General features: G+C 36.0%; 5 protein-coding genes across 6 annotated transcripts; 1 reads left to right on the top strand and 4 right to left on the bottom strand.

Annotated features, from left to right (window-relative positions):
• Positions 1 to 10,449: 10,449 nt before the first annotated feature.
• On the bottom strand, positions 10,450 to 14,206 carry LOC103947716 (SHUGOSHIN 2). Its single transcript, XM_009358659.3, has 9 exons — positions 13,700 to 14,206; positions 13,552 to 13,589; positions 13,254 to 13,362; positions 13,136 to 13,159; positions 12,973 to 13,041; positions 12,362 to 12,409; positions 12,136 to 12,274; positions 11,947 to 12,007; positions 10,450 to 11,090 (listed from the first exon to the last, which is right to left on the bottom strand). The coding sequence occupies exons 1-9, from the start codon at positions 13,859 to 13,861 to the stop codon at positions 10,817 to 10,819; spliced, it is 924 nt and encodes a 307-aa protein (XP_009356934.2). The 5' UTR covers positions 13,862 to 14,206; the 3' UTR covers positions 10,450 to 10,816.
• A 1,001-nt stretch (positions 14,207 to 15,207) lies between these two features.
• LOC103947715 lies at positions 15,208 to 20,382 on the bottom strand. Of its 2 annotated transcripts, XM_009358658.3 has the most exons (12): positions 20,098 to 20,372; positions 19,507 to 19,678; positions 19,352 to 19,414; positions 18,950 to 19,055; positions 18,704 to 18,808; positions 18,547 to 18,623; positions 18,341 to 18,458; positions 17,763 to 17,835; positions 16,948 to 17,139; positions 16,502 to 16,622; positions 15,646 to 15,870; positions 15,208 to 15,557 (listed from the first exon to the last, which is right to left on the bottom strand). In XM_009358658.3, exons 1-12 carry the CDS (start codon positions 20,175 to 20,177, stop codon positions 15,507 to 15,509), a joined length of 1,383 nt encoding a protein of 460 aa, XP_009356933.2. In that variant the 5' UTR covers positions 20,178 to 20,372; the 3' UTR covers positions 15,208 to 15,506. The 2 variants fall into 2 exon arrangements, with proteins under 2 accessions (XP_009356933.2, XP_048444646.1); XM_048588689.1 differs by lacking the exon at positions 15,208 to 15,557 and having other exon boundaries at positions 15,696 to 15,830; positions 20,098 to 20,382.
• Positions 20,383 to 25,065: 4,683 nt separating this feature from the next.
• LOC103947752 (protein NUCLEAR FUSION DEFECTIVE 4-like) lies at positions 25,066 to 27,323 on the top strand. Its single transcript, XM_009358704.3, has one exon. It carries the CDS (start codon positions 25,387 to 25,389, stop codon positions 27,067 to 27,069), a length of 1,683 nt encoding a protein of 560 aa, XP_009356979.3. The 5' UTR covers positions 25,066 to 25,386; the 3' UTR covers positions 27,070 to 27,323.
• A 2,989-nt stretch (positions 27,324 to 30,312) lies between these two features.
• On the bottom strand, positions 30,313 to 33,331 carry LOC103947713 (protein NUCLEAR FUSION DEFECTIVE 4-like). The gene has a single exon (XM_009358657.3). It carries the CDS (start codon positions 32,918 to 32,920, stop codon positions 31,193 to 31,195), a length of 1,728 nt encoding a protein of 575 aa, XP_009356932.2. The 5' UTR covers positions 32,921 to 33,331; the 3' UTR covers positions 30,313 to 31,192.
• Positions 33,332 to 51,571: 18,240 nt separating this feature from the next.
• LOC103947712 (protein NUCLEAR FUSION DEFECTIVE 4-like) lies at positions 51,572 to 53,621 on the bottom strand. Its single transcript, XM_009358656.3, has one exon. The coding sequence runs from the start codon at positions 53,465 to 53,467 to the stop codon at positions 51,788 to 51,790; it is 1,680 nt and encodes a 559-aa protein (XP_009356931.2). The 5' UTR covers positions 53,468 to 53,621; the 3' UTR covers positions 51,572 to 51,787.
• Positions 53,622 to 56,634: the final 3,013 nt, after the last annotated feature.

Genomic DNA, 56,634 nt, shown 5'->3' with positions numbered 1-56,634 from the left:
AACCCCGAAAGAGGAAAATGGCACAAAGTAGTGACCCTAGTCTGAATCTGACCATCACTCACTTATCTATACCATTGCATGAGGTTATTCTAGATTACGGTGATGTCTTAGAGAAGATAACCCGATTTCCTGAGAATTGCGAGATTTTGGTACAATACACAGTATTGGATGAGGTTTGAAATAGGAATGAGATGATCATCGATGATGCATTTGCGTACACAGTAACTACTAGCATCATGCTTAACGATGATATTGAACTACATTCCATTGATGAATCCCGACGTAAAATAGATTGGTCAAACTGGAAACAAGCAATCTTGGTTGAACTCAATTTGCTTGCGAAACGTAAGATGTTTGGGCCTGTAACTCATACTCCACCACATGTGAAGCTCGTGGGCTACAAATGGGTTTTCGTAAGGAAGCGTAATGAGAAAAATGAAATAGTGCGATACAAAGCACGTCTCATAGCGTAAGGCTTCTCTCAATGCCCTGTGATTGATTACGAGAAGACGTATTCCCCCATAATGGACATCATAACGTTTCGCTACCTTATCAGTTTGGTAGTTTTCGAAAAACTGAATATATAGCTTATGGACGTGGTAACCGCGTATCTATATGAGGATCTAGATACGAAAATCTACATGAAAGTTCTAGAAGGACTTCCATTAACTGGTTCAAATAGTTCTAGACCACGGAACACTCTCTCTATTAGACTCTACGGATTGAAATAATCTGGGCGGATGTGGTATAACAGTCTTAGTGAATATTTAACAAGTCAGGGTTATGTGAACAACGAACTATGCCCATGCGTGTTCATAAAGAAGTCACATTCCGAATTTACGATCGTTGCAGTTTATGTCGACGACATGAACCTCATCAGAAATCCTGCAGAGCTTGAGGAAATTGCCGTTCCCTTGAAATCGAAATTTGAGATGAAAGATCTTGGGAAAACTCGATATTGTCTTGGTTTGGAAATCTAGCATTGTTAAGATGGAATCCTAGTACATTAATCAAACTACACCCAAAAGGTGTTGCAACGTTTTAATGAGGATAAAGTGAAGCCTTCGAGTACTCTTGTGGTTGTTCGGACTCTAGATGTTAAACGAGATCATTTCCATCCCAATAAGGATGAGGATGAGGATGAGAGTTTGGAGCTTGAAGTTCCATACCTAAGTGCAATTGGTGCTTTATTGTATTTAGCTCAATGCACTAGACCTGACATCTCTTTCATCGTTAATCTTTTGGCTAGATACAACAATGCGCCTATACGTAGACACTGGAATGGTGTTAAAGATATTTTCCTCTACCTCAAAGGTATGATAGATTTGGGTTTGTTCTACACCCACGAATCCTCGAGAGGAGCCGTCACCCTCATCGATCCTCAGGTTGATTCTCTCCTTGTTGGTTACGCAGATGCTGGTTATCTGTCTGACCCACAGAGGGCACATTATCAAGTGGACTATGTCTTTATTGTTGGAGATACCACTATATCTTGGAGGTCTACCAAGCAAACGCTAGTTGCGACTTCTTCAAACCATGCTAAGATTCTCGCCCTGCATGAAGCATCGCGTGAGTGCTTTTGGTTGAGAGCAATCATGGAACATATTTGAAGCACTAGTGGTCTTACTCCCGTCGTTGACCTTCCTACAACGATCTTTGAAAACAATGCAACATGTATTGAGTAGTTAAAGAAGGGATACATCAAGAGAGACAACACCAAGCACATAGTGCTGAAGTTCTTTTATTCTCACTAGTAACAACAACATCAGAACATTAAAGTCAAGCAAATCCATTCCCAGGACAACTTGGCCGATCTCTTTACTAAGTCATTGCCCAAGTCTACTTTTTAGAAGTTTGTCCAAGGAATCGGTATGCGTAAATTAATTGAGTTGAATTGCTTGTAGTTCTCTTATTTGGAAGTTATGTCTAACTCACGAGGAGTATCCTGAAGCATACTCATTTGATCTTTATGTACTCTTTTTCCTACGATTAGGAGCATTTTTCCCATTGGGTTTTTGTTACCTAACGAGGTTTTGATGAGGCACTCATCCTGGGATAATCATACTCTGTTAAGTTCACTACTTTCGTCCCGTTTGACGTATGTTTTAAACATTATGCATACTTCTCACTTTTCTCCTTAGCCTATGGGTTTTCACATGCCTTAGGTTTTACTATAGCAAGGTTCTGTGAATTTTACTACCAATACATACTTTCTTTATATTTGAGACTCGTATTCGCCCGTTGTGCCACCAACTTCATTAACTGTTCTACCTCAACTGCTGAACATCTAATGCGATGTTTTATTTGAGTATTTCCATACTCAAGGGGAAGTGTTGCAGTCATATTTAGAATATGAATGTGATTGTGTAAATCCTAGTGTATTTAGGGATATATTGGAATATTCTCCTTAGTAGATATTATCCTATTAGAGTTGTCATCTTATTAGGGTAAGGATTTAACCTATCCTACTACAATAAAATAAAATAAAATAAATAAAATAAAAGGCACAAGGAGGTGATACAACACACATCTCACAATTAAATCTCTCTCTTCTCTCTCTTGCTGCTGGCCTATCTCCCTCTCTAGTCCTAACTATAGTTCAGTCAAACAGACCTACAAAAGAATATTATTATTGAATGGTTCGTTTGTAACAAAATGTTAGAAAATTTCTCTAGAGCGTTTAATTGCACTGTTTGAATATATATGTCGTTAATAATTTGACATAACAAGACATGTTTATGCATGAATGTATAACGCAAATTTCATCAATATTCTCTTTCTACACATGCATCTTTACTTTTGCTCATCGAATTGAAAAAATTAAACAAAAACATGAACATAATTAAAGAGAGGTAAGTAAGGAGGAAAAGGATAATGTGTCGTTAGCATTTTCCCGCAAATAATCTAGACAATAACATATATAAAGAGCTAAGGTTGTCTCTTTTAAAAGTGGTAATTTATTGTACACTTGAGAGGGGGAAAGCAACTAACTGTGAAGTAGAGAATCATGGTACAATATTGCAGGCAAATGCATCAAAGTGATTCTAAGGCTTCGTAAAGAACTAACGAAATTTTTTTTGACAGTTACGGAATTATGTGTTTGTTAAAAGGCAAAAAGAAGGAAACTACAAATATATACCTTGTTAACACACCTGGGTCATTTTTCTGACTCCCACTTTTCTCATACATGCAAAAAGATTTTATAGATTCATCCTTGTATCTCACGAAATTGACTGCTTAGGAAGCTCTAGCACACAATCTGAGTTAATTAATTCTTGTTAAATTTGCTACACGCAAAGTACACAAAATTAACATTGTCATCCAAATGTGACTACTATACAAAAATGTCATAAGAATAATGTCTAATTTGTTATATGTAAACCAAAATCGTAATAACATAATGCTCATATAATTAGGAGTTACATCAACGAATTTAGCTTGAATTGCCTGGATCGAGTTTGAATTTGATCACTTCACAGTTCAGAGACATTGATTAATTAGGCCAAGAAATGCTAAGTCACCAATAGTGGGGTCGTAACGGCTAATACCTGTCGGCATGAAACCCCAAAAAAATTATGGATGCCAACTTTGTTTAAGCGTGTGGGTCCATTCATTCAAAGAAAATTAAAAATTAAAATTGGGTCATAGGTATCCGCTTTTAGTCCTTAGGTGGGTTGTCAATTCCATGTCAAATCATATCATGTTATTTTTCTGCAGATCTTTGGAATCCCAAGCGGTCGTTATGCAAAAGCTAAAGCTGCTTCAACTAAGTTCATATTATATTAGGGTAGTGTTATTTACTTTTTTATTTTTTATTTTTTATTTTTTTTTAAAAGATGTGTTATCTATACATTTTATTTTTATTTCTCACACTGTCTTGTTAGTTTTTGTTCATTAACTTTTTTCATTTCATTTGATATGATGATAAAAAATTGAAAGAGACATGTGAGACATAAAAATAGGTATACGGATAGCACCAGCCATTATATTATTATGTGTCACTAATTTAATTTACATCATACAGTTTAATGTCTACTCTAAACTGCACCTGAGATGTTAATGCTAAACCCCAAACCCTAATGATTGTTGCAGGTGGAGAAATTGCTGATGTTCATTTGCAAGGTAGGGTAAATGGGCACTATTTCAAACTTAATCATCGCTTGAGGTTTTGGTTTCGCTCTTGAATTTGAGTCTTATAGCTAAACTCTAAATCTTAAAAATACGGACAATTCTACACCACAAAGTATTAAGGACTAGTTTGATATTACTGTGCTATTTAAAAAACTATTTTTTGTGATGTGAAAATAAATATCTGTAAAATAAAATTGTTAAATATTTGATAAATTTTTTTTGTATAAGTACTTTTAACTTACAAAAAAAAAAGTGTCAGTGTTTGGTAAAATTTTATATAAAATTGTTGTGAATATATTAAATGACTAAAAATAACAGTGTATTTAATGTGATAAAATAATTGTCAAAGGACAGGTACAAAGGTGGTAATGTGTAAAATCTGCAAGAGTATACTTGTCATTTGAAACTTCTATTAAATATGCACTGTTAACTATGTTTTGAAAAGAAAAAAAAAACACTTTTTTAGAAGCATGATACACACTGCTTTTGCTTATCTATGTTTTTTTACTATCATTGAATGTAGTTTTTTTTTTTTTTTTTTTGTAAAATGAACTTTTGTTTGTTTTATCAAATACATTTGATGTTCCATATTTTTGAATAAGCTAATTTTTTTTTTAAAAGGACCACAACCGCAAACTAATCCTAAATATATTTAAAATGACGTAAAAAAAAAAACTTCAAAATATTTAACTTGAAATTCCTTGACTGATTCGAATTATATTTTTATTCGAAGTTTATCCTTATGGATTGATAGACACTTTGTAACATATCTACTTGTTTTTTAGGAGATAACATATATATTTCATGTTGTTTAATTCTCAACTCAAATTAACAGCTGAAGATAATTACATTCTTTTAATTGACTGTCTACTTACATAACATGTTCAAATAAAATATATCGAAATCTTGATAAGGAGAAATATTACACAATATAGTCAAATTATTCTTCAAAGTATAGTGTGTGTGTGTATAAAGTTAAAATGGATATACGAATACGACTTAGTAATATACATAAAGACTGAAGAGGTTAAGTGGGTGCTCAATTTACTTTATGAGAAGACGTAGAATTTTGGGTGAAAATTTTGTATTAATTAATCTTGCAAATATCTTAACCCTAATAATAGTCGTCCGTGATCTAACGCGGTTTTGAGGTCTCGAAATTTGATAAACCGACGGCCCCATTTGTCCTCTTCTCTTGCTAATCTTTTGCTTGCATGTGAGCCTATTTGATTCGCTAGTTACAGTTCGTTTGATTACGCCACGATGGCCCCATGAAATTTTCTTCTAAATTATTCACGAGAAATTACAACTAAAAAAATAAAAAATAAATAAAAAAAACCAAGATGTTTTGCTGCGTGCTTTGGGATTCGTGGAGCCCATGCACGATCCATGTCCATACAGACATGCAGTCTCCTTGGCTTAAGATTACGAGTACTTCTAAAACGGAGCTGTTCTTAATAATGCAGGAGAAATCTGATTCAAGATACACTTTGTGACTTGTCCATCGTAAAGATTGATTACGTATGGGACCATTAACGAAAATGAGTTGCGCTACGGTTAATCGGTCATGTGTTTTATATCCTTAGCCTTTTAAGGGAAAACATACAAAGGGACAAATGAGGTTAGGTGGTTCTGTGGGCATTGGAAAAATGGTTGGGTTGCTCTTACCACCAGTGGAAGGGTTGGTGTGTGACTCTAGGGCGCCTACCAAGGACTTGACAAAATGCCTCAATTGATAAGCTTCGACTGGTTCTCCTGCAACACTTGTCAATGTTGAATTTTAGATATTACATAAGCTTTGTTGATGACTGTTCTAGATTTGTATGGATTTTCCCAATGATGAATAAACCAAATGATTTTCCAATATTTTGCAAATTCTATACATTCATTGCTACACAGTTTAATGCTACTGTCTAGTACTTGCAATCAGATGATGGGGGTGAATATATGAGTAACATGTTTCATTAGTTCTTAGAAAGTAAATGAATTGTTCATCTCACTTCTTGTCCACATACAACACAACAGAATGGCCTAGCTAAGAGAAAGCTTAGGCATGTTGGGGAGACGGCTATCAATTTAATGTCATATGCAAAACTTCCAACTTATTTTTGGTACCATAGTTGTTCTCATGCTGCTTTTTTTGATAAATAGAATGCCTTGCAATGATCTAGGTATGAAATCTCCTTATCAGGTTTTGTTCAAATGTAATCTTGATATTCATTCATTAAAATTTTTTGGAATAGCTGTCTATCCTTTTCTCAGACCATTTAATGAGAACAAACTTCAGCCAAGATCAATACAATGTGTATTTTTGGGCTTTGCTACTAGCTATTAAGGGGTACTATGCTGCTGCAACATTCAAACAAGGAAATTTATCATCTCTAGAAGTGTGATACATGATGAAGATGTCTTTTCATTTAGGCAGATATGTGATACTCATGGTTCAAGGGAAACACAGAAAAGCTCAATTTCTCCAGTGATTGTACAAATCAATGCACCAGGAGGGGTATCTCATAATACACATAATAATCAAACCATGGTTCAAGAAAGAAGAGATATATCAGTGTCTGAGAGGAGTCAATCTTCAGGTACTAGTGACAAAAGCATTCAATCTGTTAGTTCAAATAACAGCAGTACTCAACATATTGTTGACAGAATTGAAAATTCAGAGCACAGTGATTTCATTCCAAATAATAGTGACCAATATGTGCCAGAGTCAAATGACAACAACTTGCAACTTTATCATACAAATCATCACTCTTCTCCTCCTTCTGGTACAACATCAATGTTGCATGTCCACTCAACCAATCAACTTGAGGTAATTCTTCCACTTTCATCTACTACTAAACCATATCCTTCTGCTTTTGAATCTACACATTCCATGACAACTAGATTAAAAAGTGGTGCTACTGACAGAAAGAATTATACAGCTTTGTTAGTCTCAATTCCTGAACTTTATTCCTACAAATTACTAAGGAAGATCCATTCACTAGAGGATATTCATTCTTATCTAAAATACTTGATATACAAGAACCATCATCTTTTAGAAAGGCATCAACAATCCCACAATGGCAAACAGCAATGGAGGAAGAGTATGATTCATTAAAGCTCAGGGAACTTGGGTTTTGGTTCCATCTCCAGAAGATAGAGCTATAGTTGGAAGCAAATGGGTCTATAAAGTAAAGAAGAATTCAAATGGTACAATCTCAAGATATAAAGAAAGACTTGTTGCTCAGGGATTTTCTCAAGAACATGGCATTGATTATATGGACACTTTTAGTCATGTTGTTCGACACATTATAGTGAGGATTGTTTTATGAATTACTGGAACCTTAGACAGTTGGACATTAAAAATGTTTTTCTCCATGGGGATCTACAATAGAAAGTATACATGAAGCAGCCTCAAGGATTTGTTAATGCATCTCATCCCACACATGTATGCAAACTAGTCAAACCATTATATGGTTTCAAACAAGCTCCGAGAGCTTGGAATTCAAAATTCACAACCTATCTAGGAGCATTAGGATTCTGTGCCTCAGCTTCTGATGCTAGTTTGTTTATGAAACAAGATGAGTTTGACATAATCATTTTGTTATTATATGTTGATGACATCATATTAACTGGCTCTAATTCTGGAAAGATACAAATGGTGATTCATGAGTGATCTGCAATGTTTGATTTAAGAGACATGGGCAAGCTCACATATTTTTTGGGTTTACAAATCCAATACAAGGACAATGGTGATATCTTTGTGAATCAGTCTAAATATATCAAGGATTTGATTCATAAAGCTGGTATGGAGACATGTAAACCAGCTCATACTCCATGTAAACCACACCATCAATTGTTGGAATCATAAGGTACCTTGTTGACAGATCCAACCTTGTATAGGAGTATCGTAGGCTCTTTGCAATACTTGACTTTTATTAGGCCAGACATCGCTTATGCAGTCAATACTGTTTTTCAGTTCCTATCATCACCTATTGAATTCCATTTTGGAGCCGTGAAACGGATCCTCATATACTTACAAGGGACAATGAATACTGAAGTTTTATATTCTGTAGCAACAATACGTCAATTAAATGCTTTCTCAAACTTTGATTGGGTAGATAATTTGAACACAAGGAGGTCAGTACTAGTTATGTTGTGTTCTTAGGTAATAATCCTATATCATGGCAATCTAAGAAGCAAATCTCTGTTTCCCGAAGTTTTACTGAGGCTAAGTACAAAGCACTAGCACACACAACTGCTGATATAGCTTGGGTGAGGAACATACTTAAGGATTTAGGAGTTTTTCTGTCTCATCCACCAAGTATTCATTGTGATAATATGTATGCCATCTCTCTCAGTGCTAATCCAGTGTTCCATTCTAGAATAAAGCATTTGGACACTGATTATCATTTTGTTCGGGAACGTGTACAACAAGGAGATTTGAAGGTCTTGTATATTCCCACTGAAGATCAAATTGCAGACATCTTGACAAAAGGGATACATAGTTCTTCCTTTATTAAACACTTTTAAAATCTTAAGCTAGGAAATCGTAGTTAAGATTGAGGGGGGATGTTGAATGTAATTAAATGAAGCTGCTAGTAGCGTGTGCCATGTCAGCATAGAAGTTAAGCTGTTAGTATTTGGAGTGCCATGTCAGCATAAGTTGTTAGAGAGTTTGTTAGAAGTTGGTTGTGTGAGTTAGCTATGTAGCTTAGATGCTAAGTCTCTAGAACCCTATATAACAGACCTACCTATGCAAATGTAATTCATTCAACATTCATCAATACAAAAGATCATATTTCTTTCATCTGTTACAAAAGATCATATTTCTTTCATCTGTTACAAAAGATTATATTTCTTTCATATGTTCTCTCTCTAAAGATTCTTTCATTTGTTCTTCGAGTGTTTTTCAAAACCTTGAGTTTTTTGCATAATTCCAGAATGGTTATGAGTCATGCCCTTGCGGCCTATTTGGTCATTTTCTTAAGGATGTGACTATTCTCACTTATTTTTACTTCCCACATGTCATTCTTAAGTTTTTGTCATATCATTCTTAAGTTTTTGTCATTGACTTTCTTCAATTATTCGATCTGATGGCTGAAAAATGAAAGGGGTGTATGATAAGTAAAAAATGGGTGCGTGAATGACGCTACCCTTTCATAAAACTAGGATAAGTCCGCAATTTAGCCTATTTTTGTCAAACAAGCCAAGAGCTTAACCTTTTTCGACCACATGTTCCAACTTGAGCATCAAGTGTGCCTGATTCTCAGGTTGAACCATTCTTGGTTCACTCGCTATAAGTTTCTATTCCTCCACTTATTGATGGGTAATGCTAGGGAGATTAAATTTCTAAACTAAACTTTGAAAATTAAAAGACATGGAAGTTGATGATTGATTTATTACTTAAGCGTTGATTAACGTGTTCAATCCTATTGGTGACATATTATTTAGTTTACAAATTTAGTCTAGAAATTTAATTTCCTTAGCATTACCCTTTATTGATATGCTTAAGTTCAGTAGATAACCCCACCACCCTTGGTCGTACTGAAAGCTCTGCCAGAGCAAAGGTATCGTTTGGTATGCAGACGGGACGGGACGGAACGGAATGGGACGGGACGGGACGGGACAGGACGGAACGGAACGAAGTGGGAGCAAAGATGCCCTCGGATGGAAACAAGGAGGAAGAAGAAGGAGACGGAGAGGTTATAATTTTGTGTTCCACGGATGTGGAACGAGTCGTTCCAGGGGGTGAGGTGGAACGAAAATTCACCCAAAACTCGTCCCGTGGAACAGCTCGTTCCACCCGTTTTAGGCGCACCAAACGTGGGACAGAACGCCTTGTCCCACTCTGTTCCGTCCCGTCCCACGTACCAAACGGTACCAAAGCGAAGCATCTCGTGAGTTGCTAAAACCGCGACAGGTGCACTTCCTTTTGGGCCCAAGTCGATTATTTGGACTACTTTCTTTGACCCATATTTTTACTAACCTTTGGAAAATGTTTTTGTTCAACGCATTTGACCCATTTGATAATTTTTTTTGTCTTAATTTTTATTTGACTGCTGTTAGTGATACTCCAAAATATCATTCAACACTCTTTCTTATGCAAAAATTTTATTATGTTTTTACAAAATTGAAGTGTAGGATTACACTTTTGGTGTGCTGATAATAGTTCTTTTTGGTTTCACATTTTTTGTTAGTGATAAAAGAGAAGTACACATGGGAGATGGGAGATCAAGAATAGTGGATGAAAAAGGGTGAGAGAGATGCAGAAGAAATGCGCAATGAAAGACACCCAAAATTATAACTAAAAATAAAAAATAAAATAACTATTTTAAGCTTAAATTTTTCATAAATGATAGGACCACTTACTTCTGATAATAGTACACCAAACATACACAATCACTTTAAAAGCCCAAACAAACGCGATCGCTTTAAAAACCAGTAATACAAGTGATTATGGAAAAGACAGTACTATACCACATAAATCAATAGAACTGCTAATCAAAAGTTTTTTTTTTTTTTTTTTTTCTTGAATATGGCTTACAATAGCATAGCAGATAAGTCACTACAGAAAGATATGGATACAACTGTTCTAGTTGTACAATCATCTCTTTTACATTTCATTTCTTCAACTACATTATACAAGCTCTTTTCAACTCACCGGTATTCTCAATATTGAGATGCTGCCCTTCTGTCACTCCGATCTCCGCATTTTGACTAGTAACGAACCTTCTTTGTATGACTTAACCTTCTCAGCTGCTTTGCGCAACGGTCTTCCAACTGAAGACCGCCTTGGGGCACAATTATCTTCTCCCTCTTCTTTTGTTGTAGATGAAATCAATGGAGTGGGACCACTACTGTGCATCGGACTGTCTGGTGTGCAACTGACTGGTAATTTGCCATCCTCTATTTCAAACAGGTTCTCTGTCTGGGAAATAAATCTAGCAGATTGCCTCCTCAAACACCGTCTGAACAAAAGAAAAGGAAGCATTAAGGAGAAGCAAATATAATAGCTTGGGCACAGAAAATACAGTTCTTAGATATGGGAAAACATCGTTAACGTTGGTGAGAAACACTTAAAAGAATCAAGCCATGGAAAAAAAAATCATCGCCTATCAACATATGATACATGGTGCAATAATAGTTGAGTAAAGGCATTTTTTATTCAATATATAGGCGCCTCTTATCACAGTTTTTCACAAGAAAACAACACCTGACAGGTTCATGGTGCCGGATCAAGATTAGTAGTGGTCCCACATTGGTCCACTGATAGGTGACTCGGCTGATAGTTTCTTTAAGCAACATTGAAAATCACCATTTTTACACAGTGGAGCATCCACATGGTAAAATAGGCGACTCAAGTGAAAATCCCTACCCTAGCATCTCAGTACAAAGTCTTAAAGGTGGTTAAGATTCCTAAACAGAAAATTTCTGGTAGAGGAGGGAGTTGCAAGAGCCATTGTACACCGTTTAATGATTGTGCGAAGAACACAATCAACAGTGAGTTAATTAAGATTTTCCAAGTACAGATCTTTGGTGTTATGTAGCTTGATAAAATCCCCAAAAACCTAACACCTATTGGTCCATACCAAGCTAAATGTTGGGCATAAGAGATAAAGCTGGGAAAATATTGGTGCTGCATCAAGATTATCAGTTATCCCATTTTAGTCCCTTGTTCAACACAAAGTGCATATTAAATCTATCAAAAGTGGACCGTGAAAATATTTCTTTCGGTATGTAGACTCTAGTACATTTAGGCTCATGGAATATGAATGAGTGTCCATATCTGAATATCCATATCCATGACACCACGCATCAACTAACCTTTTATTTTCAACCTTCTCTTTGTCTTCAACCTTTTGGCCTGTAGTAGAAGCGCCTACCGCTGCAAGAAATCATAGATTCATAAGTGCAAACGTTTACACGGTGGGTGCAAAACAAAGGGGAAAAGAAAGAAATATCTTTATGCAAAATTAGATCATCTATATCAATTGCCAAAGTAAAAAAGTTTACATCGACTTCTTGTTGCATGTCTTTTGTTAAGATTACATGCTTCGCCTTTGTTGATATTACATGCTTCGCCTTTGTTGAGATTACATGTTTTGCCATCATTATCAGCTTTATGCAAAGATATCTCCTCTCCTTCCTTGATCTGGAAAAAAATATGAGATTCAATGATAGAAATATAAGGCACTGTGAAGAGATCTCACTACATACAAATTCACAGCCGAACGATTACCTTGGATACCTGAGAGGCAGTATTTTGACGTTTAAACTCTGTTTTTCCCTGTAATAGGGGTATATAAAGAATCAAACAAGAATATTGGTGAACTGAAACTTCAAACTCAAGGCCTGAATAAATATAGAATGTCACCAGAATAAGATTTGCTAGAGTAGAACCGGTCCTTGTTGGTCATCCATGTTGCTTAACATTTTATGAGATAAATGGAATTTTATAGGAGTCTAAGTGGAATGATAAATATATATGCAGAGCAACAGAAGAAGTTAGTGTAATCGCTCCTAAATCGGATTCTATGGAACAGTTGACAAAATTGCGGGATACAGAGATTAGTTCTATCCATCACGATGAACTATACCAAATTACACATATGCACAATAATTAAATGCAACATATTGTGAAGGTAAACATTTGTGTGGCAACAAACAAGCAGAGAAAGAATTATAAAAAATAAAGCTAACAATATTGAAGTTGCTAATCCTCTATGTTGCTTAAGTTGCTGTTAGTCATCCATCAAAATTGAAGAAAAAAATATATCAATGCGTAACAGCAAAAACACTTCTGCACCAACAGCTCCAGCGCATGACATACAACGCAAGATAAGGACTAACCTCTATTTCTAGATTCTTTGCTTTAAATAAAGCATTCTTGCATAGAAGTTCATGCTGTAGTGTTTTTACCTGGTATTGACAAATACCGAGTCAGATATTAGGATAAGTGACGGCTTCACGAGCCAATGGACTGACGTGTATTACTTCGGTTATTGCAACTTACCTTCTCTCTTCCTAAATTAAGCTCCTGCAAAATCAACAAAAGAGAGTAAATACCAGAGACAATTAGATAATTACAGAAAGGAATTAGACACTAATGTTAATGTGAAAAGAAAACGCACCGCTAACATCCTGCTGTTCGATTGTGCAAGACTCAAATTTTGTAGCTGCAATTTCTGGAGACTAATTCGCAGTTTCTGCAACTCAGCTCCACCTAATTCAACCATTTTACTGTTAAAAAACAATTAAAGGAAAACACAATCTCTCCATTTCTGTAACTTTCCGGGCGAAATCACCCAATCATTCTAGTAATTCATTCTTGGGTGCAATCTCAATACCCAAACAGGTGATTACACCAAAAAACAATAACAAAATAAAAATTAGAAAGGAAAACAGCATTGGAGAGTATGAAAAGGATACGTCCTTTCGGCGACAAGTCTGATCAAAGTCATTCTTTCCTGGTTCAGATATTCACAAACACAAACAAAACCCACTAAGCAATCTGGCAAAAAAAAAAAAAATTAAAAATTTGCGTAAGGAATAGAAGAGGACCCAAGTGAGATCATACCCTCCTGAGCTGCTCAATGCAGTCCTTATCAGTCAGACAATCTTCCGGCGGCTTTTCATCCTGGATCATTGGTTTCGTAGCCTGCAAATTGGTGATGTCGGATAGCTTCTTCCTCATTATGCCACCCAAAGACAATCTCTTGGGCATACTCTCACTTCTCATGCGTTTGAAACCCTAATTTAAACTTCAAGATTCGCAATTGGGGATTCAAGAAATGCGATTCAAGATAAAAAACAGTGATTTCTGGGAGAAAAATCACTTCCAGGGCAGAGAACCCAGAATTCGAATTGAGAAATTTAAACGAACAAGCAAGTGACTCCGAGAGAATTAAAAAAATGGAAGAAAACCCCAATTTTAAAAGCAGAAATGGGTGTGGATTTTGAAATCGGAGGAGGGAAACTAATCAAATGGATGAAGAGTAAACCCTAATCCTGTTTCTCCTGTCGCTGTGAAACAAAAAGGTTGGATTCCGAGCGACTGAGGGAAAAGAAAGGAAGGGGCGCGGGGGTGGGGGTGGGTGTGACGGAAAGCAAAGCCAATGGGCAAAGTATGTACTTCGGAGTGAGGTTCGCCTTCCGAACCTTAATTTGAATATCTCAACGTTCCAAACTTCCAAACCATTTTTTTTCTTTTTTCTTTTTAATTATTTGTCGAAATAATCCCTAAAATTTATATAAAAAACAATCAACGTGGTTGAGAATTATGTTCGGAATTAATCTCTATAATTATTTGCCAATTGAACCTCTACTTTGGATTAAAGTAATGGATTTATTGCCAAAACTAATTTAAATGATTTACCGTCAAAGCAAGAGACATTAGAGAGTTATTTTCAGGATTGGTGAAGAGGATCAAAAACCCTAGAAAGGGGAAAAATTGGCTTATGTATGTTTCAAGGGCACACTTCTAGTAGCAAGAGCACGTATTTTCTCCTCAATAGTAAATAAAGCGTGAAAACAGCTAGGGCAAGAGTGAAGTGCCCAAATTCATGGAACTTTGTACTTATGATCGGAAATATTTATATTATAAAGCACTTTGTACAGATCATTTCTGCAATAGATCACTAAAATATGCGATCATCTTTCCCAAAAACCATCTTTAGATAATAATTTATAATATGAACCATAAGTATAAACTTCTATGCATAAGACATGAAGTGTTTTGACGACCTTGTCCTCAACCTTAACAAGCCAAACAAAGTTTGAAGCGCAAAATCGTGAAAAGAGAGAATTATAATCTCTGTCCATGTCTAGTTGTTTAGGTTACCTCAATTTCTTTTTCTATTTGTTTTCCTTTCTGTACGAAATTCATGATAACTATTTAGATTGCCGATATCAACTTCCTTTTTAAAAGTCGCCTTAAGAATCAAATTCAAATTTAAAATTCACCATAGAATCAAATTTAATTTAGGATCTTCAAAGAACCAAAAAAAGTAAACTTGAAGCACGTAGGGAAGAAGCCTTTGCTACAACATATAATCGCATGTCTTCAAATCACCCAGGGGCCATAACTTACACATAATACATTGAAATACCGATATATCTCCATTCGATAAACGAAACGAAGGAGGAAGTAAGCAAAGAAAACAAAGCAAACATTCCCTGGCAACAATCGCTACAGAAAAAACCTCAATAAGATTCACAGCGCCCTACTTCGGGATTTTACCGGTTCGTGCTCAAAACATAATACAGGTCCTGACTGAAAAGAGCTCCAGTCATTAATATTTACCAACTATAATATACCGCCGCATTTTCTTCCCACCATTTCCCTACCCTTAGTTCGATACTATACACAATTTCAACCTGCTGATCTAATCAGCTGTGATGGTGCCTTGCAGAAGGTACGAAGCCTTGTTACGGACCTGCAATGCAGTATACTTTTAACATGCACTCACCGAGGTGTAAGGAGAAAACAGTTAAGTTTGATTCAGTCTGGTCGAATTGCCATACCTTCGATGCAAAAGACCTCAAATCTGTACTGGCTATCAGGCAAGAACAGTTTCGTAAGTAGAGGCGCCACATTGCTTTCAAGACGGGCTTGTCTTCTACTAGTTGACTGGACAAAAGCCAATTCTCGGCTAATACCAAGTGTATGTACATCTTGGAAAAATCACATTTTTTGTCCTTCACATTGACTGGGATAAGCAATTTTAGGATCTCTTCATCATTAGGGGCCTTAGGTGAAGCATGACGTCAAGCAACAATGTCAAATCAGATTTAAGAAATTAGAGGGGAAAAGGGCTCTAGATACAATCACTTAAAACTAACAATAATGTCTTTTGAGGTTGAAAAGAACAAGAATTTATAGAATAAGTTAGACTATTCTCTCAATGAACATCAGAAAACAATCATAAGATATTATGCATCGTCATCTCACGCGCATTGGATGTATTGCTTTAGTTTCACAACTCTCATGCTCATGCGAGAACAACTTATAGATGGTGTCAAACGCAAACATTTTAAAAAACTTACACTCTTATTCAAAAGCTTAAACTATATGCAACTGATTTTAATTGTGCCCCTCATGCATGGGCTTCAAAGAAACTTGTCATTTATGGTCCTAGCATGTTTAAGTGAATGAAAAAAAATATATATATATAATTACCAATGGGATATTAAATAGTGATTATACAATCCGGTTACTACCAGCATATGATATTAAAATTCAAGTCCTTTTTTGCAGAGAGAATGCTTCTTTCTTTCCCATTAGAAGCCTAACTTATTTTGCTGGAACAATTGTTTGATAAAATGTAGAATGAAAGAATAATTGTGCTGTATTAAAAAGACCTGTATTCTTGTTCAGTACCTTATGATCATAACAGCTAAGAAGCATTTGATGGGCAATTGCACTTCTAAACAGCTTACTACGAGTATCGACTCCCGAAATGCATTCCACAATTCTTAGGCAGGTCACGTCTTTAGGAACTCTGCTTGTCATAGATCAGCAATAATAAGGGAGAGGAATTGAACAAAAGTAAACAGAAAAAGGCAACGACACTATTTAGGCATAATTTCAATATAGTCACAAATATATATGGATCTCCCATAACTAATTTTTCCCTTACTATATATGAAACTGAACGTAGCTGTAAAAAATAATACAAAATCGCTGACAAAAGGTGCACAGAGTTCAAATAAATTAATTGATCACGAATTATTCTCAACAAAGAGAAAGAATGATCATGACCATTCCAATTTGAAAGTAAAATCCAATCCAACAGTTCAAATCAAACAACCAGTTAAGTCAATAACCTGCAAGCAAGAGAATTTGCTATCTTTTCACAGCTAGATTCCCACTCTTGTTCAGCGAAGTAACTGATAGCTGACTGCATGCACTCATGCAAAAGCACGGACAGACCTTGAAGTTGGCGATCAGAAAATAGACAAATAATGACTTCAATTAACTCTTCGGCTTCTGAGGTCAAGTATATAGCCATTTTGTTCCTGCAAATAAAATAAGCACCACAACAAGCCAATGAAAACAATACAAAACCAAACATATTTCCAAATTTTAAATAAGTATTTGCATCATTAGGTATCACTTAAGTTGTTAGGTAGTACCCGTTGAAAGAAATATTTAGAAAGGAAGATCATTGTATCACACATTCAAAGAATATAGTACACTGATCTATATAGGATTCGAGATGTGAAATACCGATAAAATATTCAATACTTGAAGCGAACAGCCTACACAATAATGTAGGACAATCAACAACCAACTAATCATCTATTAAGCTAAATGCACAATTAACAAGCATTAACTTATATCAACAACACTCCCCATGAAGCTAAAGAGAAAGAAAGAACATTATATTATTACACGTCCAAATGAAAGATCATTGTTGTTCTATCAATGAGGTCTAATAACTAGACCATAATTTAGGCTAGTAGCTCTAGTTTAGGCTAAATGCCTAAAAATCAGCCTATACCAATGAGGCAATGACAGAATCAGTTAACAAACATCAACTAATTGATCCATGAAGGAAACAAGCAAATGGCAGTCTTATGTGTTGTCAAACTAGTGCTTCCATTTTTTTAATGAACTAGTACTTCCAGTTGTTATTTACCTCTTTTGACAAGAAACTGTCACAAATTTAAGCCAAGCTCTAATATTTGGAGCTGGACCTCTACGAGCAGAATCTAGAAGGCAAAATAAAAGTATTATGAGAAGACAAATAACAAAAAGCATGCAAAACTTTATAATTTTTAGATGATATTTCGTATATCAAATAACAAGAAATATAAATAAAATAAAAAAAAACAGGAAAGAAATTGGTATATGAAGAATCTAAAAATTACTACTATTCTGTTCATACCAATAAAAAAGCAAAAAGAAAAAAATCCTGAAAAGCATCATTGAACCACTAGATTTTGTTTTATTATTGGTGGGTATGCCAACTGAATATGGAGCCCATAAGCATGGGGAATCAGCTCAAGATCATTGCAACCCAGAAAATCCTTCTAAAATGCATCAACATCAAAGTAACGAGTGTAATTGACATTACTGCACTTACACATATAAAGCATATTCTATCAAGTATCACCGATGGTAGAAACAATATATATATTTTTCCTATTCGAGAAAAAAAGAGAGAAATTTCCAACCTAAAATATGCATAAAACTGGTGTGAAGGTAGAAACTTACTGGAAGGAGCAGAATCCGTGTTAGATGAAAAGTTGAATAAAAATCCGTAGTTTTCAAGAGCTATTTTTAATTCAGAATAGCTAGGAAACCAATCAATTTTGACTGGCAGTAAATCAACCTGGTTAAGAATTAATACCAGAATTAACTCCTTTACATATCACCCAATCAAACTTTTGTCCAATGAAAAAATGAAGATCAAGTTCAACCTCATTTTCAAACGAGAGGATAGCACACCAGAAGTCACATGCAGATGCCCTCAAATTTTCTTTTGACGAATATAACACTGAAAGAGAAAAGGTAAACACATCACAAGAAATTCCATGAGTTTTAATAGGACATGCTAGGGGTGACAAAAAGGCTCACTCAGATAAAAGGTCCATGTGGCTATTGATTTTTCTAGATGACCACTGGCGAAAATCAATTTTGATAGCCAGCCATTTACTAATAATCGTTCAAGGAAAGTGTCTCCTGCACAATATCAATAACTGAATATATATATTTTGCGAAAGGGCCAAAATATGCACAACAGGATACATAATTTGATGCCAAAATGCATGCCAATAATGAATGACCAGTGATAACTAATATAAGCCAAGCAATATAACTAACCATTTTCTGTAGAGACATCAATCAAAGAATTGAGCTCATCATCCATGAATGACTGCAAGACCCTGCAAGTTTTAAGCTCGGGAAAAGATAGAGAAGGTGGGGTCTTCTGCAACCACAAAGTAAAACAAAAACTAAGAAAGTACTGCTATTTAAAGACCAACACCTATCACAATCTACATAACAATAACCAATCGTCAGGTGACACAATCTAGAGATTGTATCTATCAATTGGAAACCTGGTCTCTGTAACAAAACAAATGCCAAAAACAGAGGACAAAGTGTCTTCTTGCCTATAGCCAGTTCTTATACGCAATGGACAGCTTGTCTGTCTGCTCTGTTTATGTACACTCCTTTTGACTCCTTTTTCACTGAAGAAAGCTTTCTTATACAATAATAACGAACCTGATCTCCAAAAGTGCATATGCCCCACACAAAGCTCTCCTCCTTAACTCTTATTTCTCTCATCTGCATCACCAAGTTTATATTTCAAATTTTGAAAAGGAAACAGCAGTACACAAATAACACCAGAAAAGACCAGAAGAGGAGAGTTAACATGCCTCGCTTTCACACTTATCGACAATGTCAAAGAGCACAGCCTCTTGGTCATTATCTTCTTCATCTGAATCATTGTTCCTTCGTGCCTTTGCAAGCTTAGCTTCCTTTTCAACAAGCTTGTCTTCTTCCTTGTAGAAGTCAGTCAAAAGGTCATCCAACCCAATAGTCTTCCTCCTAAATTACAACCAAAGAGAGATATAACACAAAAGGGGGAATCTACCATTCTCATTAATTACTGCAAAAAATCATACACTAAATCCTACAGTGGCAATTCTGTGTTAATGCATACACACTACATGTTCAGTAAGCGCTAACCGAACGTAAAATGGAAACCGATCATGTTCAAGTCTTATTTGGTTTCCATTTCTGTGACATAATTCAAGAATTTATGATAAATATGAACAGAAATCATGTTCAATCAACTTCAAGGCCTCTAAAAATAAAAAAATAAAAATCTTGACGCTAAAAAAAACAACTTGATCAAAGAGAAAAGGAAGTTACAGAAAAATATAGTGAAAAATTACGGAATAAAAAAAAACCCAATTGAAGTACAACTGAGAAAAAGGTAAACCCTAGAAACCCAAAAAGCCAACCTTCTCTTGGTAACTGCAGGGCGAGTGAGAAGTGGGTCTTCTAAATCGAAATCAAGGAAGTTATCCTCCATGTCCACCATCTCTCTCTCTCTCTAGCAAGTCCTTTCTTCGTCTTCTTTTTGGTTCTGAAATTTCAGAAATTGAAAAGCGCCAAATTTTGTGGCTGCTTTTAAAAGGCCGCGGCTAATACTGCCTTAACCCAGGCTTCCTATTTGCTGTTTGGGGCTTGGCGGGTAATCTGCCCGGCCCACAAATGTCGCTTAAGAAAATTGAAAATTAAATCTCCAAAAGAACTGCAGATGAGTTGATTAGAACTGTATACATGCCGCGGGTGGTGAATTGTTTTGAAAAAAACACTCTTTCAAACGTGAAGTTCTTCATAAATTTTTTAAACAATGTTTTATAATATTGATATGAATATTGACATTAAATTGTGAGATAATCGAAAGTTTATAAAAAATCATACTTCTGAAAGAGTCCCCTTAGCGTTATTCTTTGGTATTTAGAACTTTCCTCTTCAATTAATTGTGTCCTAAATTTAAACATTCCCTCTTCTCTTAGTGTAAGTCAAAGTAAAAATATAATTTGTATTGAAAAAGAAGTTTACATGAACAGGTCACCTTATAAGTTCAATGATTCTACATTAGCAGCAATAAACCCGATTCCTTTCACTCAAGTTTGTCAAAAAATCTTTCAATAATTATATTTTTGGTTTAATTGTAGCAGTGATCTTTGAACTTTATATGACACACCCCGACCGAGATCAGGGCGTACTGGCCGTCACACGAATGTGACATAACCATGTGCACGTGCGGAAGCTAATAGAGTAGTAATATAAAAAGTACGTATAATTAAAAACTAGCATACAAAGTACTAAAACAAGTGCTAGCGTAAGTGAGACACAAGTTCAGAGCAAGTCTACAACAGTTCAAAAGAAAGGATGCGACAATAGTACACCCGAAGGTGACCCTACACTGGTGAGTGTCTGTCAGAAATGCCGGAAAAGCCCTATGGGAAACCACCGAAACTGCTAATCAACTAGAACCTGGAGGGGCGCAAAACAAAAGTGTGAGTGGGCAAAAACAAAGCTTTTCGAAAACCATTTAGTAAAATACATTCTAACCCCTCGCCGTAAAACCTGTATACTTCCCAGAAAATAGCATATATACGTATGTATAGATATGCCAAACATGCTCAAGGGTATGTCAATCACGCTCAAGAATATGCCATGTCGGAACCTCATAATGAAATGCAAGTGCTCAGGTATAGATCGTAATCATAACATATAATCTGGCAGCCGGAGTCACCTAACGTGACCTATACGGCTGCATATAGAGCTCAAATCTCAAACTCAACAACTGAACCTGCCCACGAGTCGGAACCACCTAAAGTGGTTTGTACGACAGGCCTGGGTGTAATACATATATACGCTCTAGTGCTACGATCACGTGAAGGCTGTGCGAATAATCGCGGGTCACCTACGAGTCGGAACCACCTAAAGTGGTCTGTACGACAGGACTGTGCACCTAACTTGGATCCAAGCTGAGCGTGTGGTGCGGGAGGTGAACATCACGTGAAGGACTGTGCCCTACTCTGGGTGGAAGCACTAACACCGGGGGTGCAGGTTATGAGCTCTCTAAGCATCTCAAACTACTAATGAATGTAAATATGAATAACACTTACCTGGCACTTACCTGTGCGTCCACAGCACCCAATATGCATATGTATATATATATGCAACTACTAACATAACCAACGATGCATGAATAACGATAATGTAATGCATGGCATAAACTAATAAACATTAATTCAATTTCTGGGAAAATATAGTATATAGGTATATACGGAAAACCAAAAGCCCACTCACTGGTATGTGGAAGGGTCGTAACCCCCCTGCCTCGAGTGACCACGCTCGTCCTCGAGATACATATCACCTATAAGCGAAACAACTATAAAAACGTCAATTTTAAAGCACATAACCAACTTCTCGTAATAACTTCTCATACATTGCTCAAATTGGACAAATGAATATACCAACGTACTCTACACAACCTCAGGATCACACCCATATTTTTAGAAAAAAATTTCACCGCCGCATGCGCCCCCACGCGCCGGCCACGCGCAGGCACGTGCTTGGCACGCTGACGGCGTCAATTGACGCCGTGAGGAATATTCCGTTAGTTCTAACGGATTCTGTCAACGGCGTCAGGAATATTCCGTCGGATTTGACGGAATATTCCGTCTCCTTCTCCGGCGAACCTCCGGCGCCGGAAAACTGGGAAATTTTAAAACAGTGTTTTCTCACTCGTTTCTCAACCATTTTTCATGATTCTTGCACCAAAACGATGCCTAGAACTAGTAGAACAACGATATACAAGTTTTAAGGGTCAAAAACCACCAGAACTTACCTATGCAAACTATCCAAAATCGGCCAACTCTGACCACGGTGATCCCGACGTCAAAACTCTTCAAACGAAGCACTCCAAGGCTTCTTGGGACACCACCAAGCTACCTACGAGCTTCAAATTTCCTAAAACGTTAGTATTTACGTTCGCATGAATAGTACTCAAATCGGACCACCTTGAAACGACGTGAAAACGTTAGAGTTCTCACCTGAAAATGGTACGATCGTGCTCCTCTCAACCTCACGAGCTTGAAGGTGTACTTGGTTTCCTCGATCTGTAAGGGTTTGGTGTAGTTGTGTGTGTGTCCGTATGTTTCCAAAGAGAAGGGAAGGAATGGAGCTCGGGAGAGAGAGACAGGGAAAGGGACAGGGGATAGAGGAGAGTGACAGTGTGTGTGTGTGTGTGTGTGGCCCAGCACATGCCACACCACACAAAACAACCAATAATGTAACGAAAATGAACTAGGGGCAAAGTAATCATTTCACACGTAGGATTTCGATAATTTCGGGACGGGATGTCACATTATACCTAGTTTAATATCAATCTATGAACTCTCATATTAGTTTTTTTAATATTCAAATTTAACAATATGTTGTAGCATTGGTTGTTTTCACTAACGCCATCTATTATCCTTTAAATGTAAGGGTATACTAGGAACATCACCTCACATCACTAAAAGAAATTTAAAAATGAAAAATGCCAAATCGTATCCTTTGGCTTCTGAGTGTATCCTTTGATTTAATTAAAATCCACCCCAGACTTGTGACTGAAATCTCTTAGGCACCTAATTCCATATTCAACTTAGTTTTAAAAATCCATTTTACACCAATAATGGGCTTGTTTCTTGGTCTGTTAACCAATTCTCAGGTGTCATGGTTTCCAAACATTGAGATTTCATCCTCCATGGCTTTCTTCTAGGCTTGATCTTGAGCATCATCATTGTAATTCTCAAGATCAACGTATCCATATAATTACAAGTACATTTCAAATATAAGTTGATGTGGGTCCCATCTTCATACTTTGGCTGGTCTTTCGTTAGGTCAAGTTGGGAATATTTTTGTCACCACCTTTAAGTGATGGTGATACTCACCACCCTATTTAGTATCATTAGATGAGTTTAAATCTCGAGATCTGTGTAATGGATATACACAAATCCCTAAATTTGAACTCATCCAATGGTAATAAGTAAAATGACGAACATTACCATTATTTGAAAGTGGTGAGCAAAAATGCACCAAGGTCAATAACCTATTAGCATATCTTAGATCAATTAGGTATTGAATTAGATGAACCAGTTTAGTTAGGGAGGTGAACCAACGGCTTTTCATGCTTCCTACAAACACAACTCAACAAACTGTCATATGTCCAAAATTCCAAGTCCTCACATTCTTTGCACATGTTTTCTTCATAAAACCCCAACGGAGGAGACTATCTGCTCTCCATAAACCAAAAACATTTCAAAGAAATTTATTACCCTCTACTCAATCATGGCATTTCCCAAGCTTTTCTTCATTTTGTCTTTGCCCATGGTGTTGTCACTCTCAAGCACCCATTTGAGCCACGCCGCTCGAAACCTTTTGGTCACGCCGGGAGCTCCACCACAGGCCTTGACAACACTGCCCACATTGCCTCCATTGCCCGCAGTACCAACACTGCAAAGAAACTGCCATATGTCCAAAACTACAATTCCGTCTCTGCCAAAGCCAACACTGCCCACGTTACCTCCATTGCCCTCTGTGCCAACACTCCCCAAGGCCACATTGCCGCCGTTGCCCTCTACCCAATTGCCTACACTCCCAACTAACCCAACTTGAAGCTCCCCTTCTTCTAAATCATTGTAATAGTTTCGAACTATTTTCCCTCCCTTAATAGTAATAACTAATTTTTTTTTTCCTTATGACAAATGGTAGGAGATTTTACAAAGAGGATATTGTACCCACAACAAAGCTTAGGCATATTGGGGCTAGCTACAAATATAATCAAACTTATCACCAATATAAATCATATTTGCAATTTATGTGAATCAAAACTGAGATCGCTTCCAACCAAGTGGAGACATTTATGAGTGGATGAAAGGCTGTTTGGCTATGGAAAAATGTTAATGAGACTCTCTAAAAAATGTGACCATCTGTTACCTCATAGTTTAACGTTAATTTCTTTGCCTACGTTACAAAACATTATGCCAAAAAACATGATGTAACAAAGAGTCTATAAAGAGTCTTAATTTGAAAGAATCCTCTTATCATTTCTCATCAGTTAAGACTCAAGTAGGTCGATAAGAGATTAAATGTCACAGTTAGATGATTTTGTTATTATGATTTAGTAAACATTTTTATAGGATAAGTTTCCTTATCTCAATAACCTTTCAAAAATGTTCTTAAAGGAAAACTTTCCTTCTTCAATACTAATCCATCTCTAATATGGTTTAGTTCCTAACTAAACAAACACACAGGAAGTTAATAGCAACTTTGTGATGGACACGTGTCGAGTTCCCATTATCTGGGGAGTTGTGTCAAGGTTGAGACGTTTGACCAATGTCTATTTTTACAGCCAGTCTATTTTTTTCATTTTTGGTTTTTACAGTTTGACTGGCATTGAAGAAATTTACTCCATTAGTCTGATAAAAAAATAGCCTTCACAAAACAACGGCTAAAAACAAACCCACCCAACCTCCTCTTTAGGCTTACTTCTAGCCATCTTGTGGCTCCACTTTTCTGTCAGTTCAATCCTTCTGTGAAATCTCTTCCTTTATATGAACCCCAATTTCAACCCTAATCCATCTTACTTTTTCACTTTTCTTGCACTTTAATGCATTCCTAACAAAACCATAAGGAAAAAAAAAACAAAAAAAAAAACAAAACATTCATAATTCCAAGCCAGTAAAATGAGTAGTAATGGCAGCATGGGATGCAGTGAAATTGGCCAGTTTTCGTGGCATATTCTTAATGGAAGATGGTTCAGTGTGTTCGCCTCGTTCCTTATCATGGCCGGAGCCGGTGCCACTTATCTGTATGGTACCTATTCCAAAGAGATCAAGGCCACTCTTGGCTATGACCAAACAGAAATCAACATGTTAGGCTTCTCCAAAGATCTTGGTGCAAATGTCGGTGTCCTCTCTGGCCTAATCGGCGAAGTAACCCCAGTTTGGTTCGTGCTCATAGTCGGCGCAGTCATGAACTTTGCCGGATACTTTATGATTTGGCTGGCTGTCACCCAGAGAATTCCCAAGCCTAAAGTTTGGCAGATGTGCGTTTACATCTGCATTGGAGCCAACTCTCAAAACTTTGCAAATACAGGAGCTCTTGTCACTTGTGTCAAGAATTTCCCGGAGAGCAGAGGTGTTATGCTCGGTCTGTTAAAGGGTTTTACTGGACTCAGTGGAGCTATCCTGACACAAATTTACTTGGCAGTCTATGGAAACGATTCAAAATCCTTGATTCTGCTTATCGGGTGGCTCCCTGCTGCAGTATCAATAATTTTTGTATACAGCATTCGACCAATGAAAGTTGTTAGGCAACCCAATGAGCTCCAAGTCTTTTACCATTTCCTCTACATCTCAGTTGTCCTTGCCTTATTTCTCATGGTTATGAGTCTACTTCAGAAAACGATAAATTTCTCCCATGCTGCCTATGCAGCAACCGCAACCGGAGCAATTTTTTTACTCTTTCTCCCTCTTGGCATTGCCATTCGTGAAGAACTAGTCATTTGGAATCAGCTGAAACAACCTGTTGATCCTCCAACTGAGGTCAAAGTTGAGAAACCAGGAGAAACTGAATTTAAAAAGGATGAATCGAAAGACAAAGAATTAGAGAGACCTGAGCCAGGTTGTTTCTCTGACATATGCAACAAACCACCAAGAGGAGAAGACTACACCATTTTACAAGCACTACTGAGTGTAGACATGCTCATATTATTCATTGCAACATTATGTGGACTTGGATCAAGCTTGACAGCGGTAGACAACTTGGGACAAATTGGTGAGTCTTTAGGTTATCCAACGAAAACAGTTCGAGCTTTTGTCTCATTGACAAGCATATGGAATTACTTTGGGAGGGTCTTTTCTGGGTTTATCTCGGAAAGCCTACTCATCAGGTATAGAATTCCGAGACCGTTAGTGATGACAGGTGCTCTTGTTCTATCATGTGTTGGCCTCCTCCTCATTGCCTTCCCTGGCCCTGGTTCAGTTTATGTGGCATCAGTGATCATAGGGTTTGCTTTTGGCGCTCAGTTGCCATTGCTTTTCGCAATTATTTCTGAGCTCTTTGGTCTTAAGCACTTTGCAACGTTGTTCAATTGTGGGCAAATAGCAAGTCCCCTTGGCTCCTATCTTCTAAATGTGAAGCTCACTGGGGCGCTCTATGATAAAGAGGCAAGGAAAGAGCTAGCAAAGAGAGGGTTGACGAGGTCACAAGTGAAGGACTTGACATGCATTGGGAATCACTGTTATCAGTTGTCTTTCACAATTTTAGCTGCTGTTACATTCCTTGGTGCTCTTGTGTCCCTAATTTTGGTGTATAGGACGCGAGCGTTCTACAAGGGTGACATATACAAGAAATATAGACAGTAGATACTCTTTTTTGGTTGGTTTATGACTGCCAAAACAGACACCGGTAATTTGGATGAGGAGCCTACAGAGAAATTACGAACTTGATGATTATACATAATGATAAATTATATTGAATTTCTAGGAAATATCTTCACAACCCTAGTGTTTTTATGCTTTTCAAAGCGTTAGCGAAGTTTACTTCACAAAATTCTCAGCTCTGCTACCGATCAAAAGAAAGAATGTACTCGGGAAAGTGGCGTTTTTGGTTTATTTGGACTTGGACCTTTTTTCTGTCAACTTATTCGGCCTATGTTTTTCGTTTTTGTGGCTTTGTATCTTTCTTTTATCGTATGATGTATTGTGATAAGATGATAAAGTAGCTTGCCTAACTTTTTAGGCCAAATTATGTTTAGACTATGTAGTTTAGGACAAATTCCACTCATAAGTCCAAACATTTCCAAAATCAAAAAATCAATACAGATCTCACCATTAACCTCTAAGTAGGCACCGAAAAACCATGTGTAGTTAAGTGTTATCACACTTCCTATATCCAGTTCGAGAAGATGTTCAACAAAATCTGAACGAAAGTGTCAAAAGTTGCAAAACTTCGAACTTCATAACTGAAGTTTTTGTAATTGTGTCCGAACTAAAGAGCAATTGACGTACAAAGACATGAAGTTGCATTCTTCCACAACTGATGCATGGGAGGCCTTGTGACAACACTTTATAATAAAAGAAAAATGCCGCTTGATATACAAAAATCATATATCAGTTGCGACTCTCACGAGATCTTTCTACGTAGGTTGTTCAACCCACAGCCCGCACACTTGAGTATCACAGTACTTGTTGATGTGCGCGGCATAATGGCAAATTTAACTCAGAAGAAATCGTTGATGCTTCTGAGTGTTTCTATCCCATAAAGAGAGAGCTTTCCAACCCGAACTTATGAACATCTTGTGGACATAATGCACAAAGATGAAACAAGCAGAAACAGCCCTGCAAAACCAAATAGCAGCAAGCTAACTATCAGAAGCTAAACAGAAATTAGAAAGCCAATAACAAAAGTCCTAAATGATTTTATCGTATAAAAAATCCTTCTCGTTGTTATCTTTATCTGACAAATGGGATCTATTACTGAAACGGAAAAAAAAGTATATCTAGCACCTGCGAAAAACTAGGTAAAATCAGAAACGAACTCAGCGGTTTTTCTCCTAAAATTTCACCAAATAATTCATCCAGGACAACGTTTCACTTCAACTAGTCCTTTTTCTGTTCTAGTGCATATATCTCCATTTGTTGCCTTGTGAGCTTAAAAAATAAACTAAAAATGAGAAAGTATGAGAATTCAATAGATAACGAACCCGGTGGTTTGAATCTACCACTCCACCCTGCTCAATCTCCTCAAGCATAACAGAAGCAATTTTCGTACCAACATCCTCCCGAGGCATCAGCTATTTCTTCTCATAGTCAAGTTCATCTATTTGTCCACCTTGTGCATAAGAAATAGTTGTATCCGCAGAGATATAGCATCCGGAGGTGGTTTCTGCAACTAGTGAAATTCCATAACCAGATGACCTGCATAAAGTCATTGTTTTCTGTAAGAGAGTGTTACTGGCACGTCGACATGATAAAACTCCAAATGTACTTCCAAATTAGTTCATCAAATATATCCCACCTCGTAAAATTATAATACTATCTAAATTGAGGATATACTCTCCAGCTTGTTGGCCATCTTTATGGTCGGTAAATATGTGAACATCTGGAAGGAAGGGAATAAAGACTTCCCGAGCTGCATGCACCATAGTATTTTCAAACTGTACAGACTACAGACACTCTCGTTGAGAATGTCACCCCTCTAATCCTCTTGGCCAACGCCTTATAAGTCTCAAAAACTCACGGTCAGACTTCGAACAACTGGGATTGCCAAAACAACTTCACCGCCGCCTTTAGTAGCGCATCCACGACTCTTTATTTCCTCTTTATTTCCAGCTCCAACCCTTCTGAGGGAACTCCAAAGGGTTTTAAAATGGGAAAGGTAGTGGACCGGAAGTTATCAATAGACAGGTCCCTTGAACCATTTGTAATTCCTGAAAGACAAAATGCAACTGCTTAAAGTAGCAGCATCTTCTTAAAGCTCATAACGACACCCACAAATGCTTTGCTGATCTCTACTATGCATTTGGTCAGGTCCCTTCTTTCAGTTAACCAATAGGGTTAGCTGGCTACGCCATTTGTTTATAGCAAGTTGACATTAAGAACAGAACAAGGATGACAAAGATTAAAAACAAGATATTAGTTCCGCCTTTCCGTGTTAATGTGTCACTGAATTTAGCTTTCCTCTTCCCTGTGTTGACTACGAAAAGAAGCTTGAGCTGATGGGAAAGTGCTTATACAAGGTATGAGTTCCCCCCTAAGCAATGCAACATACAAAATTTAGGGGTTTTTGAACTTTAATCCTTGAAGAAGATTAAAATTTAATAAAAACCTGGTGTTAGATTAAATATTGATTTTAATCCTTTAAAGTGTACTTAATTCAAATTCGTATTGTTTTAATATTTAATAGATATCTTATTTAATGTCTTTACATTAAATTTTAAATTTATTATTATACACATTTTAATTCATTAATTTTATTTAACTTCTTCTAATTAGTATAACTAAACGTCCATATCATAATATATTTTACTAAATTAGTATACCGAAATGTCCATACCTATATATATTGTAGTACCTAAATACATTGTAGTGAATTAGTGGCACATAAGAAAATATGCAAAAACATAAGTGTACCAAAAATTCCGTACCTAAATATACGATACTAAACTAGTGTACCGAAATGTCCGTACCTAAATATATTATACTAAACTAGTGTACCGAAATGTCCTATCTAGTGTACCGAAATGTCCGTACCTAAATATATTATACTAAACTAGTATACCGAAATGTTCGTACCTAAATATATTACAATGTATTAGTGATGCATAAGACATATGTAAAAATATAAGTGTACCGAAAAATCTCTATGAAAATATTTTCTTATATAAGATACTTACCATAATGAGAATTAAAATTTATAATATAATCTTAAAATTTTATTTATGAACACCATAAAATCATAAATAAAGAAAGAGACATTAAATACATATACTGACATTAATAAGAGTCTAGGGACTAAAATCAATTTTTAATCTTGTATAAGACATTTTTCTAAACTTCATCTTATTTAAGGATTAAAATCTAGTTTTCTAGAAACACATTGATTTAAGATGTAAAATATAAACTTCTTTTATTTTTATAATTTTTTGTATGGATGAAACCCAATGGAAGATACTAGTAGTCATTAATTCCCTCTAAATAAAATTCAAGCTACTCATGAGCTTTACGAGTTGAACATACTAATGTTCAAGCTTGGCTTGTTTTCTAATTGAACCAAACTAGACTTGACTTGGAGCTTCAACAAGTCAAACACAAGCTGAACTCGATGCAAGCTTGAACTATTTCAAGCCAATTTACAGTACTAACCCTCTCGTATTATAGCATAAGATTTTTATTTATTTATGTCGAATATTTGATCATGATACATTGGAGCATGTTGAAGGAAAATCCCTCTTTGGAGAAATGGTTTTGAGCTCCCTAAACGTGGAGAGAAAGAGTGGATATTAGATAGGGTGACTTCATATGCAATTTTCAATATTTTCTAACAAGTTTTATTTCCTTTGTTTTTAGCAAAGCATTGCGAATAAATCACGTTCCTAAATTGAGATTCTTTGAGTTTTCATACTCCCAAATCCCCCTCCTACTCTATATCCGTGCTTCATAGATTAAGAATAACACTGTCACTAATATAGCCACTCCATTCAGGACGAAATTAATATTTGGGATCATTAACCTCGAAATCACAAGCAATTCTTCAACCAAAAATAAGCCACAATAGAAATTCATGACTAGTTAAAGATACGGAGCATGGTTTGGACCAGCCACTTCCAAAAGGGTTAGATAATAAAAAGACTTTCTATCTAGCTAATTTAGCTGAAATCTACTGAAAATAAAATATAATCATAAAAATAATAATATAGAGAGTGCCCTCCCAGATGCTGTTAGATTTCAAGTTTTTGACCCGGTGAGAATTAAACCAAACAGATATCTATGCAGGCTCTCTATACTTCTTATAAATATCACCTTTGTAGAACTCTCTAGTCCTTACCACCAGAATCAGTGAAACAAGAGCACCAAAGAATGTGATTCCAGCCAGAATAGAGAAAGACAGCCTATAGCATTGACTTCCAAGGCAAGTAAGCTCCTTCACCGATGCCCTCGTCAGCCCTTTCTTTGCTAGCTGCTTCAGTGCCTCTCTATCATAGAGCATCCCGGTCACCTTCACATTGAGAATATAGGACCCAAGGGGACTTGCAAGCTGCCCACAATTGAACAATGTAGCGTAGTATTTCAGGCCAAAGAGCTCGGAAATGATTGTGAAAAGCAATGTCAGTTGAGCTCCGAAAGAGACTCCGATTACCACCGATGCCACGTAGACCGAACCCCAGAACGGGAAGGCGATGGAGAGGTAGGAAATGGATGATAGAACAAGCATGATGGTCATCATGAGTGTTCTAGGGACTTTCCACTTCCCCATTAGGGTTTCTGAGACAAACCCAGAGAAAACCCTACCAAAATAGTTCCAAATGCTCACTAAAGAAACAAATGTGCTTATTGTTTTGGTTGGATATCCTAATGCCTCACCAATCTGCCCTAAATTGTCAATTGCTGTCAAACTTGATCCAAGTCCACAAAATGTTGCAATGAACAAAATAATCATGTCCGTACTTAAAAGTGCCTGTAAAATTGTATAATCTTCACCTCTTGTTGGTTTGTTGCATATGTCGCCGCAACAAGATGTGCTCTTTTTGTTTTGATCTTGCACGGCTGAGGAACTTGACGCCGGATCCAAATCATCCTTAGCTTCTTGGATTTCGCTCGGCTTTTCAACAGCGATCTCAGTCGGTGGATCAACTGTTTTTTTCTTGAGGTTCCAGAGGACTAGCTCTTCTCGAATGGCAACCCCGAGAGGGATAAACATAAACAGGCAAACAACGGTAGCAGTTCCAGCATAGGCAGCTTGGGAGAAAGCAACCTTCCTTTGAATCAAACTCATAGCCATGATGAACAATGCAAGGGAGATTGAGATGTAGAGGAAATGGTAAAAAACCCTTATCTCATTTTTTTGCCTAACCACTTGCATTGGCCTAATGGTGTAAACAAAAACTACTGATAGTGCAGCAGGCAGCCACCCAATTAAAAGAATCAATGATTTTGAGTCATTAGGGTATATGGCAAGGTAAAGTTGGGTAAAAATAGCTCCACTGAGCCCAGTAAAACCTTTTAACAGACCAAGCATTACACCTCTACTTTCTGGGAAATTTTTTACACAAGTGACAAGAGCTCCCGTGTTTACAAAATTTTGAGAATTGGCTCCAACGCAAATGTAAAGGCACATCTGCCAAACTTTAGGTTTTGCAATTTTTTCAGTGACAGCAAGGTAAATCATGAAATATCCAACAAAATTCAGGCCTGATCCTAGTAGAAGGACAAACCAGGTAGGGGTTACCTCACCAATTAGCCCTGAGAGAACACCAACATTCGCACCAAGGTCCTTGAAGAAGCCTAGCATGTTGAGGGTAGTTTGGTCATATCCAAGAGTGGACTTGATGTCTTTAGAATATACACCAAAGAGATAGGTGGCACCAGCTCCTGCCATGATCAGAAAAGATGCAAAAACCGTGAACCATCTTCCTTTCACCACCTGCAATGCAAATTCACACGGTCCACCTCCATTGCTGCTGCCGCTGCTCCTAGAACTACTCATTTTGGCCATGGCTGTGGTACCCAGCTCGATACAAACGATGCTGGAGAATGGGAGTATCGTATTGAGGACCTCGATCGCAGAAAGTGAATGCTTTTAACCAACTTCGAGCAAAGACACTAGCAATTCTGATAGAGGTTTAAGAAGAGAGAAATTAAAGATGGGGTTTGGGTTGATTTGGCATCAAGTGGCGGATTTATGAGAGGGTGAAGTGCCAAGAGCCCCCATTAACTGATGGAAATGTGACAAATGGGGATGTGGGAATTGTATTATAGTAGGCAAATTAGGTCGAGTAAAGCGAGCGAGTTATTTTGTGTGAGCCATTAATTAAGGTTCATGCTTATCATGTTAATCCAATGTTATTGTCTTCCAATGCAAAATCAAAGATTTCTATGGTTTCTGTTTTTTTTTTTTTGGAAAAGAATCAATAGCATTTTATTGAGAGAATGATAAATCAAACTTCATGGAAGAGGGCCTCCACAATCACATCTGGAGGCTCCTTAAACCAACAAAAATCACTAGAAAAGGAAACAGCCAACTTGGCCATACTATGTGCCACAACATTAGCAGTACAACACAAATAACACACCTGCGAGTCCACAAAAACCCACAAAAGAGCATGGATATCTTCCACTAGAAGATCAATCAGTGAAGACCCTTGGACGCGATTGCCAATAGCCTGAACCACCTGCAATGAGTCACTCTCCATAATTACTCGTGCCAAATTCCTATCCAAATATCCATTTTTTTATTTTTCATTTTTTTTTTGTCAATTTGAGTAAGAACTTATCTTAATTTCCTATATGTATATTTATTTCTACTTTGGCCAAAAAAACAAAAAAAAAAAAAAATTATTTCTACTTATTTTGGTAATTAATAATTGTTTAAATCATGTAAGCAAACACTTATCTTACCCATTGAAGAACATAAGAAAATGATGTGAAAGTGATGTGGCAACATAGGCCAAGGATCATTTCCATGTATTCCCTTCTTTTTATAGGTACAGATTATGAACAATTGGTCCTCATTAAAACATAATCCACTGGTCATAAATACAAATTATAGACCATTGCAGTGTATTAATTCACACGAGTGTTTTTTTCCTACGAGCTTGTTGGTTTTTTTTTACAAGACAAAAATGTAAGACAGATACTTAACACGGACCATAGATCATAGATATGCTATTAAATCACGAAGCACAAGAACAATGTTGCAGTGCAAGGACAAGAAGAAAACATACCTGCAGAATTCGATGCAGAAGAAGAAGCCATTGCAGCTTTGGAACTATTACCTCTTTAGCAAAAAACAATTGCTCTCCAAATGATAGGTCTTTGGAACGAGATAAGCAAAGATATTGCAAGAGCAGTGACTATGTTCATATATATATATATATGTATGTATGTATGTATGTATCAAATGTCCCCAACTGATTCTCCTATTAAAATCAGTATAGGAGACAATCTACCAAACGATATTAGCACAAGAAAGAACTTACAAAATCTGGATTACCCTATAATAATCCTACAAGGAATACAAGACCAAATCCTTGTACAAGTTCTATTCTTAAGCTTATCAACACAGAGTTTCAATCCAAACCAAAGTCGAATTAACTCTCATAAACATATTAAGACTTCTTTAGAGCAATCTGAGACAACAAGGATTATTACCAAACCGTATGAATCATACTCATACTCTAACATTCTCCCACTTGAGTATGATTCATAATAATGAATAATCATCTCAAATTCAATATAAAGGTGATCACATAAGTTATTCATCAACACACTAGTATATAGACACAACCAGCTTACATAAACCAAAACAATGAATTTATAATTGCCTCTGTAACACAAAATATAGATTTAACTTACAAATCACAATGTCCAAATCATGTTCATAGCAATGTATCTAAGCTCAAGAGTAAACCAAGACGTCTACTCCCACTCATATAGCCCAAAATTGATATCTTAAATACCAAACATTCTTGACAGTAAGCTGTCAACTTAAAATTATTCATAATTGCATGAATAGCACAGTTATGATCCAATCATCAGCTTTATCATATTCATAGAAGCGATCACCAAATCTTTTGGATAACAAAAACTTAACCTCATATACAACGTACCTATGCATTTTAAAGTATTGAACTTAAAAATCTTTTCTGTTACATCACGTAATTAACTCAAAAGTCACAACATACTTAATTTGCACTTTGTAATTATGTGAACCAATATAGCAAAACCAAACCGATTTGCTCCCACTTATCTAGGCCATACTTAACACAACCAAGTTAAGTACAAGTTAATAGCAACTATATTAACTAAAAATCATTCCAATACAATGAATGACTAATCAGAATCCATATGGAAACCAAATTCATTTCCTTTTGAATGCTAACATAATAGGATCCTTCTCATTACTTAAACAAATTAAGTAACACAAATAATTCAACCAATTGCTTCAATAAAACCATAAACTGGGTTTTAAGCATCCAAATGAATTATAATGGCAGGCCTAAATTCTCTTAACCTTATGCTTACATTTGAACATATGATTCTCCCACTTAAGCATAAGCAGAATGTACTGCACATCCGATAAAGAAACCGGAGATAGGAACCAATTGGTTCCCAATTCCTCACCAATTGCATAATCTCAGTTTAGTCATATACACCTAAATCATTATGCAAACAGTCTATGTATCAAAAGATAGTCACAATCCATTCGGAAAAAATTATCTCACATAAACCCAAAATCACCAGTTTCAACAATGATCAAAATTAGAATAGCAACCACAATATTTTTGCATTCAATTTAATCCTAACTAGTTCAATATTCATCGAGCAAGATCAACCAAATTTTGATAATGTCTGGATATATATCACAACAATATGTCTTGATTAAAACGAGATAATCAAGACCACTATTTCTTCTGGAGAACTCAAAGTTCATCTTCCTCCCTATTTGTGATTTCAACCAAAACATAATGGTGAAAGCATTCATCATAAATGAAATCACAAATATTCATATACAATAAGCATGCATCTTAAACTCCATGATTTTCACAATACAATAAGCACAGGCTTCCTTATGAATTCATAAATATAGACAACAGCTTACATAAGCTAATTTGTTTATCATCCTTGTATATGGATGACACAAGCTAATTCTCAAAATTTATAGCTTGACCTATATAATCATACAAGTAAATTTTTAAGGCTAAGATCAATATATATTGCCACAAAATCTAATTTGGGTCAACTAATGAAAATAAGATCATTACAAAATAAAACCCAAATTACACCAATGTATACAGATCCGCCATATATGGACAATAACAATTCTACCCAAAACATATTTCACATATATATGTTCATATATTTTCTTGTATGCATGCATCAATATGCAACGTGTATGCGCGAATGCTATCTCCATATATATGTTCAATTAGCAAGAAATTCCCTACATGATATTTGAACCAAAAATTGATGCATTTAGTTTATGTATCATAAATAGGAACAATGCCATCCAAATTCCATTAGTTTTCCTTTTAATATTTAGAACCACTTAGTCATTAAGCATATATACTTGCCAAAATTCATTTAGACAGTATCAATTTATGGAGTACACATGCAGTCAAAATGATTCCATCCCAAATTGATATTCATCATATATGTCCCAACACCAAATAGATAAAAGAGAACAATAGGTGTTGTATATGAACAAGTTATATCCTCCACCAAGAAAAAATGCTACACTAATTTTTTTTTTTTTTTAATGCAGCAAAAGATGATTTCAAACATCTCACATAAATCACAAGTTGGCATCTTTGGATTTCGAGTTTAATCATGCATTCACTATATATATATATATATATATATATATATATATAAACAAGCATACTCGAAATAACAAAAGCCCTAATTCATCATGCTTTAACTCATCACACTATAATCATGCATATAAGAGAATAATTAATCATGTGTGAAATAGCGGACTGAATTACCTGAATGCATCACTGGACCCATATTTGTCAACTCGATTGCACTTCCTCAGCTCCAAATGAACGAAACAAATTATCCATCAATGCTCGAGACCATATGGATTGCCATCACCAAAGTTATCGGCCAGAATACTGTCGGCACCAATTCCCAGAAAAGAACAATTCTCATTCAGATTTCAATAAAACAAGAGAAACAATAGAACAACGAACGAGTTAACGTCGATATATGATATAACCCGAGTCACCCAACTCTCAGATCATATCAATATGAAGGACCAGAATGATAATATAATCTCAATATGCAGATAAAATGATCTTTGTTCAATGGTTCTTAATAACACAATTAGCATATCAGAATACAAGTTTATTCATTACACTAATAATACAAGGAGGATTAATAAACCAAAATTATCTCAATCTGGAAACATCATAATCAACATAGCGGAAGCAATAATTTCGAAAATCAAAATTATGATGTTTAAGAGAGATGTATACAGCTAAATTACTATACTTATCATCAAATAAGCAAGCATAAAAAAGTTCTCTCAACCTAGGCCTGGCAATTTCTGATACGACCCGATAACCCGACACGACACGACACGAAATTAACAGGTGTTTGGGTCGACACGATAACGAATCGGGTCTTATCGGGTAACCCGATAAGCACCTGTTAAGATAACGGGTTGGGTCGGGTATACACGTGGGTAAACACAATACACGATAAGCAGAATATTATTTTTATAATTTTATAACCCTCAAAAAATACTGTAATAATTATATACATTAATTTTACAATTTTATACCCCTAAAAATTATAATAAATATATATATATATATTAAATTAACTATAAAATTTATAATAATTATAATAATTATATATACTATAATAATTATACCCCCAAAATATTAAGTCTATCTATAGATTCTATACTAATTATATATATATATATATATTAAATTTTATAAAAACTATAATAATTATTAATTAATAATTTAATATGCATGATCATGCATTGCATATTTGCATGATTTTGCATCCATTGAAATTTGATGCGTCAGGACTCAGATGTGATTTGTTTCCATTCTCAAATTTCAATAATCAATTTCTTGCCATTGCCATTTGCCAACTTGCCACCCTTTTTGAAAAAAAAAATGGAGGGAAAATGAAAATGTTAAGAAAAGTTGAAAATAAAACAAAAAAGTGAGGGAATTCAATTAGGGAAAGATGTTGGAGGGAAAAGTGAAAATGATAAGAAAAAGTTGAAAAGGAAACAAAAAAGAGAGGGAAAAATGAAAATTAATAGAAGTGGTGAATCTAAGTATAAATAAACTCTAAGTGTTAGTCAATCTATCGTTTTACGAATTCTCCAAAACTAATTTTAACGATCCAAACCGTCAAAATTGTTTGTATATGCTTGGAGATCACATCAGCAAAAAATCACAAAAAAAAAACATTCAGAGATCAAGTAACGGGACAAAGCTTTTCAACGGTTATAAACGAAAAATCACGATTTAACGGTTATTTTAACTCCAATTTTGATGATTTTTTTATAACTACACTCCTTGACCCTATATGAATACAATGAATGAATTCGATCTTCAATTTAAAATATTTACACAAGTGGATACCACAAAATCTTATGTTATACTTAATAAAAGTATAAATAAACTCTAAGTGTTAGTCAATCTATCGTTTTACGAATTCTCCAAAACTAATTTCAACGATCCAAACCGTCAAAATTGTTTGTATATGCTTGGAGATCACATCAGCAAAAAATCACAAAAAAAAAACATTTAGAGATCAAGTAACGGGACAAAGCTTTTCAACGGTTATAAACGAAAAATCACGATTTAACGGTTATTTTAACTCCGATTTTGATGATTTTTTATAACTACACTCCTTGACCCTATATGAATACAATGAATGAATTCGATCTTCAATTTAAAATATTTACACAAGTGGATACCACAAAATCTTATGTTATACTTAATAAAAGTATAAATAAACTCTAAGTGTTAGTCAATCTATCGTTTTACGAATTCTCCAAAACTAATTTCAACGATCCAAACCGTCAAAATTGTTTGTATATACTTGGAGATCACATCAGCAAAAAATCACAAAAAAAAACCATTCAGAGATTAAGTAACGGGACAAAGCTTTTCAACGGTTATAAACGAAAAATCACGATTTAACGGTTATTTTAACTCCGATTTTGATGATTTTTTATAACTACACTCCTTGACCCTATATGAATACAATGAATGAATTCGATCTTCAATTTAAAATATTTACACTAGTGGATACCACAAAATCTTATGTTAGACTTAATAAAAGTATAAATAAACTCTAAGTGTTAGTCAATCTATCGTTTTACGAATTCTCCAAAACTAATTTCAACGATCCAAACCGTCAAAATTGTTTGTATATGCTTGGAGATCACATCAGCAAAAAATCACAAAAAAAAAAACATTCAGAGATCAAGTAACGGGACAAAGCTTTTCAACGGTTATAAACGAAAAATCACGATTTAACGGTTATTTTAACTCCGATTTTGATGATTTTTTATAACTACACTCCTTGACCCTATATGAATACAATGAATGAATTAGATCTTCAATTTAAAATATTTACACTAGTGGATACCACAAAATCTTATGTTATACTTAATAAAAGTATAAATAAACTCTAAGTGTTAGTCAATCTATCGTTTTACGAATTCTCCAAAACTAATTTCAACGATCCAAACTATCAAAATTGTTTGTATATGGTTAGAGATCACATCAGCAAAAAATCACAAAAAAAAAACATTCAGAGATCAAGTAACGAGACAAAGCTTTTCAACGGTTATAAACGAAAAATCACGATTTAACGGTTATTTTAACTCCGATTTTGATGATTTTTTATAACTACACTCCTTGACCCTATATGAATACAATGAATGAATTCGATCTTCAATTTAAAATATTTACACTAGTGGATGTGGATATGTTATAATTTATATACTTAATAGAAGTATGAATCAACTATAATATTAATAATTATATACATTAATTTAATAATTTTATATCCCTAAAAAGTAAAAATTATAAAAATTATATATATATTAAATTAAATTTAAAAATTGATGACCATTGGATCGGCTGAGATTAAATCTCAGCCGTCCATTTCATAATTATATATATATATATTTTATTAAATTAAAAAAATTGATAACCATTGGATCGGCTGAGATTTAATCTCAGCCGTCCATTGTGTAGGTAATCAACACTCTCATTAACTCAGCTCAATCAAACACTCACTCAGTCTCTGTCTCACTGTCTGTCTGTCTCTCTCTCGAAAATACTCGAATCCTCGATCGACTTCGTCTTCGACTCTCCGAGACCTCACGCCGTCACGCGGACGCGGCGCCTCACGGGCCCTCTCACCTCACCTCAGTCTCAGATCAGTGACCTCACTCTCCTCGTCGTCCTCGAGTCTCGACCTCACCCAGGTCCCATACTGTCACCCTCCTCCTCACTCAGTCACTTCTCACGGGTTCACCCACTCTGTCACCCTCCTCACTCACTCCTCAGTCTGCCCTCCTCGGCTCCTCCTCACTGCACAACAAGGTAAGAAATTCCTGCAATAAACTCAAGGGTTTCTGAATTAGGGCTTGTCGAATTAGGAATTTCTTAAATTAGGGTTTCTAAATTGGGGCTTTTGGAATTAGGAATTAGGAATTTCTGAAATTGAAGTTTCTGAATTAGGGATGTTGAATAGGGACTTTGAATTTGGGCTTTTGGAATTCAAAATTTCTTAAATTAGGGTTTCTAAATTGGGGCTTTTGGAATTAGGAATTTCTGAAATTGAAGTTTCTGAATTAGGGATTTTGAATAGGGACTCTGAATTTGGGCTTTTGGAATTCGAAATTTCTTAAATTAGGGTTTCTAAATTGGGGCTTTTGGAATTAGGAATTTCTGAAATTGAAGTTTATGAATTAGGGATTTATGAATAGGGACTCTGAATTAGGGCTTTTGGAATTCGAAATTTCTGAAATTCATGTTTCTGAATTAGGGATTTTGAAATTCATGCTTCTGAATTAGGGATTTTGAAATTCATGTTTCTGAATTAATGCATGTTTCGCCCTCTGTTTGCTTACTATTTGAGACTGAGTGCAAACTATTTGAATGCATGTTTCGCCCTCTGTTTGAGTGCAGACTAGTTGTTTCGCCCTCTGTTTGCTTACTAGTTGAATGCATGTTTCTGAATTAATGCATGTTTCACCCTCAGTCACTCTGAATTAATGCATGTTTCTGAATTAATGCATGTTTCGCCCTCTGTTTGTCTGAGAAGCCTGCCATTTTGAAGGTGCTTTCTTTTTGTTTGTTTTGTTAAATTATGGTCTCTTTTTTTGTTCTTGGAATCGAATTGTGGGAAATGGGATTTGGGTTAAATTTTGTATAAATTGTTATATTATTATTTATTTGATTACACCATAAAAGGGTTATGAAAAGCTTTGACTAAATATCCACTTTTAGTTAATTGTTTTCTAATGTGACTAAATATCCCTTCTTTGCTTTGAAAAGCAAAATGCGTACGATATGAAATTGTGCAGTTATAACTTATATATGTGCACACTGCACAGTGCAGTTATAGCACACTGCACAGTGCAGTTATAACTTATATATGTGCAGTTATAACTTATATATGTGAAATTGAAATGGATATGTGAATTTGAAATGGATATGATATGAATTGGTATGAGCAAGATTTTAAAATTTTGTTTTTCTTTCTTGAAGGTTGAAGCAATGGATGCTGTAGAGCAAGATTTTACGAATCTTAGTGATGGAGGGTCAGTGGAAGTGACAATGGGAATGCAACCTGATCATGGAAGTGAAAATACAGAAGATACAAATACAAGTCCGGCAAAGAAAAAGGCTAGAGTGATCAAATTAGGTAAGCGAACACTCAGGTCTCCTGTTTGGAAAACTTTCAACAAATTGACTACTGTTTTTGAAGATGGTAAAAGTCGAGCTCAATGCAAAGATTGTAAGAAACTGGTAATAGATGATAGTCATCATGGGACGGGTAATATGAATAGACATTTGAAAACATGCCCTGGACAGACTAGTGGAGTATTGTCGGTGTCTGAGTTTTGTCCCCAAAACTTTGATCCTGTGGTATTCCGTGGGTTATTGGTAGAGGCCATAATCAAGCATAATCTTCCCTTTAGTTTTTCTGAGTACGAGGGAATTAGGGCTTTGTTTGCATATATATCTCCTGATATTAAATTACCATGTAGAAATACAATTAAAGCTTGTGCGTTGAGGATGTTCAAAAATGAAAAACAAAGGCTTCATAATTTGTTAGCCTCGGTTGAAGGTAGAATTTGTTTGACATCAGACTTGTGGACCTCGCAATGCACTGATGGGTATCTTGCTCTTACTGCTCACTTTGTAGACAAAGATTGGAAATTGCATAAGAGAATTTTAAGTTTTTGTCACATGCCTCCTCCTCATAATGGTGTTGCATTATCTGAGAAAATTAATGCATTGGTGACTGAGTGGGGGATTGAGAAGAAGTTATTTTCTATTACTTTGGATAATGCTTCTTCAAATATTTCTTTTGTTAGCATTTTGAAGAATCAATTGAATCTTAGAAGTCTTCTTGTGATGAATGGTGACTTCTTTCATGTGCGTTGTTGTGCTCATGTCTTGAATTTGATAGTTCAAGATGGACTTAAAGAAATTGATTCTTCGGTGATAAAAATTCGTGAATGCATCAAGTATATAAAGGGCTCTGAGGCTAGGAAACTAAAGTTTTGTGAATGTGTTAAACAAGTAGGGATATTGGATAATAGGAGAGGGTTGAGACAAGATGTCCCTACTAGATGGAACTCAACCTATATTATGCTAGATAGTGCAATTTTCTATCGATATGCTTTGATTCATTTAGGGTTGAGTGATTCCAATTTTACTAGTTGTCCATCTTCTGAAGAGTGGGATAAAATAATGAAGATTTCCAAGTTTTTGGGGTACTTTTACGAGGTTACTTGCTTATTCTCTGGGACAAAGTACCCCACATCAAATTTGTTCTTCCCTAAGGTCTTTGTAATCCAACTTCAAATTAAGGCAGCCATGAATGACTCTGAAAGCTTCATGAAGAAGATGGGGACTTACATGTACATGAAGTTTGAGAAGTATTGGTCTGAGTATAGTTTGATTTTGGCAATTGCAATCATCTTAGACCCTCGTTATAAATTGCATTTTGTGGATTGGGCTTACACAAAGCTTCATGGTGTGAATTCGGTTGAATTTGCAAAGGTTGATGACAAATTGAATGATCTTTTTGGTGTGTACTTGGAAAAACTTTCACATCTTGATAATTCAAATACTGCAGTGAATTCAGTGCCTATTCATCAAAGAGAATCTGTGGATGTTATCTTTGAGGTAACCTAAGTTTGTTTTTATTTACTTTATATATTTGAATGCATGTAGTATTAGTACTATAATAAGTGTTGAAATTATATTTGAAATTGACATGATGCATGCTTTTTTATGATGTAGGATTTTGATAATAATTATGATGGTTCAAGTTCGATTGAAAAAAAATGAATTGCAGAAGTATTTGGAGGATAAAAGAATAGATAGAAAAGTAGACATAGATGTTCTTTCTTGGTGGAAAATGGAGCGTTTTCATTATCCGATAATTTCTCAGTTAGCACGAGATGTGTTAACGATTCCCATTTCAACTGTTGCATCAGAATCTGCATTTAGTATTGGGGGTAGAGTACTAGATCAGTATCGTAGTTCATTATTACCAGAAACAGTTCAAGCTTTGTTGTGCACACGAGATTGGCTATTTGGAAAAGGAGGTAATATATTTTTATATGGTATAGTATTATTATTTTATTTCTTTTCATAATTATTTTGTTTAACTTTTCATAATTGAATGATTTTTAATGTTTGCTTTTTCTATACTTAGTTTATGCGGAAGAGAGTTCTGACGTGGAAAATCTTACTGAAAACATCTTCAACATAACTCTTGAAGGCAATAGATCAAGCCAAAGTTCCAATACAATTTCATGATGTTCGATGTAAATTGAATATTTTGTAAATGGAGGTGTAAACTTTTAAGAAAGATTTACAATCTTAAAAACAAAAACTCTTTATCCTTGCACTTTTAATATTTGTAATAGATTAGTAGTGTATGTATTATTATTTTTTTATTAGGCTTTCATTTTCGAGTGTAGATATAGTACTTGAACGAGAAATGTTTTAATGTTTTCAAGTAATATTTATGTCGCAATGTGTGGTATGTGCAAATTTTAAAAAAATATATTTTTTTCTTAACGGGTCATAACGGGTCATAACGGGTCGGGTCACTTTACCCGTTGGGTAAAGTGACACGACCTGTTAAGGACCCGTTAAAATAACGGGTGTGACACGACACGACCCGTTAAGATAACAGGTGTCACACGAAAACGACACGAACACGACAGACACGACCCGTTTGCCAGGTCTATCTCAACCCCAGATTGAGAAACACGGGTTTCTCCCCTTTCAAACTGACAACAGTAAAAGTTTAAAAATAATGAAACTCTAGCTTCTGCCTTTTATGCAGCCAACATTCAAAATTAAACTAAAGTTATTCCTTAAATGATGTCATATCACTTGTCTTTAATAATCAATTGAACAAATTTGACCTCCAAACCAGTTCACTATTGTTTTATTTATTTATTTTTTTAAATTAACAGTTGAAAACTTTCAAGTTGATTCAGCAGTATCATATGTAATTATGGATCTTCATAACTCACATTATTTAAATCTTGCTATCTAACTCAAATCTTCACCATAACAGACACAATTTTTTTATGAAAAAATATGAATTTGTTAAAACATACCTCTCAAAATCGAGCACAAGGATTTGTAGTAGTAGATAAGAATCAGTGGAAAAGATGAAGATTTGTTGTGTTTCACAAGATACGAGAAGCAAGAATATTGGAAGAAAGCATGGAAGAAGTTCTAGGGCTGCTGCTTTACTTTTCTAGGGCTGCTTTACTTTTCCATGTTTCCTTCCATGTTTTCTGCTTTGTTTTTTCTTTCTTTCTGTTTTTGCTTTTCCTTGTTTTCGGCTCCTCCTGTTTCTTTTCCTTTCTTCCGCTCATTTATATGAGCTTTCCTTGTACTTGGTTTCATGTAATACAAATATAGACATTCAAAATTCAATATGGTATCAGAGCAGTGACCTTAACCAGCCTGTCTCTGTGGTGTTCTCTTGAGAGATTTGTGAGCTTCTTGTCCTTCAATCATGGCTGAAGAAAGCTTAGTAAATTTGGAAGGAGACGGCTTTCATGCTACTCCACCATCACCACACTCAGATATTGATATCAACCCAAATCAACGTCTTAGTTCTGTCTTGCTAAATGAGTTTAACTATCTTCCATGGGAGAGAGCAGTTTCTCTTGCTCTGGGAGGACGATCAAAGCTTGGTTATGTTAATGGTGCTATTCCAATGCCTGAGACTACCTCACCGGAGTATGATGCTTGGCTATGCAAAGACCAGTTGGTCATGTCATGGCTACTCAATTCCATGGATCGTAAGATTGCAGAAATTTTTAGCTATGCTGAATCCTCCATGACTCTTTGGAAAAATCTCAAGGAAATGTATGGAAATCAGAACAATGCGGCTAGAGTGTTTCAGTTAAAGAAGGATATTGCTGGTTTGCAACAGGAAGAGAAGCCATTTGTGCAACATCTTGGAAAGCTGACCACTATGTGGAACGAGCTGAATGTGTATCGACCACACACCATCGACGCTGCTGTGCTAACTAAAAGAGCCTAGGAAGACAAAATATTCCAACTCCTAGCAAGCCTGAGCCCTGAATTCGAAGATCTTCGAAGCCATATCCTCATGAATCCCGACCTGCCCTTCTTTTTCAAGTGTGTGTGCCACAATTCAAAGAGAAGAGGTTCGAAGGAAAGTCATGACCTTGGACATGAAGGCAAATATACCAGAAGCTAGGGCTTACTTCTCTAACCAAAAACTTGGTGAGGAGAGAGGCTACAAAGGAAAGAAAACTGGCTTAAAATGTAGCCATTGTGATGCTGGTGGGCACTCAAGAGACCGATGCTGGATTCTTCATCCAGAGTTAAAACCAAAGTTTCCTAGGGATAACAAAGGTGTCTCGAAAGGCTCGTACAACCCTTCTTACAAGGCAAATCATGTTGCCACAACTTCTTCTGATGGAGCACTGAAGTTCACCACTAATCCAGCTGCACTGATCAACGAGTTTGCTATGTTTCTTCACAAGAAACAAGGTCTTGGAGATAGTGAGGGACCAATAAATTAGTGTGACAACAATCAAACTGCACTACTAGGACAGTTTGCTGGCTTCTTGGCTGGAAATGAAGGCGTGGTACAAAGGGACATCCCAGGTATCTTACACTCATTCTCAACTGCTCTCAACATTGGTAATGTGCATGATTATTGGATTATAGATTCTGGAGCCACTGATCATATGACTAACAAGTCTACAAACTTGCATAAATTTGAAAAATTTTCTATTCCATCCCAAGTGTCAGTTGCCAATGGAAAAAATGCTATGGTTGTGGGAAAAGGAAAAATACATTTGATCTCAAGTGATGTCGAGTCTGAGGCTCTTTATGTTCCCTCATTCCCTTTTCAACTTTTATCTGTTATCAAGATCACAAACTCATTAAATTGTCTTGCCATTTTCTCTCCCAAAAATGTGATCTTTCAGGATGTAGTCACCAAGAAGACGATTGGTGAAGGATTTTTCTTAAATGGTCTCTACTATCTTTCCAAGCATATTCAAGTTCCCAAGGTTTTTCAAGTCACTTCAAGCTTAGCTCAAGAACAACAACTTTGGCACCAACGTCTAGCACATCCTTCTGAAAAAGTTCTATCCACCTTGTTCCCAAATATGTGCAAAGTTACAAGTCCTTGTGATGTTTGTCATTTTTCTAAGTTTACTAGATTACCATTTACTTCCTCTTTGTCTAGGGCTAGTAACCCTTTTGAAATTGTGCATTCCGATGTTTGGGGACCAACTATAGAGTCTTTTGATGGATACAAATATTTTGTAACTTTTGTGGATGATTTCACAAGGATTACTTGGTTGTATCTTTTGAAATTTAAAAGTGAAGTGATGGAAGTTTTTCAAGATTTTCATAGACTTGTGGCCACCCAATTTGCTTCAAAAAATCATATTTTACGATCAGATAACGGCACAGAATATATGTCTCATAACATGTCACACTGCTTGAGCACGCAGGGTATATTACACCAAACAAGCTGTGTTGGAACACCTCAACAAAATGGGGTGGCCGAGAGGAAGAATAGAGATCTACTTGAGAAGACTAGAGCTCTTATGTTTCACATGAATGTGCCTAAGAAGTTTTGGTCTCAAGGAGTCCTTACTGCGGCATATCTCATCAATAGATTGCCTAGTAAAGTGTTGAATTTTAAATCACCTTATGAGGTCTTGAAAAATAGAAAGATCAACTTTTCCCATTTGAGAGTCTTTGGGTGTACATGCTTTGTTCACATTCAAACTCAAAATCGTGACAAGCTAGACCCCAGGGCTGCCAAATGTGTCTTTCTAGGTTATTCATCTACCCAAAAAGGTTACAAGTGCTATAATTCAACAACTAGAAAAATGGTTGTTTCAAGGGATGTTAAATTTGAAGAACATGTTCCTTACTTCTCACAATCACTGGATTACTCTAAACAGGGGGAGCATTTGATGGACTTATTTCCTTTTCCATATCCAAACGGATAAGATGCAACATGCACTCCTAGTGATCATGTGCCAGATGATGTTAACCTTCACTCGGTGGAACATCTTGAAGATGAAAACCCTTCCTCATCAGAGATTCACACTGCACTCTCCAGTGATCCTTCCAACCATGATGTTGTTCAAATACCTGTAGTTCAATCTCCTACAGTTCGTCGCAATCCTGCACGAGAGAGGAAACTTCCATCCAAGTTGCATGATTATGTGACCTACACTGCCAAGTATCCCGTGACTGATATTATTGATTATAGCAAAGTCTCATCTTCTTTTGCTACATTCCTAAGTGCCATTAATGAAGCTCGAGAACCTCAAAGTTTTCAAGAAGCCAATCTTCACAGTTAGTGGAGAAATGCTATGGCAGAGGAGCTTCAAGCCCTCCATGAAAATAACACATGGACTATAGTGAAACTTCCAAAAGGAAAGAAGGCAGTGGGGAGTTGTTGGGTGTACAAAACTAAGTTTCATTCAGATGGCACAATCGAAAGGAATAAGGCTCACTTGGTTGCTCGAGGTTTTACACAAACCTATGGCGTCGATTATAAAGAGACATTTGCTCCGGTGGCAAAAATGAACACTGTTAGAGTATTGTTGTCGGTTGCAATTAACAATGCATGGCCTCTCTTTCAAATGGATGTTAAAAATGCTTTCCTGCATGGTGAACTTGAAGAAGAGGTTTACATGAAACTACCCCCAGGTCATCCTCAATCAAACAATCCAGAAATGGTGTGCAAACTCCATAAATCCATTTATGGTCTCAAGCAAAGTCCACGTGCATGGTATGCCAAGCTCAGTCATGTTCTGGAAAGGGTTGGTTTTTGTCGAAGTATTGCGGATTCTTCCCTATTTGTTCGTTCCAGCTTAGTGGGTAAACTAATTGTGCTCATTTATGTTGATGATCTAATTGTGACAGGTGATAATATGTCAGAGATTAATGCTCTTAAACAGTATCTCAACAACAAGTTTGCTATCAAGGATCTTGGCACTCTCAAATACTTTCTGGGCATCGAGATGACACACTCTCACAAGGGTTTCTTCCTCAACCAACGCAAGTATGTCATGGATCTTCTTCACGAAGCAAAAATGACAGATTGCAAGCCTGCTCGTACCCCCTTGGATAACAACTTGAAGCTAAAAACTCACGGTGATCCAGTTCCCAATTTAAGTTACTATCAAAGAATGGTTGGCAAACTCATTTATCTGACTATCACACGTCCTGATATATCATATGTTGTCAGCATTGTTAGCCAGTTTATGCACTCTCCAAGCATGGATCATTTGAAGATTGTTCATCGTGTGCTACGTTATCTTAAGGGTTCCATTGGTAGAGGAATTCTTATGCGCAACAATAGTCACACTCAGATCTCAGGCTATACTGATGCTGACTGGGCAGGCAATTCTCTCGATCGCAAGTCTACCACTGGGTTTTGTACGTTTGTGGGAGGCAACCTAGTTACCTGGAAAAGCAAGAAACAAAGTGTTATTGCACGCTCTAGTGCAGAGGCAGAGTATCGTGCTATGGCGTCCACTGCTTGTGAACTTATTTGGCTCAAAAACCTTCTGTTGACTTTAGGTTTTCCTCATCAACAACCCATGTCCCTACACTGTGATAATCAGGCCGCGATGCACATTGCATCGAATCCTGTATTCCATGAGCGAACTAAACATATTGAAGTTGATTGTCACTACGTCAGAAATCAAGTTCAGTCCAAGGTGATCGACACTCACTACACGCGCAGTCATGATCAACTTGCGGATATTTTCACAAAAGTATTACCCTCTGCTGATTTTCAACGTCTTTTGTTCAAGCTTGGATCAATTAATCCCTTTGATCCAGCTTGAGGGGGAGTATTGGAAGAAAGCATGGAAGAAGTTCTAGGGCTGCTTTACTTTTCTAGGGCTGCTGCTTTACTTTTCTAGGGCTGCTTTACTTTTCCATGTTTCCTTCCATGTTTTCTGCTTCCATGTTTTCTGCTTTGTTTTTTCTTTCTTTCTGTTTTTGCTTTTCCTTGTTTTCGGCTCCTCCTGTTTCTTTTCCTTTCTTCCGCTCATTTATATGAGCTTTCCTTGTACTTGGTTTCATGTAATACAAATATAGACATTCAAAATTCAATAAAGAAAACTTTACAACCAACACAAGCGAAGAGCAAAGAAAGAAGAAAGCAAAGTGCATATGCTTTTAACGGTCAAAAATTTTAAACGTTTTAAATGGGTAATGACTCTTTTAGTGACACGGTGTCGTTCGCATCTTTTCCTGGGTTTAGAAAGTTCATGATGAACACCCATGTAATACTGATCAATTCTTGAACAAATCATTCAAATTTAATAGCGATAATCAACTAGGCTCAGATACCACATGTAAGATAGATACTTAACACGGACCATAGATCATAGATATGCAATTAAATCACAAAGCACAAGAACAATGTTGCAGTGCAAGGACAAGAAGAAAACATACCTGCAGAATTCGATGCAGAAGAAGAAACCATTGCAGCTTTGGAACTATTAACCTTCTCCTCTTTAGCAAAACACAATTGCTCTCCAAATAATAGGTCTTTGGAACAAGATAAGCAAAGATATTGCAAGAGCAGTGACTAATGTTCATATATATATATATGTATGTATGTATCGAATGTCCCCAACTGATTCTCCTATTAGAATCACTATAAGAGACAATCTACCAAACGATATTAGCACAAGAAAGAACTTACAAAATCTGGATTACCCTATAATAATCCTAAAAGGAATACAAGACCAAATCCTTGTATGAGTTTTATTCTTAAGCTTATCAACACAGAGTTTCAATCCAAACCAAAGTCGAATTAACTCTCATAAACATATTAAGACTTCTTTATAGCAATCTGGGACAACAAGGATTATTACCAAACCGTATGAATCACACTCATACTCTAACAAGAAATGCTAAGGAGACTTTCTCAAAGCGAGACTCTTCATGAATTCTCTTTTAACATTAATTTCCATGTCAACATTGTGCAAAAAAATGAGGTGGCATGGTCCATGGAGAGTCCTATTTTTGAGAGTCTTCTTAGCATTTTTCTTTTTACAATACAACAATATATTTACACTAAAGGATTGAGTAATAAATTGTATCGAATTTGTCATTCACGAAATTCAAACTTAAAATCTCTCACTTATAAATGAAAAAAATAAAATATATCACTACTTCCTTAGCATTAAGTAGCATAAAGCTGATTGGTTTTGTTCCCATTTGGACTTGAATCTAATTATATTCATATCACTACACGGAGAGGCTCACATATAATAACTAATAGAGTCTATAACTTGCGTATTACTCTATAGAATCGCGTAAGTTTTTTTCTCGAGGGAGAAAGTGAGGTAATAGATTACGATTATGATAAGTTTATAACTCGATTTCCTACAATTTGTAATTGAAAAAAAAAATTCGTAAATTTTGACCACGGTTTATCCAACTCATCTGTTTGATGGCTATGCCTAACATGGCAACATGCTCAAGTTTTCAGCTCTTATTCGACAATTTCAAGAGAAAAAAAAAAGAAGAGATGTTGGTGGAGCTGGTGAAATTACCCGCAGTGACATGGATTTGTCGTAAATGGATGGCAGCTCTAATATGTCCAAAGTTTTGTTCGTTTATACGTCAAGTCTTTTTTTTTTTGTGAACTGAAGAAATTAGGTGATAAAAGTTGTATGGTGTAGTAGGGATATATATTTGACCACATTAATTTTTATTAGAATGCGTGATTCAAATTGACAGTAGAATAGCATACGCATTTTTCTGGCACCGACTATCCGTCTCCTTGCTCGCCAAAACAGACCAAGTGGTAAAAGAAATAAAAAGTGCCCAATTGTAAATGAAGACACCACAAGTGAGAAATCACAAAACAATTGCCATTTGCTTACAAAATACATCTTTTCAGTAGTAGTAGCGTATGCATATATTGTTCACCAGGAGAATGTCCAACTGCTTCTTGGTGCACTTCATTTCTCAAGAAACTCTAATCCAACAATTCTGAGTGCATAACATATCAAATTCCACATCTTGTCAAATGCAAGAGATGGTGGTGTTCCAAAAAAACAAAAAATCTAGGAGTCCTCTGCTTCCTCTCTAAACTTCTTATAAATATCACCATTGTAAAACTCTCTTGTCCTCACCACCAAAATCAACGAAACAACTGCACCAAAGAATGTTATAGCAGCTAAAATTGAGAATGCCAACCTATAACATTGGTTCCCAAGGCAGATCAGCTCCTTCACCGAAGACCTCGCCATCCCACTCTTTGCCAACTCCTTCAATGCTTCTCTGTCATACAGCATGCCGGTAACCTTCACATTCAGAATATAAGACCCGAGGGGGCTTGCAAGCTGTCCACAATTGAACAATGTGGAGTAGTACTTGAGCCCAAAGAGCTCGGAAATGATTGCGAAAAGCAATGGCAATTGAGCACCGAAAGAAAATCCGATGATCACGGATGCCACATAGACTGATCCCGGGGCAGGAAATGCAATGAGGAGGTGGCCAACGCAGGACAGAAGAAGAACAAGAGTCATCATTAGGGGTCTGGGGACTTTCCATTTTACCAATAGGCTTTCGGAGACAAACCCCGAAAAAACCCTCCCAAAGTAGTTCCATATGCTTACCAATGACACAAATGAGCTTATTGTTTTAGTCGGATATCCAAGAGACTCACCAATTTGCCCCAAATTGTCCACTGCTGTCAGGCTTGATCCGAGCCCGCATAGTGTTGCGATGAACAAAATGAGCATGTCAATGCTTAGCAATGCTTGTAAGATTGTGTAGTCCTCTCCTCTTTTTGGTTTGTTGAATACATCAACAAAACAAGAAATCTTTGTTTTCTTTTCTTGCTTCTCTTTCACTTCACTTTCTTGTGCAGGAAGTTTCGTAACAGTTAACTCGGTTGGAGGATCAACAGGTTGTTTCATGAGATTCCATAGGTTTAACTCCTCTCTAATTGCAATACCAAGAGGGACAAAAAGGAAAAAACAAACTACAGAAACACTTCCAGCATAAGCAGCTTGTGAGAAATCAACCTGCTTCTGAAGTACAATCATAGCCATGAGGAAAACAGCAAGACCAATTGAGACATAGAGGAAGTGGTAAAACACTCTGAGCTCATTGGGTTGCCTAACAAACTTCATTGGCCTAATGGTGTACACGAAAATTACCGACAGCGCAGCCGGAAGCCAAGCAATGAGAAGAATCATGGATTTCGAGTTGTTTCCATAAACCGCCAAGTAAATTTGAGTGAACATAGCTCCACTGAGTCCAGTAAACCCCTTTAACAATCCAAGCATAACGCCGCGACTAGCCGGAAAATTCTTCACACATGTGACAAGAGCTCCTGTATTTGCAAAATTCTGAGAGTTGGCTCCAATGCAAATGTAGAGGCACATGTGCCAAACTTTTGGCTTGGGGATTTTGGCAGTAACAGCAAGCCAAATCATGAAGTAGCCAGCAAAATTCATGGCTGAGCCAATGAGGAGGACAAACCATGTTGGTGTGACTTCACCAATGAGCCCTGAGAGGACACCAACATTTGCACCAAGGTCCTTGAAAAACCCTAGCAGGTTGAGGGTAGTTTGGTCATAGCCAAGAGAGGACTTGATCTGCTTGGAGTAGACACCAAAGAGGTAAGTAGCTCCAGCTCCTGCCATTATGAGAAATGAGGCAAAAACTGAGAACCATCTTCCTTTAACCACATGGACTGCAAATTGAAATGGTTCACTCCCTCTCTTGATGCTCATTTTTTGCGATGGCGGTATTCCGGTGCGCTGTTTCTCGTCGGGCTAAACTGCAAAGGAAATTTAGTAGGTGTGGCTAGCAGAAATTTGTGTATTTTTTTGTGAAGATCTGAGGAAAAGAAAATTTGCAGATGGTCTTTGGGATTGGTTTGATTCAGATATTTCTAGTACTAAAGGCCAAAAGGGCTGTAGTATAAATAAAGCATAGTGAGGGATCAAGTGGGAGGATGAGGATCCTCTTTGTGATGATCCCGATGATTCTTCAATCACATATTTTCATCGTATATTTTACGATCAGAAATTATTGAAATTTTTTTATCTAAAATTGAGTATAAATAGAACCTGATGAAAACTGATTAACACAATGTACGATGAACGGACGTGATTGCAGAATCCCCGAGATCCTCACAAAGAGAATCTGGAAAGGATCCTCAATGCAAGTGAGTCTGGATTCTTGTCAGATCCTCTTTGTAAGGATCACAAAAATTCGTGAATCGTGTCTGTTCATTGTACATCGTGTGGTAAAAAATCATTTTAAATATTTTTATTTAAAAATAAATATAAACAGTATTTGAAAAAAAAATAACTGTATAATGTATGATGAACGGACACAATTTACATATCTCTGGGATTCTCGCTAAAAGAATCCAGAAAGGATCCTGTTGGTTTTATATGAGTTGAGGAGGACCCACTTTTGCAATATCTTTATTTCCCCAATGTCACGGGCTCACAGATCTTAGTAGTTAAAGTCAACTTTAAGGTCACTTGGCCTCTTTTATCTTTCATGGCCTTGGGGTTTTTCATAACAAACGTTTCTACTCTATTGTTTGATTTTATCATGGAATGAGTGTTGCAGAACACATAATAAAAGTATGAGACTCATTACGCATAAGCTTTTCTCACTAAAATGAGTGTGTTTCTTATATTCAATTTGAGTTGTAATACTATAACAATTATTGATGAGTGTGTCATCCACAATAAATTCTATAAACAGCTATATATATACTTGCGTCAAGTATTCACACGCAACTAACACTAGAATATTTTCTTATTTCTATAGTATATTTACAAGTTTTGTGACAGATCTTATACTTTTGAATTATATTTGTAGAGTGCAGCCTCATCTCCTTATTTCAATTATATGAATAGAAGCCTTATTTTCAAAATTCTTATCCTTAAATCATGTTATTTTCTTTCTTAATTAATTAATTAATTAATATTATACTTGTGTTGACCTTAGGCACAAGCATCAAAAATCTTATCGTATTGATGAACATCGATCATAAATGATATGATCGTGCTAGTGTACACCAAGTAAAAGTTGGATTACCGGCATAGAATTAGTGATAACGCAAATTCTATCTTTTAGTAAAGTCGAGCATTTTTCACTAATGAATTTAGACTATCGATTTTGACACTTTTTTTTAACGCCGAACACTTCAAATAATTATTGTAAGCACGCATTAAGGATGACATCACGGAGGATAATTCCCTTTTTCACATTATATTGGGGGGCCATAAACGAAAATAGCAGATGCAATCCAATCATGACAAAACTGATGAACTTGTAGGCTCGAAGCTTTATAAATCCAGGTCATGGAAAACCAACAGTATCTTATGAATTCGTAAATTATGTTTGTTTATCGTACATTGTGCTGTCAGTTTTTGTCAAGTAATGTTTGTGTTTAATTTTAAATAAAAATATTTAAAATAATTTTTATCATATAAAATGAATGAATACGATCCAAGGATGCTCGAAATCCTTGTAAAGAAGATCCGGTAAGGATCCAGATTCCATGGAAAAGGCAAAATCCACCTAAAGTGGTACCGTAGTAGGTTAGTGTGGACCTGCAATAAGCCACATTTCTTGCATGATTCCCCCACCACCATAAAAAGCCTTTCACATTTAGGGTAGGAATCTTCTGCAAATGACGAGTGTAGAAAGTGATCAAGTTTCCCAGGACTAAAATACTTGAACTTGAGGGAGACTTGAAAGCTTCATCCTATACTTTTACTTATCAGTCACTAGGTTGCAACCATAGAATCCATGTAATTTAACCCTCTAATGCATCGTTGTATTGTATTAATAGCGAGTGTGTTAAGTTTCAAATTATGTGATCTCTATTTTAGTATGTGCATCCTCTTGATTACGTTTGACATGTTTGTCTTATGTATGTTCTTAACGGTTTGTTAATAAATTCTTATTACCTTGAAAGTCTACTAATGCATCCTTAACTTTGTATCTTTTACTTTTATTTACTACGTTAATCTTATATTTAACGTTAACTTCATATCTTTTATTTTTGTTTTCTACGTTAATCTTATATTTAATGTTGAAAATTATGCCGTTTTTAATCTATGCACAATTTTGTAAGTTATGCCAAAAAGGCGTTATATTTGTACCACATTGGTGTACGACATGAATCGGCAGATGATACATATTAAAATCACTATCTCCACCAAAGTGATTCTCGGGATGATTGGCATTACAAAATGTCCAACTTTGGTAAGCTATTTTGAATAATTGGTGTTATCACAGTATTCTTGAGGGCCACCACTAGCGACTATAAAGACTATTGTGTTTCCTTCAAAGAAATTCTTTTTGTGAAATGATATTTAATTTCAAATCAAAATCTCTCATGAAAAAACACTTGTATGGCTAGCCATATTTGGAGCTGATATCGATCCAACTATTTAGAACAGTATAGCCGTATAGGATGTTTTCATGACTGACAAAATAAAAAAATCTGTCGGGGAAAAAAGAGAAAAAAGACACATGAAATGAATCTGAGAAGATTGGGCCATTGGCTTCATCCAAATATATTTTATGAAAATAAAAACTCCTGTACACCTTGTGATAGAACAGTATTTGGTTGTTGAAAAATCAGTAGCAGCTCATGCTGCTAGCCAATCATAGACGGATACATATTCAATCTGTAATTACAAAATTAATTACTTGGACATATGTTATTTTTCAGTAGCTAAGTTATGTTCTATCACTAGACCTAAAGGAGTGTATATTTTCATAAAATATCTTAGGAATAATTTGTCACGAGTTTTAATATGAACAAGGAAAGAGGGGTAGGTGCATGCTTCCGAATCCGTTGTCCCTTTTGGTAGTAGAATACACTACACGTTAAACAGAAAATTGTGCTAGTTCATGTGCCACA

This window comes from the organism of the source record quoted next, unplaced genomic scaffold (genome assembly GCF_019419815.1).
Source record: "Pyrus x bretschneideri cultivar Hongxiangsu unplaced genomic scaffold, Pyrus_bretschneideri_v1 Contig29, whole genome shotgun sequence".
Classification (NCBI taxonomy): domain Eukaryota; kingdom Viridiplantae; phylum Streptophyta; class Magnoliopsida; order Rosales; family Rosaceae; genus Pyrus; species Pyrus x bretschneideri.
Note: the sequence above shows the minus strand (reverse complement) of the source record. Positions and strands in the feature narration are given on the sequence as shown.

Coding starts and splice junctions, on each gene's coding strand:
- LOC103947713 (XM_009358657.3), bottom strand. CDS start 32,920: ATGGCCAAAATGAGTAGTTCTAGGAGCAGCGGCAGCAGCAATGGAGGT.
- LOC103947752 (XM_009358704.3), top strand. CDS start 25,387: ATGAGTAGTAATGGCAGCATGGGATGCAGTGAAATTGGCCAGTTTTCG.
- LOC103947712 (XM_009358656.3), bottom strand. CDS start 53,467: ATGAGCATCAAGAGAGGGAGTGAACCATTTCAATTTGCAGTCCATGTG.
- LOC103947715 (XM_009358658.3), bottom strand. CDS start 20,177: ATGGTGGACATGGAGGATAACTTCCTTGATTTCGATTTAGAAGACCCA. Junction 18,459..18,546: donor TCCTCTCGTTTGAAAATGAG/GTTGAACTTGAT, acceptor ATTCTTAACCAG/GTTGATTTACTGCCAGTCAA. Junction 17,140..17,762: donor ACAGTTTCTTGTCAAAAGAG/GTAAATAACAAC, acceptor TTTTATTTGCAG/GAACAAAATGGCTATATACT.
- LOC103947716 (XM_009358659.3), bottom strand. CDS start 13,861: ATGAGAAGTGAGAGTATGCCCAAGAGATTGTCTTTGGGTGGCATAATG. Junction 13,363..13,551: donor AGACTTGTCGCCGAAAGGAC/GTATCCTTTTCA, acceptor GTTTTTTAACAG/TAAAATGGTTGAATTAGGTG. Junction 11,091..11,946: donor GAGAAGGTTGAAAATAAAAG/GTTAGTTGATGC, acceptor TCTTTTGTTCAG/ACGGTGTTTGAGGAGGCAAT.